General features: G+C 39.2%; 3 protein-coding genes across 5 annotated transcripts in view; 1 reads left to right on the plus strand and 2 right to left on the minus strand.

Moving 5' to 3' along the window:
• Window positions 1-11119: 11119 nt before the first annotated feature.
• si:dkey-202l22.3 lies at window positions 11120-17316 on the minus strand. 2 transcript variants are annotated; one of them, XM_005169700.6, is made up of 2 exons: window positions 17109-17316; window positions 11120-15828 (listed from the first exon to the last, which is right to left on the minus strand). In XM_005169700.6, exon 2 carries the CDS (start codon window positions 15820-15822, stop codon window positions 14689-14691), a length of 1134 nt encoding a protein of 377 aa, XP_005169757.1. In that variant the 5' UTR covers window positions 15823-15828; window positions 17109-17316; the 3' UTR covers window positions 11120-14688.
• Window positions 17317-36154: 18838 nt separating this feature from the next.
• On the minus strand, window positions 36155-42579 carry gvin1l2 (GTPase, very large interferon inducible 1-like 2). 2 transcript variants are annotated; one of them, XM_005169708.6, is made up of 5 exons: window positions 42513-42579; window positions 42081-42158; window positions 41519-41568; window positions 41211-41293; window positions 36155-41058 (listed from the first exon to the last, which is right to left on the minus strand). In XM_005169708.6, the coding sequence occupies exons 4-5, from the start codon at window positions 41263-41265 to the stop codon at window positions 36521-36523; spliced, it is 4593 nt and encodes a 1530-aa protein (XP_005169765.2). In that variant the 5' UTR covers window positions 41266-41293; window positions 41519-41568; window positions 42081-42158; window positions 42513-42579; the 3' UTR covers window positions 36155-36520. The 2 variants fall into 2 exon arrangements, with proteins under 2 accessions (XP_005169765.2, XP_001341795.6); XM_001341759.10 differs by lacking the exon at window positions 42081-42158.
• Window positions 42580-61784: 19205 nt separating this feature from the next.
• Window positions 61785-72089, plus strand: part of LOC110437892 (uncharacterized) — an 18282-nt gene continuing 7977 nt past the window's right edge. The window contains exons 1-2 of the mRNA XM_021466327.3: window positions 61785-62372; window positions 63747-63860. Coding sequence (XP_021322002.1) covers window positions 62319-62372; window positions 63747-63860 — 168 coding nt within the window. The 5' untranslated portion in view covers window positions 61785-62318. The remainder of the gene's footprint in view (window positions 62373-63746; window positions 63861-72089) is intronic.

The raw sequence follows: 72089 nt of genomic DNA on the forward strand, positions 1-72089 counted from the left end.
AGGTTCTACTTTTAAGGTACCAATGTCCACATTTAAGTCACCCCAGCGACAGATTTAAAAGCAACATTATTTTTTGGATTGAAAACCCCTGTTTCAAAAGTTGCTATGGGACCAAAAGTAGCCATGGGACCATAAAAAAGTCAAAAGTCAAGGTTTTAAAACCGTCAATTTTTTCTGCAATACTGTTCCTAAACTATGTGTACAATTTTAAATTTACGTTTAGTTTTTTTTTTTTTTTTTTTTTTTTGACAGCAGTATCTTCAGCAGAAAAGATATCTAAAGATGCCTCTCACAAAATAATTGAAATGTTTCTCAAAATAAAATATATTGTGTTCAAAAGTGAAAAAAGTTTAAGTTTTTTTTACCCAGACATTTAAAAAGAATATATTTCAAAGCAGTAATCATAATACCGTGATACCGTAAAACGGTAATATTTTTATCCAAGGTTATCTCTATAGGTCAAATCTATGTCATTTTACAAAACATTTGCAAATGCTTATTGAAAGTACAACATACAGAATTCAATTAGCTAATCATTCAACACAGGGGGCATCAAACTCGGTTTCAAATCCAACCCTGCTTCACCACATGTACCTGTAGCTTTCAAACAAGCCTGAAGGACTCAATTAGTTTGATCAGGTGTGTTTAATTAATGTTATTGCTAAACTGTGGCCTTCCAGAAAATGAGTTTGACACAAGTGATCTAATAGCATTAAATTTCAAGTGTTTTGTTTGTTCTATGGAGGGCTCAGCTAAACAGGCCCAAAATAACTTCTGTTTATTATTAATCCTTTTAACTACATCTCATTTATGTCTTATTATAGTATATATATATTTACTATATTTTACTTATTTACTATATTTACTATATATTTATTTATATATACTTTAACTGGTGTATACTCTTAAATAGTGCACTATTTAAGGGTATAGGGCAGGGGTGTCCAAAGTCAGTCCTGGAGGCCCAGTGTCCTGCAGATTTTAGCTCCAGCTTGCCTCAACACACCTATAAAGTCGTATAAAGCTTAGTAAGAGCTTGATTAGCTAGCTCAGGTGTGTTTGATTGGGGTTGGAACCAAACTTTTCTGGACACCGGCTCTCTAGGACTCTCTAGTTTGGACACCCCTGGTATAGGGTATTTAAGGGAGCAATTGTTTATAGTGCTGTCCGAAACCATAATGGATGTTATCAAAGTCCCTTTAAGGCAAGTCATTTCACTCGGTGGCCATCTTTAAAACTCCTTGGGTAGTATACTCGAGTATTCTGTCTAAATGAGAAAACATCAAATTCTCTAAAACTGTTAGCCAAGCTTACGATTACATATTTTCAATCAATAATAAAATTAAACAACAACTGTCTCATAAGTTTAGTTTCTAAACGTTCAAATCAAACAAAATCAGCATTTTTATAGGTTGCCAAGCTAGTGCGCATGTGCACTCGAAAGGAATGAGATCACAACACCAACGTCATTTATATATAAAAGCACATGTCTGGTCTACGCTTCACCCCCGGAGAATCGTCAGTCTATAGCAATCCATGATTTGCTCCTGTAGTAGGTGGGGCTTTTTTCGCCATATTGACCATTACACTTTCCCCTATTCAAAGCTAAATGAGTGACATGTCTTGTGTATTCTATAATCTTCGATGTTATAAAGTGTGCTTAATCAATCCCATAATGCACAGCAATAATGAGTGTACAACCAATGTACACTCTATAGCTGCGTCCAAATTGCATACTTCCATACTATATAGTATGTTAAAAACAGTATGCATTCCAAGCAGTATGTGCGAATTCATAGTACATGAGAGAATTCATAATCAGGAGTGAAGCCATGCAACTGACACGGGTAGGTCATATAATAATGACAAATAGTGGATGAATCCGAGTTACATTAATATTACTCACATTTATGCAATTTAGAACCTACTTTTCTAATGGTCGTCTGAAGTTGTGAAAAAAGTTTTTAGGTCTTCTTTTTAACAACAAAATAACTTTTATCCCTCATATGAAGTTGTTAAAAAACAAGTGCTTGAAAGCTATGAACATAATCAAAGTGTTGGTCAAAAACTAAATGGGGAGCTGATTTAACTGTACTTTTGCATCTTTATCGAGTTCTCATTCGATCCCGTTTGGATTATGGGAGTATAATTTATGACTCTGCAAGAAAATCATATAAATAGATCCTCACTACAGTACACCATCAAGGATTACGGCTTGCTTTAGAAGCATTCAGAACATCACCTGTACAGAGTTTACTGTATACACTGAAACCAATGAACCCTTTCTCGAAAACCGAAGGCTGAAACTCTCTTTACAGTATGCTGTTAAATTAAAAGCAAATAAGAACAACCCAGCTTATTCTGCAGTTTTTAACCAACAGTTTGTACAGTTATATGAAAGTAAGCCAAAAACCATCAGACCATTAGGTGTGCAAATTAATCCACATCTACAAAATCTAAACATAAACCTGGACATATTACGTCAAATACACTTCAGTGCCCTGCCTCATTGGACTCTAAAGAAGCCCATAATCAATATGGATTTAGGACATCAGATGAAAAGAGTAACTCATCCCAATGTTTACAGACAACAATATTTGGATATTAGAAGCCAATATTCTCAGCACTCACCTATTTTTACAGATGGTTCAAAGGTAGAAAATGATCTAGCAGCAGCAATGGTTACTGGACAACAACATTATGGAATTAGTCTGCCTAAAGAATGCTCTATATTCAGAGCTGAAGCCTGCACTTTACTTTTAGCATTGAAGTATATAGAAAATGCCAAACAAAAGAAATCTATCATTTTTACACTCTAAATCATGCCTCCGAGTTATGGAATCTTCGGTAACATTTTACAATAAGGTTTATTAGGTAATGCATTTACTAAAATGAACTAATCATGAACAACACTTCTATAGAATTTATTGATCATAATTGAACATTTACTAATGCATTACTAACATTTAAGTCCATGCTTGTTAACATTAGTTAATGCTTCACGAGTTAACGAACTAACAATGAACAACTGTATTTTCATTAACTAACGTTTATTAACATGAATAAATACTGTAGTAAATGTATTGTTCTTTGTTTGTTCATGTTAGTAAATGCATTACTTAACATTAACTAATGAACCTTAGTGTAAAGTGTGACCGAATCTTCAAAGAATGATTATCCTTTGATTGATAATATTTAGGGAAATGAGCGAGCTTATGCAGCTGCTAAAGACACTTTGAAGCAAGTAGTGAACAAATGCCAAGTTCCTCCATCAGAGATGAAACTTTTTATAAACGTTTACATTTTAAACAAGTGGCAAAAGGAATGGGATGCATTAGAAAATAATAAATTACATGAAATTCAACCTGAAATCTCACACAGAATTTTAAGACATTTTAAGAATAGATAATCAAATAGTTTTAAGCAGATGTCGTATTGGGCATACAAGAATAACACATGGTTTTTTGCTCCAAGGTGAAAACCCTACTCAGTGTTTGTGCTGCAAGACCCCTCTTAACTATAAAACACATTTTAATGGACTGTCCTGTTTTCAATGATTCCAGAAGACTTTTTTATGAAATGAACTCTTTTAAAGACATTTTAAACAAAGTGAAACCAGAAAAGATTTTAGAATTTTTATCATGCATCAGCACTGAAAACCTTAATTAATTTATGTATTCTTTTGTTTGTTGATTTTAAATTGTATATTTATTGTTAATAGGTTCCTGCCTTGAAAATAGCCTTGGTTGCTGACATGGCATTAAATAAAAAAATACATTACATTCTAATGGTTGTCTATTGAATTCAGATTCAAATATAGTACCTACCTGAGTAGTAGGTGTTTTTGGACGCAGCCAGTGTCTAGAGCAGAAATGACAAACTCAATTCCTGGAAAAGCCGCAGCCCTGCAGAGCTCCAGCCCTGCTTTAGCACACCTACATATAGGTATCAAACAAACCTAAAGCACTCAATAAGTTTGATCAGGTGTGTTTAATTAGGGATGGAACTGAACTGTGCAGAGCTATGGCTCGCAGGAACACCTGTAGTCTAGAGCAGGGGTGTCCAAACTTGGTCCTGTAGGGCAGGTGTCCTGCATGTTTTAGCTCCAACTTGCCTAAACACACCTGCAAGGATGTTTCTAGAAAGTCTCACTAGAATTTGTGCGTGCAAAATTCTGTTGTACGGCTCTGCGAAAAGGGACAGGATTAATCAAGATGATAAGACAATTTAAAAGTAAGTGATTGGTCCATATTTATTTATTTTTTTGTGCAGAGAGGTCATGTTTTGATCATCAGATGGTCTCACACAGTCAAATGATATAATATCATAGGTCAGAACTCCCTAACCTTGAACTTTGGAATGCGGCGAACTGCAAAACTTGTCGCACAAGCTTGCATTTCAGGTCTGATCCATTCATGTGCGTATGAATGGAAGTTTTGGGGAGAAAACTCCAGTGTGTGACCACAGCATCAAAGTTTGATTAGCTAGCCCAGGTGTGTCTGATTGGAGTTGGAATAAAACTTTGCTGGACATCGTCCCTCCAGGGCCAAGTTTAGATACCCCTTGTCTAGAGAGTTGAACCAAATGATTTTCTGCATCTGAACACAACTGACATCCACAACGGAATTCTATTGGTGTATAAATCTAAATAAATTATCATTTAATTGTGAATTCAATGTTTGGATTCATGCCAGGAAATGTCAAAATTTAATGTTTAATTGCTAATAGACAGCTTGCTAAGAATTAATATCACTGGGTCTGACTAAGAAATTGAAAATCTAATCCAACTGTGGGACCTGTCAACCAACCAAGCACAAAAAAATGGCATCCCTAAGATAATGAGGGTATAGGGGATCAATAGTTTGCCAGTGGGGAACACCTGCATGATTCATGGGTTCACAACGATCATTGCCTTTTGAAAGAGAATCACTGAAATCGGATCTTGGTCATCTATCTGTTTTCGAAACTGCTTGTCCAATAGACCTACACGGTAACAAATTCATTCTTAACTCATTATTAAATAGTCATCAATACCATTTACTTTAAGAGTAATATTTTAATTACTATTTTAGCTGCCAATTTATTATGCTTCAAATCATTAACCTGTTAAACAGAACACACAAACAATATAGAAGTGGCAGCTCTGCACACACTTGTTGTCTAAATGTGCTCATTTGTTTTCATTCACTCTTTCAAGTGGACTATATTAGTGGACCAATGTAGTGAATAATAAATGAGGATACAGGGGCAAATTTCAAGCTCAGCCAAGGTCTTTGGATTTAGAAACTTATTGGGTCATCAGGAGGATGCTGGTTGGAAATTACACTCTTTTATCTACCTAGAAAGAGTAGCCTTCCACTTCGCAATTCCTGGAAGCAAACCAGACACATTTTCCAACTCTTGTAATTAAACACACCTGGTGCAACTCATCAGCTTGTTTACAGAGATTGCAAGACCAGAAATTGATGTGCCAGATAAATGAGGCCAGAAGTCTTTCAAAGTTAATTAAAGATGTACCTTTGGTGTGGCTCCAACTTGAGACTTGACAACCACATATTTAGGTGTAAATTTTAAAACCCCTTCGCAAATAGTTTTTCAAAATCAATAATGTTGGTTACGATGTAAAAAGTGCATACTACATTTACCCTTCGGAATGACCAATTTGAGGCTGCTGTCCTGCAGGGTTTGGTTCCAACTTCGACACACCTTTTGGAAGCTTCTAGTATACCTATAAAGAGCCTGATTAGCTGGTTCAGGTGGGTCTAAGTAGGAGAAGAACTAAACTGCAGGACACTGGCCCTCCAGGATAGAGTTTGGGCACCCTTGTATTAGGGAATGGGAGATGTTTCTCAATTCCAAGAACACAGAGAATGGACTTGTGTTCTTGTGGAGAGTGGTTTTGCCAAGTAACTCAGGAGACTGCGAGAACATAAAATGCATCCTGAAATGAAATGGAAAGATTAATAACGGAAGATTATTTAAACATTACAGCAATCATACAGCGATCCTTTTTCAATATATATGCCACACACACACACATATATATACACACATATACAAATATATATATATATATATATATATATATATATATATATATATATATATATATATATATATATATATATATATATATATATATATATATAGGCGTTTATTCCTTTTGAAGATTTTCATGTTTACTTTCACCATCTCATTTAGGGAAGCTCCTGAGATAAGTGAGTTATATTAATGAACTTTAATAATAAACAGGTATAAAATGCTGCAATTCATACCTCCTTTATTCAGCCGCAACGACTTCTGGGACTTCTAAAGTGACCACTGGACTGAAATCTACATCAATGCTTTCTCTATATCAGAAACACATCTGGTATCTTTCACGATGTGACGACTTTCAAGTCTTCTGTTCTTGAGTATTTAAACTGAACTTTGACGGTTGATGATGACATTACACGAGAACACAAGATCACTTAAGAACACATATTGAGAAACAACCAGGGATGAGCTCTAGGGGTGCGACATCAATCAACTTCCCAGTCCAAATATCATAGATCACAAATATCGTGTCTATCAGTTGGACCCTTTGAAATCCCTCATTCAGAAGGGTCGTTTGAAGAGGCCAGTTTTGAGCACTTTTGTTTGGAACACAAAATGATGGCCATGATTGTTTTAGCTTTAAAGTGGCCTTTAGGGGATGATAAATCCCATTTGGGAAGCACCATATGTGTTCAGTCTAGGCTTGTGTGAGTACTTGATTGTCAAATCAACAGTGACATGCATAACACAACATTTTGGTTGTTTTGATGGATCTGCATGAATGGGGATTTTTTTGTCTTTGTGGTTGTCTGTAAGCTAAACTTTTTAACAAATCAAAATTAATTTCTTCATACATGCTAGATAAGCTACAGATTGTCTTTCACATCCTCCTCCGTAGAATTAATACATTTAATCGTCTCACTCTCTTTCATTTACACAAAAGGTGACCCTTGTGCCCTGAAATGATTTGCAATAATGAACCAGTTCATGAGTTAAATTTTCAAAAAAGACACAATTCATGACCTGCACACAAAGGCTGAGCTCTTTTGATCTCCAGGCTTCATTTTTCTTTGTTCTCCTTCACCTTCATGTCATGTTGAACAAAGCTTGTTTGTGTCTTGGAGAACCACTTTAAGCCCTTGTTAAGTCAAGAGGTTGCCAGAGAGTGGCACAAATCTAAATCCTGATACATTTTTTTTAAAAAATAAGGACAGGAAATTTTACTTCTAGAATCCTTTTATCACGCCCCAGTCTGATTTCTTTCCAATTGAATCTTAAACAGCCAGATGTGTTTGACATTGGAACCGATAACAACAGTTGCTCTTTATTCTGGTGCAGGCCTGCAAAATGTGTTTGTTTCCTTTACATCCTTATGTTGCTTCTTGCAGGATTCATCTTTTACCCATTCCTTCGCAGATCTTCTCCGAAGCTTAATGACATCATTAGACCCACACTTGCACTCTACTGATTTCCCTAATACATTCTGCAGGAAAGCGAAAGTCTTTTTAGCTGGATAAAAATGTTGGACAACACTGGTACTTGATGTACCTCATGCTATATTTAGCAGATATTAGTATGCTTTGTCTGAGACAATGGTAAGTTGCTTATCAAAAACAGAATAAATTGCAGTAAGTGTTGTCATGCGTCACGGTGGCACAGTGAGTTTCACGATCACCTCACAGCAAGAATGTTGCTGGCTTGAGCCTCGGCTGGATCAGTTGGCATTTCTATGTGTAGTTTGCATGTTCTCCTCGTGTTCACGTGGGTTTCCTCTGTGTGCTCTGGTTTCCCCCACAAGTCCAAAAACATGCAATAGGTGAATTGGGCAGGCTATATTGGCTGTAGTGTATGTGTGTGAATAGGAGTGTATGGGTGTTTCCCAGTGATGGGTTGCAGCTGGAAGGGCATCCGCTGCGTAAAGCTGTGTTCTCACCAGAAGCAGTATGCACGGATAAATTGTGCTATTCGCGTGTAAATAAACAACTGAAGATTTTGAGTTTACTCGCTTCATTTGTGTGACAAATTCACTTCAAAACAGATGCAGATTCATATCATGAGCAGGGTTTCTCTCTGCCCGGTAACTCTAGCTTCATTGCTAAATGGCTAACATGGAGTTGTTTTTTCTGCTTTAGGAAGACTGAAAAACAGCATTGATTTGTTTGGAGCAGTGTCTGAATCCACTAGATCCATTCTGAGGTGCGCCCTCATTAAGTCCTTCAGAAACTATAACTGAATGATGAAAGCTTTCAGCAGTGCCTCCGAGTGAGCCGAGCCCAGTTTGATGAACTGTTGTCCGGTGTGAGCAGGAGAATTTTCCCCAGATACACCAACAACTGGCGCTATGTCATAATCACTCCCCTACAGGGGAAAGCTCCTGATTGGTTAACAAGACGCGAATGTCCACTGAAGTTCAGATATTTAAACTCCAGCGATTCACATTAAAAGTGCAAAACTCTCAACTTGTACTTATTCATTCATGTAAATCATGTTACTCGCGCTGCCTCATTAGTGTTTATTGCGCCTCAGGATGTCTATTCGTGTCTTTGCATTAACTTAACGTGTAAATCACGTTAAAATCATCTTTTGTGTCTGGTGTGAACGCAGCATAAAACATATGCCGGATAAGTTGGCGGTTTAATCTGCTGTGGCGACCTCAGATTAATAAACAGACTAAGCCGAAAAGAAAATGAATGAATGAAAATGTTGTCAAGGACTATTGTCATCATTTAAAATGTAGAAAATGAATAAGCATTAACAAATGGCTATGTCATTCCTATATTTCAGCCAAATCTCAAAACTGTACTATGGTGTAACTGTATCAAGCATAGTTTCAGTAAATTGCAAGAACATAATAAAATCAATAATACATACCTCAGGCCTAATTTAAATATGCCTATTTTAGTAAATCACATTGTTATTTCATCAATATATTTCTAAAAACATAAGAAGTTGAACATTTTGTCACTGGAAACCAGCAATATTGCAATGTGCGTACCTGCAATAGTCACAGCTTATGATCTTTAATGTTAAACTGGTATAGCTCTGGCTAGCACTCTGCAGTGGTCGCCCACTGAAGCTAAGCAGGGCCACACCCGATCAGTACCTTGCTGGGAGAGTTGAGAAAGCTATGTTGCTGCCGAAAGTGGTGTTAGTGAGGCCAGCAGGGGGCAGTCAACCTGCAGTCTGTGTGGGCCCTAACGCCCCAGTAGATTTATGGGGACTTTGTATTGCTCAGAGAATGCCGTCTTCCGGATGAAATGTTAAACTGAAGTCCTGACTCTCTGTGGTCATAAAAAAATCCCAGGATGTCCTTCGAAAAGGAGTAGGGGACTATTTCTGACATCCTGGCCAAATTTACCCTCTGGCTTCTGTCCATCATGGCCTCCTAACTATCGCCATATCATAATTGGCTTTAACACTCTCCACCAATCAGCTGGTGTGTGATGTGCAGGCTGGCGCAATATGGCTGCCGTCATGTCATCCAGGTGGATACTGCACACTGATGGTGGATGAGAAGATTCTCCCAATGTGTAAAGTGCTTTGAGTGTCCAGAAAAGCGCTATATAAAAGTAAGGAATTATTTTTTTATTATTGTTATTGACCCGGAGCTATATTTGAAAACACTCATGATTTGTCATTGCAGTGAAAAACTTCAACCATAAAGTATAATTATTTATGTGTGTTTTTAGGGCCTGTGACTTTGTAAGCATTTTTAAAAGTCTGTTTAAACTATTCAGGCATAAGAAAGTACATTTCTAACTTATGATATATACGCAGTAAAATTATAGTGTGGTTTTACATTTGAATACTACATTTGTTGAGTTTTTCTAGACTTCCAGAAAACCATCAAGCACTGTGCATTTAATTTGTACAGTATCATTGCTTTACTGTATTAATAAGTGTTTGTTATCAGTTTTTTATATCTTATGCAGATGCTCTGTCTTATGAAATCATCCCAACCTATCTAAAATTATGTATCTCTATCCAAATAATCCTATTACTTTCATCATCGCAATATATGTCATAGAAAAATTATATCACAATGTCAGTTTTTTCCAATATCATGCAGCCCTACTAAAAACCATTTCCTGTGGTTTGACACTATAAGATATTCAAGATCATATGACTGAAGCCCCCTGTAAAACCTGTTAAGATTTTCTCTCATAATTGTTCCCATTCTAAACCATGGAGAAAAAGAAAAGCTTTTCATAATTTATTGTAATAAATAGCACTGTTTGAAGATATCCAATAATCATTTTCATTGAATTTGTATACTATTAAGGTTTTTGTTCATTTTTGCTGTCACATCATGGGACATATTTAAGGTGCAATTCTGTAAAATGAAAATAATTGTTCAAGTTATTCACTCCTTATATTATGTCAAACATTAATCTACATAAATATAACTATTTTATCATAAAAAAAATACAGTTTTAATTTTAGAAGAAGTCACAAATTGTTCACATTTTCCAAAGAGCCACACGTGTGAAATGTTAGCTGTGACTATATGCTTACTCATAATGCTCAGCATGGGGTGACAAACTGTTGGTGTCTCTCTCACTTTCCAGAAGGTCTTGGGGTCTATTTGTCATCTTTTATGACTCATGCCTGTTAGCATTGTTGCTATTACGCTCCATGTGCAAAGGGGTCTATTGTAGAAAATTAGATGGTCTGGACATTTTGACCACAGGAATACGCAAGCTCTTATTAGCAAACCCTTGGGGATCATTGGCTGGCGCTATATTTTCGTGTGTGCACAGGGCATCCTGCCCCTGGTGGCTTTGTGCTAGGCTAGCAATCAGCGTTGGTGGGTTAGATTTGACAATAAGCATGCAGATGCACACGCAGGCGTATCTAGCCTGACATAATTGTCCAAACTTCTACTTTATCCTCTACCTGCTGTGTTTGCGTATGTAATCACAAAATTCTATGTGCCTGCTTTCAAGTGTGAAACAGATTGTTTGTTGATTCATGTGACATTTATTACTTGCCCCACTGTGTGCAAACCTCTTTCAAGCAAATGCTGCCTCCGATGACGTCATGTACTTTAAGCTTTTTAATAAATGACAAGACTAGAAAAATGTTGGTGAAAGTGTTGCATTTTACTCACGTTTACAAGGTAACACAATTGCAAAATAAAACCACAGGGACAACAGATGCTATCTGTGTGACATGTCATAATCCACATTTTTGTACCATATAATAAGCAAGTCAACCAGAGCTACAAGACTGTACGCTTTTGTGTTTGTAATTGTGGCTGTTGTAATTGCTAAAAACACGCTCTGTGATTTTACCATGATTTCAGGGCTTCTAAAACATTTTTTAATAGCTGGTCAGGGGTGGAATAGTCACTTAGCATCCACTGAAGTTCTGACAGTGTTTATAATGTTGCATCCTACAATGTGAGAGTACTGCCATAATTGCAGTTTAATGAAGAATCAATTAGAGATCACCTATTGAGGACAGGTGGATGAGTCAGATAAAAATCTCTCAGAGCAAGTTCATGCCAAAAATACAGTATTATATAAGGTTGTGTTCGCGTATGATGATCTGAGCAAGGTGTTTCATATAAAAGTACCTCTATCTAGCTCTAAAGCAGTGGTTTCAAAACTCTGTCCTGCAGATAGCTCCAGCTTGCCTCAACACAGTGTGTATCTGAAATCGCCCCCTGTAACCTCATTCACTATTCCTTACATTAATCCACTAATATAGTCCAGTAAACGAGTGAATGAAAACAAGTGAATGAATTCAAGCACTAAGTGCACAAGATGAGTTGCCATTTTGTTTGGTTATGTTAGTATTTAGATTCCTGTTAAGTATACAAACGCTAATTTATTTATTTTCTTTTTCACTTAGTCCTTTTATTAATCAGGGGTTGCCACAGCGGAATAAACCGAAAACTTATCCAGCATATGTTTTACGCAGCGAATGCCCTTTCAGCTGCAACTCATCACTGGGAAACACCCATACACTCTTAATCACACATATACAATTTAGCTTATCCAATTCACCCATACTACATGTGTTGGGAATGGGAGTAAATTGAAGCACCTGGAGGAATCTATGCAAACACAGGGAGAACATGCAAACTCCATAGAAATGCCAACTAACCCAGCCGAGGCTCAAACCAGCGACCTTCTTGCGTTGGGGCAACAACGCTACCCGCTATTCCACCATGACACCACAAATGTCAATTTACAAAATAGATAATACATTATATAGAAACATACACTAATAGGATTCTGCTGTGGATGCCATCTTGTGGTCAGACACAGAAGCTGTTTCTAAGAGGGTGTTCCAAGAATGCAGAGAACGGACTTGCGTTCTTGTGAATTCTGGTCTTGCCAGGTGTCCTCACAACTTGGGAGACCACGAGAACAGAACGCGTCCTGTGAGAAATGAAATACTGCATTCTTCGGTCACATGACCTTCACACATTTTAAATGGAAAATTACTTAAACATTACAGCATTCATTCAACGATTTGTTTTTCCCTTTTTCAAAATATATACTATGCATAGAAACATTATAAATATGTGTTGCACAATATAAATAAAACTGATTTTAATACAAATTTCAGCAAAAAAAAAAACACCCTAATGTGTTTACTCCTTTATTAAGATGTCCATGGTAATGTTTATATTCAACGTTTCATTTAGGGAAACTGCTGAGGTAAATATATGATATCTCTGAACTCAAGTCCGCTTCGGTGTATCCGCAATATCAAGAACACATCCGGGAAGATTCATGCGTCCTCCGTTCTTGCGATCTTGAGTATTGGCAGATTATGATGACCTTACAGGAGAACACGAGGAGGCAAGGTAGCTGAAGAACGCATATTGAGAAATAGCCAGAAATTAATTAATTGTTGGAACTCTCACAGTGCATTATGGGTATATACTTTAGCCTTTGAGTGTACATTGGTTGTATATTCATTATTGGAGTGCATTGATTGATTGTATTTCAAAATGTACCACGGTTTCTGACACCACTACAAATGTCAGCTCCCTCAAATAGTGCACTTTTAAAGGGTATAGGGGGCAATTTCGGACACAGCCAATGTTTCTAGTATAATTCTAGTAGACCAGGGGTGACCAACCCTGTTCATGGAGATCTACCTTACTATAGTTTTCAGTTGCAACCCATACCAAACACACCTGCCTGTAATTATCAAGTGCTGTTCAGGTCCAAGTTAATTGATTCAGGTGTGTTTGTTCAAGGTTGGAGCTGAAATCTGCAGGAAAGTACTGTAGATCTCCAGGAACAAAGTTAAGCACCCCTGTAGTAGATCTTGATTAATAGGTTCAAGTGTGTTTAAGTAGGGTATAAGCTAACATTTGTGGGACATTGTTCCTCACAGAACAGATTGAATGAACTTTCTATCACTTCTGTCTCAACACTGATTTCAACATTAACATAAAGAGATCAATTTTTTTAATAATTTAATGAAGATGTAATTGATGAGGACTAAAGATATTTCATGTTGCATAGTCGACTGTGGATTTTACCCTAGATCTCACTGGGCTAACATCATACAATCTGACAAGTAATTATTGTGAATGACAAGAAGAACTAGCACAGCGGGCTTAAAAAAAAAAAAAAACATTAATTATATGGCTTCCTTTCTGTCAAACAAACATGCACACGGTGACTTTACACCATTAATTTTCATAAACCATGTGGGTCATATCCTCTTGTTTATTCATCTGAGAAATGGTTGACTTGATGATTAATGTAGTGTAGTGTGAATGCATTGTAGATCATCTAATTAAGTCTATCTCACACCTCCAGAGAACCGCCAAATCGAGACGTCAATTCTCAGAGCCCTCCAAGGGAAATGACAGAACCACATAATGGCAAAACAACTGGCACTTGCTCCTGTGAAATTATCATCACTTTAGCTCTCACCACTTACAAAAGGTCAGACTCCCTCTGTTGAACATTTTATGAAACTATGCCTATCTTCAGAAATGTAGAAGTGTTTTAGTGTGAGCTACCATGTTTTTGTGTTTTAAAGCAGAGTGTGCAGTCCATTACCAGAGGCGAAAGGCTGTCATTTGATTGCTTGAGTCCTCTTGAGAGTGTCTGGACATGAGAGTGAGAGGCTCTGAGGGCAAGTTTCTGAGCAGTGATCTATGTCAGACATGCAGTGATCCTTGGAGGCTTGCGAGACTAAAAGGGTGTACAAGGGATTCTGCATCACTTACTTTCTCGCATTGGTGAGGGCTGAAAAACAGCATTAAATGGTAATTGAATCAATGTAGTTACAACAAGGTCAAAGATGATGTCTAAACATCTAGTTGTAGTTTGCTGATATTCCCCTTTGGCTGTGGCGGGTATGAAGAGCAGGGTATTCCCAAACAGATTTACTCCTCCATTAAATGTGCACTGCATTTGTTTTCATTCAAGGTCAAAAAGATGTATAAGGGAATCTTAAGCCTGGATCACTAATGTCCGTAGCAACATCAAAACAAAGCTGAGAGCCTGGCTATTCTCTTTAGTCCTCGTAAAAGAAAATCCCACCACCAACAAAAGCCTTAGTTCTCAGACAAGAACATCGAATATTGGCTGGAATACCACTCCAGTGCTGCAAAAATCTCCTTAATGTCTGAGTGCTCCTTCTGAATAGTCTGTGCTGATGTGTCTTGCATCTTCAGAGACAGCTGTCAGGGACAGGGCTCTCCGGTGATTGGTTCTCCTTCACCACTACCTCAGAAATAAGTGTCAGGCAGGTGGCAGGATTGCGGGAGGCACAACGAGACAGTAGGTTCTGTCCACTATGCCTGCAGGGGCAAAAGTAACCTCGAAGGTGCATGCGGACCTTACTGTGCAACGAGGCATAAATGAAGGGGTTGTAGCAGGCTGAGCTCATGGCGATCAGATGGCAGCTAACCTGCAGTACATTTACATAGTGTTTGTCCACAATCTGGAAGTCTGAGTCTAGATCCAGTAGGAGATTGAGGACCTGCAATGGGAGCCAACAGAGGGCAAAGGCAAGAACTGAGGCCACCAGTAGGGAGAACGTCTTACGGCGCTGCTTGCTCCAGCGTTGCTGGCTCTGGGAAGGCTCTCCAGGTAATGTGTGTTTACGGAGATGCACACTGATGGCACAGTAGGAGATGCTCACAGATAACAGCGGTATCATGTAGGATGCCAGTAAGAAGAAGCATGAGTAGAGTAGGCGCTGCCGTTCGGCACCCAGCCAAAACTCCTCACACACTACCAGCTCCATCCCACTAGGTCGCAGGTCCACGTAGCGCGTGTGGAGGGAAGGGGGAGCCGCAAGGGCCAGCGAGACTGCCCAGACACCCAGTGCCACTGCGCCACATCCCCACACAGAGATACGTCTCCGCACTGGGTACGCTACCACCACATATCGGTCCATGGCAATGGCGGTGAGGGATAATACAGAGGCGAAGACTGTTGCACCTTGTACCAGAGGAATAAGGTGGCACATCGGACGTCCAAATGCCCAACCCTGTGCATCAAATGCATACGATGCAGTTAGCGGAACACAGCTCAGGCACATCAGCAAGTCCCCAGCGGCCAGGTTGCCAATGAAAAAATTGGTTGCATTATGAAGTTTCTTGTCTGCCAAAATGCAGGCAAGAAGGAAACTGTTCCCAACACCAGCCACAACAACAACTAAGGCGTAGAGTGGAATAAATAAAGGTTTGAAGCGTAGAAGCAGCTGGGTTCCTGAGAATTTATCAAGGGGGTCAGTCCGATTGGAAGTGCTGAGGGTTGTGTTGAAGCCCGCCAAAACTTGTTCCAGAAGAGGATCCATTTCTACCTGTGAGAGAAACATTGATGAACAACAAAGATATGCAGGTATACACTCAGCCTGCGGTTAGAGATATTCTCAGTGTGAGATTGGCACATGGAAACGCTGTTGCCATGCTCTTGATGGAACCCTTTTAAAGAGTCTTTCTCCTTCTGCCTTGATGAGACTTGAGCACCCTCTAAGTGCAAAGCTGAAAGGCTGCATTTTACAGATCCAATTAATTGTTGAAGCAAGTCCCCCCCCACCCCCAAGGTGAGTCACAAAGTTCAATTACAGAGTTGTTATTTAATATTTTCTTTAAGGCAATCCTTACTTTAATTTAAAGCCACTTTGTCTGGCAGAGTAATTCACAAGGATCAGCTAGTTATCAGGCCTTGTGAATGAAAAAAAAGACTATTATTACGTCCTGCGTATACAGTCTATTAAACTCCCCCACACAATGTGTGATTATACTGTATGATGGATTGCAATAGCATCATAATGCAAACATAGTAGTTACAAGAGGTAAAGTTTTTACACTTTAATACTTTATTAAAAATATAAAACAAACATCACATGTGCTGTACAAAGGCAAAATTATTAGCCCCCTGTGATATATGAATATGTATGTATATGTGTTCTTTGTGTGTAGAAAAAACTGCTTTATTTGCAGCCAAATAAATAAGACTTCTCCAGAAGGAAATATGTAGGAAAAATACCATCATTAAAAAAAAAAAAAAAAAAAAAAAAAAAATATATATATATATATATATATATATATATATATATATATATATATATATATATATATATATATATATATATATATATATATATATATATATCACAGGAGAGCTAATAATTTGCAATTGGTAACTAACTGGTGCATTGTATGTATGATTTGTGCAAAGATACAATCTGTTGTGTGTATGCCTTTTTTGAACAGATGAACAATTATGTTCAAATTTAAAAAACACTATTATTAGCATTTCATTTGAGAAATGGTATGTTGGCTGATGCTGGCATTTGCCACTAGTAAAGCTGTCAGAGAGTGTATGGTCAGAATGAGACAAAAAATGCAATAAATTATTGTAGACTGATACAATTGTAACCTTTTTTTCTTGACTAAACTAAAGCAACCGAATACAACTTAATGAACCAATCAAACATCATCAATATGCATTCTCTTTAAATGAGTGTAAAAAGTGTTATAAAAGAAATCACATTTAATACACAGTTTTTTAAATGTCATGTTTGATATGAATAACAAGCCAAAAATTAGCCAAAGCGAAGAAATAAAGAGAGAGTACCTGCTGCACAAAAGCTTGATGCAAAGGAAGGTGCGTATTTGGTGTCTCTCAATTTTGTTCCACAGTTGAGATTTTGTTCATCTCCACATTTCCACATCCATAAATGATCCTCGTGCCCAGTTTTCCATGCAGTAGTGTGTATCTGAAGTCATTTGCCACTGCCTCACAGAAGGAAAGTGGCTGGTGAGGTGCAGACCACCAACCCAATGGTCTGTGTTGAAGGGGTGCAGGGGGGCTGAGAGAGATTGTGAGTGTATGTGTGTGTGAGAGAGAGAGAAAGAGGGAGAGAGAGAGAGAGAGAGAGAGAGAGAGAGAGAGAGAGAGGTGGAGCGACTCTGTCTTCTGTCACAACCGCAGTATAGACGAAGACTGAAAAGAGACACAGTTCCTCCTTCTGAGACCAACCTCTATCTTTCATGCACATTCTTTTTTTAAACGTGAATGTACAGAGAGGTGCAGATTTCAGATATATATTTTCCAATCATAAACTCAGTCTTTAATCTCTGTTTGAGATCATTTTTTCTTTCCTCAGCTTGGTAGTGCATCTGTGAGAAACTGATAATTCTGAGAAAAAAAAAATACACATAAAAATTGGTGTGGGGATGCACGTGTCTGGAACACTAATGTGCACCACATGGAATCACACACAAATATGAATATAACCCTGAAGAAAACAGTTGGTGAATAAATGAGGTTACCATGAGGTACACAGTTTTAGGTACTGTTATTTACATTTAAGGGTACGAGTGCAGACCTGTTAAGTACCAACAATTATCCTTTGTAGCTTATTTCTGAGCGTGGGTATGATGGATTATTTTTTTATCTTTAGCATACTGTCATTAGTAGTCACAACTTCAAAAAAAACAGTGCCTGTTAGAATAATATAATCAATTAATAGTAGCTTGATTTTAGTAAATAAAAATTTATGTGAATTGTTAATGAAAATTATAGTTTGAGCTTGTAAAATGTTTAAAACATGGATTTTAGATATCATAGAAAATATCTATATACAGCTGCAAATCAGACGGGCGGCATGGAAAAAGCAAAAAAAAAAAACGTAGTGATTTCTAAATTTACTTTGACTTGTATGTTAATGCAGAGAATATGAACACAACATATTTCATGCTTTGTCTGGTCATTCGAGGGCTAGTAGTCAGGTAAATTGGTTAAGTAATGATGTGATTTGAAACATACAATGCCAACAGGTGATTGTAAGTATGATTTGGTACAAAAGCAACTTCCAGAAAAGGTCTAGATTGCCAAAAAATACGTGATGAAATTATTGAAATGTTTAAAAACAATGTTGGAATTTCAGTGCATAAAGGACAAGCGTGTAAGCCTAAGCTGAACATCCGTGATTTTCGATCCCTCAGGCATCACTGCATCAAGAATTGTCTTTCATCTATAAGCGATATCACCACATGGGCTCAGGAATACTTTGGCAAACCTTTGTAAACTACCAATACCTATCTACAAATGCCAGTTAAAACTGTACTGTGTCAAAGGGAAGCCCTATGTTAACAGTGTCCAAAAGCACTGTCAACTTCTCTGGGCTCGGTGGCATTTGGGATGGAGCATCACACAGTGGAAATGTGTACTGTGGTGAGATGAATCAGTATTTCAGGAATTTTCTTAAGAGAAATGGACGTTGTGTGCTCTGGACCAAAGAAGAAAAGGATCATCCACACTGTAACCAGCAACAAGTCCAAAAGCCAGGGTCTGTGGTGATATGTGGTTGTGTCATTGCCTTTGGCAAGGGTAACTAGCACTTCTGTGATGGCACCATTAATGCAGAAATGTACATTTTTTAGCACAATATGCTGCCTTCTTTTCCAAGGACACTCCATGTACATTTCCACAAGACAATGCAAAACCACATTCTGCAAACATTACAAAGTCCTGGTTGTGGAGGACGAGGATACTTTACTGGTCTGTGTGCAGTCCTGACCTGCCTCCAATAGAGAATGTGTTAAGACTTGTTTGCAGGAACAAAATCACAGCATTTAAAACATTTAAATTTTTTTTATTTTATAACATTATTTAAAATGGTATGTTTCATTAATTTTTTTGCCACTGTCATTATCTTGGGAAATATGATTTTATCAGTTTCTGTCCGATATATTTCCCAGACGACTACATTGATCAGCGTCCCATTAATGTTTAAAAATTCTGTTGTGATTCCCAATGATTGAAATCTGTACTCCTTCATTTTCCCAGCATGAGGGTTATTTTCCTTACTAAACCACCCGGAAAATGCTCTTGTGTGTCCAGAGGAAGGAGAAAAGATGAATGTCAGCCACATAATTCCTCCTGTAAGTATCACTCCAAACAGTTAATCATCATTAGCCTGGCTATTTGCACCACAATGAGCAGGCAATCATTTGCACTATTCAGAATGAGAGACGTTTAATTTTGAATAGTTTATACAGTGAGTGATTGAAACACAGGCAACTTTTTAGAAAGAGAAATATATTATGTTTTGGAATCATAAAAAAGTCATGATTTTATTAAACGTTTTGATCACTAACAGTGCGGCGGTACCTTTTGAAAAAGGAATACATTTGTACCTAGATTGTCTATATTGGTACTTTAAAGCACAAAGTAACAATTAAAAGGTGTACATTAGACCCTAAAACTTGGGTATATTGTCAGTGACTGCCCGTACCTTTATTTCTAAATGTGCATATACACATACGCAAGGGGCTTGGACCCCTTTTTGCCTTCACAACTGCCTTAACCCTTCATTGCATAGATTCAACAAGGTACTGGAAATATTCTTCGGAGATTTTGCTCCATATTGACATGATAGCATCATGCAGTTGCTGCAGATTTGTCGGCTGCACATCCATGATATGAATCTCCCATTCCCCCACGTCCCAAAGGTACTCTATTGGATTGAAATCTGGTGACTGTTGAGACCATTTAACTACAGTGAACTCATTTTCATGTTGAAGAAATGTTTATGACATGGTGCATTATTCTGCTTAGTCATCAGAAGTAGTCATCAGAAGGTGGCTACACTGTGGTCATAAAGAGATGTCAGCAACAATACTTGGGAAGTCTGTGGCATTAACACAATGCTCAATTGGTAAAAATGAGCCCAAAGTGTGCTAAGAAAATATCCCTCATACCATTACATCACTACCAGCCTGAACCGTTGATACAAGGCAGGATGAATCCATTCTTTCATGTTGTTGTTGCCAGATTCTGACCCTACCATCCAAATGTCACAGCTGAAATCAAGACTAATCAAAGCAAGCAACATTTTTCTAATCTTTTATTGTCCAATTTGTTGCTGTAGCCCATCCACCTCTTTGACATGTACACAGCTTTGACATGTTTTGCATTCAGAGATGCTCTTCTGCATATCTCAGTTGTAAAGAGTGGTTATTTGAATTACTGTTACTTTTCTATCAGCTCGAACCAGTCTGGCCATTCTTCTCTGAACTTTGGTATCAACAATGCATTTGAACACACAGAACTGCAGCTCACTGGATATATTCTCATCTGACCATTCTTTGTAAACCTTAGAGATGGTTGTGTGAAAATCCCAGTAGACCAGCCCATCTAGCATCAACAACCATGTCACCTTTAGTCACTTAAATCACTTTTCTTCCTCATTCTGATGATCAGTTTTAACTGCAGCAGATCGTCTTGACCATGTCTACTTGTGTGCAAATATATATACGTACATACATGTATACATATATGTGTGTGTGCGTGTGCGTGTGTGTGTGGATATATGGATGTGAACATTTTCACTGACAGTGGATTCAAAGTTCCCAGATGAGCCTGTGTTATTCAGCGGTTGTTATCTCAGAATTACATTCCTCGAAATGTCATGACTCACTAAGCAGAGTAACAAATAATTATAGAATCTTGTTTACATTTTATGCTATACAAAATGCTGTAAACAAGTTAGCAACCTGCTAAATCATTCTATGATAAAAATCACAAAAATATGAAGAAAAAAATCTGCCTTACCGAAGTTTGTCCTTTAGTTTTTGGTAAAGATCTCATTTTCTTAAAGGACAGCTGAATAATTTGGTGAGTTTTCAATTTGGACAGATAAACTAAAAGTAGTTTGAGGCTAAATACAATAAATTACAATCTTGTTGATGCCCTGAGAAGGGTGAACTAAAAATGGCCAAAAAAGAGGGCGACTAGAGTGAATTTAAAAGGTTAATTGCAGTTGTGCCTGTCTAAGTAAATGTCTTGGCATAGCTAGTGTTGTGAATTTAGCTGTGGGCAAAAGCCTTCAGTGTTAAGACAATCAACACTAATAATTTTACTCTTCGCGTTGTGAGGACTTTGACCCTTGCTTGACCCTAGCGACTGCTCTCACACTGAATGGTGCTTTTGGTCGATGAAGAGATGAATAAAGGGATGAAAGAGAAGTTATAGATTCACTGGACATAGTGTTGGCTCTGGTTGAAACTCACTTAATGGCAATGATTCAGAATCAAAATGCCAGACTCAAATGTTAACCTTTTTTTAAAGTGCAAAGCTCTTTCCTGCCCAGCCACAAAAGGCCTTTTGAATTACTTTTAATAGACATCAGATATTAATTCAACAAGTAAAAAATCTACTTTATCTATCGAAATTCAGCGTTCAATCAAGGCTAATGTTGTAATACTAATAATATAATAAGCAGTATTGGGTGTTTTTAATTACATCTAATGTAACCAGATTTCTTACTTTAAGTAGAAAGATGTAAGGGGTTAGTGTTAATGTAATTTCGAGTCTTAGTTACTGAATCATTAACCATTTTTTAAGTGCAAACAAAGCCTTGCTCAGTTCATTCATAAATATATCATCATGAGCTCTTTGTCATTATGTTCCTTTTTAGACAATAGAATTGGGATTGATGTTTAACCGTATTCCTATTGGATGCATGCCTCCATTTTTTCATAGCTGTCAATAAAAAAATAAAACAAATAAAAATCCACATTTTGTATGAAGTATCATACGTAGATAAAACCTGACCACTACTGTGTAGAATTGCATAGAATTGTTCACTCTTTCACTACTGTTGATCTTCTAAAATACTACTACTGTGATGTGCTAAGTATTACTGTTGACAAATCTTGGGTTTTAAGTTTGGGGTTGTCTACTCTGTGTGTCAATAATCCCATTAATCTCTATTCCCACCATTAGTCCACTAATATTTTCCAAATAAAGGAGTAAATGAAAAGTAATGACTTAATTCTGACACTAGTGCACCAGAGGTCAGATTTCTAAAAAAAAGAAAAAATACAAATAATGATGGGTCATATGATGAAGTGATTCAATTAAGTCAAAATTTAAGTTGAATAAACCGCCAACATATCTAGCATATGTTGTACACATCTTATGCCCTCCAGCTGCAACCCCATTACTGGGAAACACCCACACACACTCATTCACACAAGTACACTACGGTCAATTTAGTTTATTCAATTCACCTATAATGCATATCTTTGGGCTGTGAGGGAAACCCACATGAACATGGGGAGAACATGCAAACTCCAGACAGAAATGCCAACTGACCCAGCCGGGACTTGAATCAGTGACCTTTTTGCTGTGAGGTAACAGTGCTAACCACTGAGCCCCTTTGTCGCCTTCATAATTCAAATTTAATATCTTAAGATATATTTATTATTATTACTATTATTATTTTAGTGTAATTTATTTATTAATGATTATGGCTAATATGATAATTTAAAGTGGTTCAATTAAGTCAAAAGTTTAATATCTGATCTTGGAATTTACTTACAGCTGCTCACAGTCATCATCAGATTTTTTTTTTTTTTTAATAGATCACAACTATCCTAGATGTATCCCAACATACCCCACAATTTTACATCATCCCAGAAGGCATGTTGCTTTTACAATGTTTGTGCTTGCATTTAATAATCAATCATCTAGATGTACAATAAAGCAGGTTTAGTTGTAACATAAAAAATTATATATTGAATGGCAACTAGTACACATCTATTATAAATGTAATAAATGTATTATAAAATATTCATTATTCAGTAATCAAGTAAGAATGAACAAGGATCGATTATTCAGCTGCGGGTGCAATCCCCTGGTGAAATCCATGAATTGATCCAGCATGACCCCCAGAGAGCGTTATGGGCATTCTATTGCCATTATGTGTGCCTTATGGCAGGGGTTCCCAAACTTTTCAGCCCGCGACCCCTAAAATGAAAATGTCAGTAAATCGCGACCCCCAATATCCCCTGAGGTGGTTATAAATATAAAAACCTTGCATGCAATGGCGCGCACACACCAACAGACCGAAGTCTATTCTTTGCTTAATTTTCAGTCAGTGCTGTAAATGTGCTAGAAAGTTTAATCTGGTATTATAAAATCAATCTGCTGCATCTGACGCTACTGCTGTGTCTTTAATGTAATGTATTTACCCCAGGGGTTGCAGTCCAATATAACTAGTAACTATAAGGTACTATAGTAACTATACAGTATAACTATAATCAACTTGGGTTTAATAAAAATATATAGATTTTTGCATATCACCAGGAGACCCCCCATTCATTGTCCCGCGACCCCTTGGGGGGGCCTGACCCCCACTTTGAGAACCTCTGCCTTATGGGACACTCCACAATATGTACTACGGATTCGTATGCTACTACAAAAGACTATCCTATATAAGTGTACAGTATTAGATGGTGATATTTGACATATACATGTAGAGTCTGAGGCTACATTAACAATAATCCAGATCATTGTTATGCATGCATCCACGTTATCATTTTCAAATGTTTCCCAAAAGCTCTTACTGCGTTTGTGTTTAGACATAAGAAACTTTGAACATTATTTCTGCCTGCTGTTTATTTACTTTCTGGCTCTTTCAAACGTCATGGCAATATGTCAAGAAAAAAACACCCTTTTTTTTGACGTGCTAAAACAACAGTTCCGAGTAAACATTCTGTGTGCTTTAAAGAAAAACAATCTGGAGGCTCTACAAACTGACATTAATCTATAACAAGACAGTCCAAACAGTGCACTTACAAAACAACTGCTGTACAATGTCCTTTGCTATTTTAGCTGAAGTGTGCAGATAACTAAAAATGCATCATCACTTCTCAAAGCCTCTGTTTTTTAAAAATATTTGGACAGCATTTTGAAAACGCCAGCTAAGTAAGGACAGAAGGCCAAAACAGACAAAAAAATATGCAGCATTTAAATGAGAACGTATTAATGTGGACATGGCTGACTTACAGATAGTTCCAATATACAATTCATGTTATTAATAAACCATTAAATGATTAACTATTAGCATACTATTAACATATGATCCAAGATGGCGGCGCGTGCACAACGCGAGGCTCAGGGTCTCTCCAGTTCCTGCATTTTTGCAGTATTATTCCTGCTCATTTCGGGTCTGTTCGTGCAGAACAGTGGTGCCTTTACATTGTACACCCGACAGGAGCTTTTGGATATTGGTTTGTGCATTCCGGACAGTTTTATTAGCAATCTTCAACTCATCCATGAGATCGCCAGAACACCCGGGGCTTCAACTCATCCATGAGATCGCCAGAACACCCGGGGCTGGGCGCCCTGCCCGGCCGGGCGGAAGTGCTCGCAGACCGCGCAGAGAACATAAACAAAGACGGGGAAGCGCGGCGGGCTAAGAGCTAAGCTAAAGGTAACACCACACCGGCTCTCTTTACCCAGCATTTTTCTCGCCAATGTACGGTCACTGGTGAAAAAAATTGATGAGATTCGACTGCGCATCAACCACAGCAAAAGATTATGGAACTGTAACGTCATGATTTTCACAGAAACATGGCTAAACAGCGGGATACCAGACAACGCTGTATCGCTAACGGAGCACCACACATTCCGAGCGGACAGAACGGCGGATGACTCCGGTAAGACCAGAGGCAGAGGATTATGCATTTATTTTAACAAAGCTTGGTGCACAAACTCTGTCGTCGTTGGGAGACATTGCTCTGCTAACTTGGAATTCCTAATGGTTAAATGTAGACCTTTTTATCTGCCACGGGAGTTCACATCCACCATAATATCTGCTGCTTATATTTCTCTCGACGCTGATGCAAAGCTGGCTATGAACGAACTTCATGCAGCCATCAGCAAACAACAGACTGGACCATGTTTACACAAACATAGCTGAAGCATACGCTGTGACCCCCCTCCCCCACCTGGGTCAGTCAGATCACCTTTCTTTGTTCCTTACCCCCAAATACTCACCCCTCATCGACCGTGTGAAGCCATCAGTGAGGACCATCAAAGTGTGGCCAGCGGGGGTAGACTCCACACTCCAGGAAAGGTTTCAACACACAGACTGGGATATGTTTGCTTCCCAGGCCACACATGGCTCTCACACAGACATTGACAGTTACACTTCCTCTGTTCTGGAATATATCAACACCACCATAGACAGTGTTACAACCCAGAAACAAATCACCACATACCCGAATCAGAAGCCATGGATGAACAAGGAGGTGCGCCTCCTGCTGAAGGAGCTAAATGACTTTTATGCCCGCTTTAATAGAGACAATAAAGAACCCTACACCAGGATCACTTCCTCCACCGACCACTCACCTATCACACTCACCTCCTCAGAAGTACACACGGCACTGAGTCGTATCAATGGGCGTAAGGCTGCTGGACCAGACGGTATTCCTGGGCGTGTCCTCAAAGTATGTGCAGAACAGCTCGCTGGGGTATTCACAGACATTTTCAACCTGTCGCTCAACCTAGCAGCTGTGCCAACATGCTTTAAAACCACCTCTATTGTGCCAGTGCCCAAACACTCCAGCCCAACATGCCTGAATGACTACCGGCCTGTAGCACTCACACCCATCATCATGAAGTGCTTCGAGCGGTTGGTCCTGGCACATCTAAAAGACTCTCTGCCATCCAGACTGGACCCACATCAGTTTGCCTACCGTAGCAACAGGAGCACAGATGATGCAGTCTCTATAGCACTGCACTCTGTACTCACACACCTGGACAATAAAAACACTTATGCACGAATGCTGTTTGTGATCTTCAGCTCAGCATTCAACACTGTCATACCCTCATACCCTCGTTACTGATCAAACTAAGGAACCTGGATATCGACACATCACTCTGCAATTGGATTATGGACTTTCTGACTAACAGACCTCAGAATGTTAGATCAGGTCACATCTGCTCCACCACCGTCACACTCAACACTGGTGTACCACAGGGCTGTGTGCTGAGCCCCTTCCTATACTCACTTTTTACCGTTGATTGTAGGCCTATTAATAGATCCAACACCATCATCAAATTTGCAGATGACACCACAGTGATTGGTCTAATCAGCAACAATGATGAGACGGCCTACAGGGAGGGGATACAGCATCTGGCCATTTGGTGCAACGACAATAATCTGCTCCTTAACACCAAAAAGACCAAGGAGCTTATTGTGGACTTCAGAAAGGGACGAACAGGCTCACATGATCCCATCCACATCAATGGGATGGCCGTTGAGCCTGTCTCATCCTTTAAGTTCCTGGGGACCCACATCTCAAAGGACCTTTCCTGGACCACCAACACCTCCAGCCTGATCAAGAAGGCTCACCAGCGTCTATTCTTCTTAAGGCAACTGAAGAAGAACCAGCTTTCATCAGCCATCTTGGTGAACTTCTACCGCTGCACAATAGAGAGCATCCTGACAAACTGTGTCACAGTCTGGTATGGAAGCTGCTCTGTTGCTGAGCGTAAGGCACTGCAGCGGGTGGTAAAAACTGCCCAACACATCACAGGGACCACACTGCCAGGCATAGAGGACATCCAGAAGAAACACTGTTTGTGCTGAGCACGCAGTATTCTGAAGGACACCTTTCACCCCGCTCACAGACAGTTTTCTCTCCTGCCCTCCGGCAGGCGCTTCAGGCTCCCCCGGACAAAAACCAGCAGACTGAGGAAAAGCTTTTTCCCCAGAGCTGTCTCCCTCCTGAACTCTGACCCCCCCCCCCCCCCCAATACACCCCCCACTCTCCTCTAAGTTAAACTCCTCGCAATAAATTTAAAATTTTAAAATCGTTTAAAATTTGCACACTGACTGCACCACATTGAACTGTTTACTTATTGAACTGTACATACCCACTGCATATGGGCATTTGTAATTATGTACACACCCACTATACATATACACTTGTAATCATGCTTATTTATCTGCATACTACTGATTATTAATAGCAACCTGTACATATATTCATATATTGTAACATATACACTTGTAATCATGTTTATCTATCACTGTACATATATTCATATATTGTAACATATACATTTGTAATCATGTTTATCTATCTGCACACTACAGATTATTAATAGCAACCTGCACATATATTCATATATTGTAAATCTGTTCATAGCTTATCCAACCTGTATATAATGTTCATAGTACATCCATCTGTAAATATCACCATAGTTTTCTATAACTGCACTTTATAACTTATTCCTGTATCCTGCACTCGCTGCTATTGCACTGCTGGTTAGACCTAAACTGCATTTTGTTGCATTGTACTTGTACATGTGTAATGACAATAAAGTTGAATGTAATCTAATCTAATCTAATAAACGACTAATTAGTGGCTTATTACTAGTTTGTAAGTTAGTAGTTGGGTTTACATATTCGGTATGATTAGGGATGTTATGAGTGTTAGGTTTTACTAGAGGTGAAGTTCAAGATGGAGCTATATTTAGGCAAAGAGTAGTCAGACATGGAGGGTCAACATGAGCAAACGGTACAGCATGGGTAATCCAAGTTACCAAAATGGTCAGCACCGATGGCAAAACAACCGAACAGTAAAACAAGCCAGGCACAGAGAAAATGTTAGAAAATACCCACTTACGGTAACCAAGACACAAGACAACAATGTGTGTACTGTATGTGCTGTGTTTATAATCTGTTTAATTAGTTCTGAACATCTTTAGCTCTATATGTTTGCAATCGGGGAATCTGGGCCAGGTGTTTGAGTGAAGTGAATGATGGGATCTGTAGTTCATTAAAGGGTAACACTTTATTTTGATAGTCCATTTGAGTGTATTAGTAGACTGTCTGCTTAATATATGTTGATACTAAAAAATAACCATTTAACTGACTATAAGAAAGTTTAGAAATACACGTCATCTTACATTAACTCCAACCTAACAGTCTACTTATAATCTAATGAGAATTAGTTGGCATGTAGATGCAATTTAACTTAAATTCAACAAACGTACCAACAAAATAAAGTGTCACCTATTAAAGTGGCAGATTTGTAGTTCTTCAGCGATCTACACAACCTAGATCACTGGTAATTGTGACAGAGGTTGACTAAAATCATACTTTGTAAGCACTAGAACATCGTTAAGATATTAAAGATGAATGGGTAAGCCAGTAGGTAATAGTGTGAATTGAGACTTAAACCAAAGTGTTACCAAAATAAATAATAAAAAAATAACTAAGTAAAAAATTTAAATAGAGTATAAAATAGAAATATGCACTAAAAGTCAACCCAGCATGACTCAAAAAGAACATGACCTATTCTAAATATTTAGATCCAATGTTAAAATCAGTATTTTCCTTTGTTATTGAAAGTTTTAAAGAACCTAAATTCAAACAAATGACACAGTAGCACTAGAAAGCTGTGTGATAGTTATTGAACAAACACACAAAATAATGCACAACCATTAGTATGACTGTAAATTGAAGTCTAGAATGAAGAGCAAAATCAAACAAAGGGAAATAACAGTATTAGACACACACTACTGTTTGTACAGTACAGTATACCTGGTTAAAAATATTGCAGAAGTAGCTGCTTTATATAAGAACTAAGACATTTTATGAGTCATTTGTTTAAAAAAGAAATAGTGCAGACACTGGACAAGGATTGAACTTTATATTATGCATGTGCTGAGTGCCAGATGTAGTCATGCACTAAATATAACTTTAAAAGGTTGAGCTTTCGACTGCATACAATGTGTTCACATCGAAACTAGGGTAGGCTGTGGTTCTCAAGGTCCCAAGTTGACAAAAAAAAGACAAAAAGATTCAGAGATGCACAAACAGTACATCTTACAGAATTTTCCTGTTTATGTGTGCATATTTGAAGGCAGGCATTTAATTAATACACAAGTAAAAACAAACAGAAAGCTTTTTAAGAAGACAGAAAAAAGTGCACACGTTTTATAAATCCCCTAAGCAAAGACAGAGCTACGGGACTAAGTATAAACTCATTTCAATATGAAACAAACAATGAAACGTGGAGCTAAGCAAAAAAATGTCACCTTCAGACAAACACTAAACCAAATTGTTTGGTTTATTCTAAAGCATTTCAAATAGCTTTTTTCCTTTTCGGGTTTTATCATGCAGTCCAGTGTCAGCAGCATAAAATCTAGATGTTTCTGTGTTCGACCATCTCATCAGTGCTAGAAAAGAGAACATGCTTCTTTTCCACTCTCACCTGAAGCATCCTGTGACCCCTCATGCTTTTAGCGTTCACGATGTCTCGGTTTATTTATTTCCACTCACCCAGGAGATAAATAACATGGCAAGAACTTTGAAGGCGCTGCTCAGCTAGAAGCTTCACTTCCAGCTGAAAAAACACAGAACTCAGGCATACAGCAATTTTATTTATCATAACATTAACTGAGAATAGACTTTTCTTGTTTCCCCATTCTGTGCAGCTGTTTTGAGATATTTTCTGGTCTTTTCGGAGCATATGGTTTAGACCAGGAATGTCAAACTCAGTTCTTGGAGGGCCATGGCAATACATATATATATATATATATATATATATATATATATATATATATATATATATATATATATATATATATATATATATATATATATATAATGCCATGATTGTAAGAGCCGATTACACCCCTACTCTTTATGAGAAGTGTCATGGGATTTTTAATGACCACAGAGAGTCAGAACCTCAGTTTAGGTACTGCTGGCAGTATAGTGCCCTTTCACTTTTACTTGGGCATTAGGACTCACACTGACCACAGGTTGAGCGCCCCCTGCTGGCCTCTCTAACACCACTTCCAACAGCAACCTAGTTTTTCCCATGTGGTCTCCCATACAGGTACTGACTAGGCTCAGCCCCGTTTAGCTTTAGTCAGTAACCGGTCTTGCGCTGCAGGGTGATTTTGCTGTGCCAATTCATAACCATTGTGCTGTTCCTAATTTTTTTTATGCAGATCTTTAAATGATTCAGTGATTTTTTTTCCCCACTAAACCCCACAGATTTACTCTGCTTAGATTGGTTAGGTCTGGCCTAATCTGTCATAAACGAAACACCCATTATCATATCTTAGTTTCATTTCCGGAGGCTTCCTCAATCCTCAATGATTACACATAATGTTGGACAGTAATGATGGAGTTGGTTTAACATATCAGTTCAAGCCTGAATCTGATGATGAAGCATTTGCAGAACTAAATCGATTTAAATTTTCATCAAGCATGACTTGAGCAGAGTTTGCAGTGATCAGAAAAGACCACACTAGCTAAAGGTTTTTCCATTGTAGCTGCACCTATCTTTTTAATGGATAACAATGTTTCCAATAAAACTTTTGTTGTTGTTTTTTTTAGAATTTTTTTTTTAATTATGCACATCTTGCTGTTTGCATTTGCATTTATGAATTTAATAAGCTTATAAAATAAATAGTTCAAATTGTCAGAGCAGCAGCATACGAAGATTATGACAAGTTGAAGTAAAGTTTTTTTTTTTCTTTCTGAGCATACAATAAACAAAAAGTGTGTCATAGATGGTAGAAGTTTTCCAGAAACGTGGAGTGTTGATAAGAAAGTGTCTGGTGCATATGGAGAAGGAAAGAGTATGTCTCTTACAAGTAGTTTATCGAGCCCACTCACCGGTGTGGTGCACACTCAGAATTGCACAATGTTTTCAAATAAGCATTGGATGCTTATAAGAAAGTGTCTGGTGCATATGGAGAGGGAGAGGGTATATCTCTTACAGGAGATTTGTTGAGCCCACTCATCTGTGTGGAGCACACTCAGAAATGCACAATGTTTTCCAAGAAACATTGGGTGCTTTTAAGAAGGTGTCTAGTGCATATGGAGAGGTGGGTTTCAAGCTCAATCCATTTTTTTAATCATATTTCTTAAAATATACCTTAAATAGTTGATTGAAAACAGTTGTTAAGCGATTCATTTCAGTAATAAGAACCAATTTGAACAATTTCAGTAATTGCTTCACGACACAATGTTGAGAACACAAACCAACTAAATAATTAGAGTGAAAGTAATGTTGCTGTTAATGTGAATCAAGTAATTTCCAGTGGCGTAGCGCAAAATGCGGAGGCCCCCCTGCAGGGATCACCGACGGGGCCCCCAGTTGAAGGGGGGGGGGGGGAGGAATATACACATAGATATACACAAATACACATATGTCTATGATCGGGAGTTTTCCTGGATGTTAGTATGCATTTTTTTTAATGATGAAAATTTTTATTTGACATCACTTTTCTACATTGATGGATCACTTATCGCACGGGCATTCCTGACAAAAAGCTTGTGTTTGTGTGTACAGAAATGTACTATTCACCCTCCCTGTTAAATTTGATCTAATCGTGTGCTGAAATACACCTCCTCTCCTGCTTTCACTTCTCATACTGACGGAGGGAGCGATTTGTTTGTGAATCTCCGTTATGAACGACTCGTTCGCTAGCCGACAATAATACAAGTTTCTGGCACCACAGCATCTCTTTGTCATATTTCTTTTGCATTGTTTGCTGATTTATTCAACAAACCTAGCATAAACCGAGTGTTTAGTGCGAGTTAGTGCTACTTTGCCTTATGGTGAATGCAGTAAGTGACTATAGATATATTATCAATAACGTTACCTGTTAAGCACAAATTTCAAAACATACAAAAACGTAAAAAACTTAATCCTATGAAATGTTCTGCCTTTGTGCTTTGTTTTCTTTGTTTGCTCGTTACTACACTCGTAGACAGCGCTTAAGTCCAGCATCTTCACGTAATAACACTGTGTTGACTAGTGCGGTTGAATGACATTTGTCCTGGGTGCACTGTACCAATGTGGCGGCGCTATAGACGCATGCTCAGGGTCCCTATGCGATATCTAGTGTATATATCTATGTCACAAATTGAGGAGCGGGGAAAGGAGGCGGAGTGGCGTGACAACGCGGGGAATCCTTCACAAACTGAGGAGCGATCACAAACCGAAAGCGGCGAGAGCGTCAAAGTAGCCAGAAGTCATTCATTTTTTAACGAGAACCGGCGGCGAGAAACAGCGGCGCGTCTTCATTGGCTATGACGCGGTTCGGCGGCAAGCAATCAGAATGAAGTAGTCCACCGCCTGAGCGGAGTTCAGAGAACACAGACCTGTAAACTTTGGTTCCGACCACAGTTGTTCCCAAGAGTTTGATTATTGCGGTTCCTGGATTTTCAATTATTAAAAATCGCGACGACGTGGGGCCCCCTAATCACGCGGGGCCCCCCCGCGGTGCGTGCCCTGCGGGCCCGTCCGCTACGCCACTGGTAATTTCTTTAGGAAACTAATGCTTAGGAGACTTTAATCTACAAGACTATTTGTTGTGTAGTTTGATACTTATAAACTGCAGAATATTTAAAGTCACAAACAGCTTCATGCAAACTCTTTACAGAAGGTAATATTCCAAACAGCAGTGTCACTTTAATTTTTTTCCTTTGAGATTGGATTGAAAACCTCATCCAAGACACTCAATGGTTCCTCTTGCTTGTTCTCCAGATGGAGATCCATGTGTGGTCGTCAAGTGTCTCAGTTTTATCCGATAATATGCAATTGATGGCATTTTTAATTGCATGAACTGATCCTGATACACATATTATATACGGTCAAGTCATCTACAATGTACACTTTTCCAAGAATCTTAGCATAAACAAGGAATTAATTAGTATGCAAAGAAGGCCCAAGGTAATTTAGGAACCCTGCAGAATTTTATTGGCCACCTGGCAACATTCAGTCACCTGCTTTGAATCCATACCCATGTTGGCTGATTTCAACCAAGGACTAGATAGATAGACACACATACGCGTTATGTAATACTTAACAGATAATTACCCATAAAGTTTGAAATTAGCTGATAATATAACATTTTATGACAAAAATTACATTTATTATTTTATAAATGATACCCCCAACCCCCTTGCTTAAAAACCCTGAAGCAATTCAAATTATTATAAAATAATACAGTTGTGATGAATGGTACTTGAAGAGATTAAACCACTAGGCTTTAACGCAGTTTCAGAAATGGTATCTTTTTATATTTTTATTGAGAATTTGATTTGCTCTTTCATACTTTGAACATTGTATTATAGAAACAGGGCTCAGTGTTGCACAACCTTTGATGTCTGAAATTCTATTACCAGGAGCTGCGCATTCAAAACAGAGCTGAGGGAGAGGCAGAGAGGTGTATGAAGTGTGGTTCAAAAGAAGCTGGACATGCTGTGAACAAGGATAACGTGGATTTTAAAGGTTGTACTTTTTGTTGTACTTTTATTTCATACACAGAATGCTACAATGTTTTAAAGGCATTTCCTAGTGCTTTTCTAACAATCAAGCATATTGCACACACATTTCAGCAAAGAGAGTAGAACCAAATATGAGATAATACAAAGTTAATGCATAATCTATTATTTAATGCATTGACTTATGAAGTTTTGTCTCATCTCTTGTTCATAATATTGTACAAACAATATATAGAAGAAGTGATTATTTGAGAGGGAGAGAGAGAGAGATTTTAATAAAAAAATGTTTTATTGATTTAAACAAAAGCATATTTCCAAATCACACGTTTTCATAAAAAATAATACATGTTCATGTTCGTGTTAAATGTTGTCAATTATTTGAATTAAACCTCATCAGTGGTTTTAACTTTCTTTTTTATGCATCCATTTGTTTGTTTCAGTGCGTAATGTAAAAATAACGTAGCTCTGTTTGTTCAGAAAAAGCTTCAATGTGTCCAAATTAGAGTATGAATAACAAATAAAAACTAGATCTTATATATAAAAAGTCATATAAATAATCTGAGTAAAATGTCCTAAACGTGATCTTGTACAAACAAATTTTTTCCCCCGAAATTTACAGTTTATTGCAGGGGTTCTCAAACTTGGTCCTGGAGGTCTGTGTCCTGCAAATTTTAGCTGCAACTTGCCTCAACACACCAGCCAGAATGTTTCTAGAAAGCCAAGTAAGAGCTTTAGTTGCTAGCCTATGTGTATCTGATTGGGGTTGGAGCTAAAATCTGCAGGACATTGGACCTCTAGAAATGAGATTGAGAACCCCTTGTGAGAACCCCAGCTTATAATGATGTGCCAAAGTACAAACTCTAATAAATAGTTGTGCTAGCCTTCTTTGTCTGTTATTATCACAGATAGCCGAACTGATCATAAAGCACTAAAGTTGCCTTCTAAGTGTCATAATGCCTTCTAATGTCCCAATTTCTATAAATGATGTTTTTTTTTTTAATGCATATTTAGTTTTAAGAAATAACACTGTAAGACTTTAAAGCTTTGTGGTTTGTTGAAAAACTTTCATTTATGAATGCGCATACAGTTTAATGGCCTGTATGTGGAACGCAGATCCTTTGTGGGTGAACGCGCTATGAATAATACATGATTATTCTGACCTCTTGTGGTGGAATGACTCAACTGCTGGTAATGTTTTAATCGTCTAGAGATGTAGGATGTAATCATTTTGATCAATGTGTGGATATTCGATTGGTGTGGATGCATTTTCATTTACTTTAGACGTTTTTAACGTTTATTTGAACGTTTATTTCAGATTAGGGGGAGAAGGACTATGGTAAATAGACACAAATATAAGAAACAGGCATATTAATGGTATGTGTAGGCTAATATATGTATTATTGTACACAATAAATTATTGCAATATAAACAACTTTTTGCATAAACAATACATTAAAAATACCATTGTGTTCAGCTAGTGGTTTAGCATCATAGGACATTATTTATTTTTTTTTAAACAGATGACTTGTGAAGAGTGTATAATTTGTAAAAGAGTAAAAACAGCAGTAGGAATTCCTATTAATAACATTTATAGTTATTAATGCTTGGTATGGTTTGGTCATGTCACTCCAAATCAAGATGGCTCTCATTTTCAAAAGTTTTAGCGTTTCATCATAGCATTGTCCATGGTCATTGCCTAGCTATAATATTTTCCATGTTTTATTTATTTATTTATTTTTTTTTTAAGCATACACCTTTTTGTCTCTAGTTACTTCATTGTTTGTCATTTTTTGATCTACACATAGAATTGATTGTTTGACAGGTGCAGTAAGTCCTTAATTGCTTTTCTATATTCACAAATATAAATAACATATATGTAAGTTTAATGAAATTTGAACTCCTATACTTTAAAAAGACAAAAGGGACCAGTTGAAGAAGGAACTTCTTTGCCCAAGAAATTGTTTGATCAATAATCAGTGAATGTTTTAGATTAAAATGACCTAAAAAATTTGCATTGTTAAAAAAGTTATAGGAGTCTTAAATATTAAGCATGCTTGCTTTTACCCTTTTAGAAATTATGTTTAGAATATTCTTAATTTTTCATTTTATTTTATTTTATTTTTTTACTTTGAAAAATATGTTGTGGAAATCTACAATTTAAAGCTTGCCTCACAGCAAAACAGTCGCTGGTTCGAGCCTTGGCTGGGTCAGTTGGTGTTTGTTTTTGTGTGGAGTTTGCATGTTCTCCCGTGTTCGTATTTCCTCCGGGTGCTCTGGTTTCCCCCACAATCCAAAGACATGCAGTACAAGTGAATTGGGTAGGCTACATTTTCCGCAATGTATGTGTGTGAATGAGTGTGTATGGGTGTTTCCCAGTGATTGGTTGTGGTTGGAAGGGCATCCGCTGTGTAAAACATATGCTGGATAAGTGGGTGGTTCATTTCACTGTGGCGACCCCAGAATAAATAAAGGGACTAAGCCCAAAAAAATAATAAAAAATTAATGAATGAACATAATGTTAATATGAATTTGAAAGAGAAAGAAGTAAGAGCAAACAAAACAGATTTTAAAATCATTTAATTGGTAAAATACTTTATATATAAGAGCAAAATTTGTATTGGGGGAGTACCATACTGTCATACATCTAGGCAGAGATTGTCGAAATATAATGAGAATTATATTTAACTTGTTTTTTTACAATAAACATTTAAAAAATACAAATAAGTAAACCTACTAGAAGATGCAACATGACCAGAAAGAGTTCATTAATCCTTATCTCAACTTTGAAGTGATGAATCAGAATTTTACCTTTCTGTTTTATTCAATGAAAAGTTATATAGTAGTATAAGCAGCCTTTTTTGCTTCAGTATAAAAATAATAATAAAAAATCTGGTCACAGATATAATAATGCTGGTAAAGGACATAATCAGTCTATAATCTGAAAGGCCTCTCTCAGGCTCTCTAGTGCCTCATTCTGAGTAATTTTCCCCCATGCTTCAGGCAATTTTGCAGGTGCACAAAGATATTCCTGAGCAAACCTATCATTGTACCTCATGAACACGTATCTCCAGTAGGCGGCAGCCCCATTATTACTAGGGTCTTCTGGGTAAATGCTCCAATCTGGATAGATGGACTGGTACTCCTTAAAGGGCAGAGACTTGCCCCCTGTGTCTTTGTTTTGAAACTGGTTTGGCCCTGTAATATCTGCTGAGCAGGTGTTGTGGGACAGTGTTGTGGAGTTGGCATCAGTATAACAGACCAGACCTTTAGGGCGATGCACAGCAGCTTTGTGCACTTGATGATCTTTTTCATCTAGGTCACATGGAGCTTTGCAGAAAGGACAGAACTTATTACAACCCTTCACACTTTCATACACCATGTCCTGGAGTTTACTGGGGAGGTTATCAGGGACTTCAATGACATCCTCATTCTCCAAAAATTCCTTAGCTATTGACGAGGTCAACTCAGAGACTGAATCCTGAAGGCTTCCAAGGAAGTGCTCAGGGTGTGTATTTATGTCAAACAAAGGTTGCTGCAAGATTTGAGTTGGCATAGTTATTTTTCCCAGACTCTCGAGGTTGATGCAAACTTTTTCCAGTAGTGTTCTAACATTGATTTGTGCCCCACTATTAAATTCAGACAACTGAGTAATGCACCTCTTCACCCAGTCAAAGATCTGGTGCATTCGCTGTTCCCTTTGGTCTTCTATCATAACAGAACCTGACAAATGAGCTTTGATAAAATTATCAATACTCTTCTGGCTGTAGGTCTCATGGGACTTAAGGTACTCATGGAAATTCTCAAAGCTGTCCTTTACCAGCATTTCTTTAAGAAGACTGTAGTGGAACTTCTTTGGTGAGCTAAAATGATGTGCATTTTTCTTACTAAGCATATCATAAAATATCTGTCTCTCCAAGCTGCTGTAAATGAAATCTTCGGCAGTTGGCTTGAGGCACAGATTGGTGAAAGATCGAGCAGCTTTTTGACACTGGTACCTCTTTCGGAACTGATGTATAAAATTCTGCATGTGTCTGTCCTTGGTCTCAGTAAGGAAAGTCTCTTTAATTTGTCTTTCCCCGAGCAGCACATCCTGCACCTCTTGAAAAGACCGTGCTGCTTTACTACAGATGTATCCTTTGATATCCACTTCAAATTTGGGACTCATTGCAAATTTCTCACTTTTTAAAACCTCCAGACCCTTGTCGACAATTGCAAGCAACTCACTCATATAGCTATCAGAGTAGCTCTCTTTGTGCTTCAGTTTATCTGAGATTCTCACATCACAGTCTTCAATCAAATTATTGGCAAATCTTTGTGCCACATTTCTATTGTACTTCAGTGAATTCTTCATTCTACTACTCAGAGCAAAATGTGCAGTCCTCACCTCAAACCCATTGAGCTGGTTTGCATTGTGGAGTGTGATGTTTTGATTTCTCAGACCACGTCCACTTAAATTTTCCTTTAATTGACCCACCATCCTTGTAAGGACTTCTTGTGTTTCAAGAAGGGGTTCCCTCAAGTTGGATGGAATATCTTCCCAAACACTAGCAAATTCACGTTCAAGCTCCTTGTCTTCAATTAAGCAGTTGTTGTTCTTGCAGGTCTGCAAGAGTGAACGTAACTTTACCTCCAAGGCTGCCTCAAGGGATGTCAACAAAGCTTGCATCTTAATCGACATATCATGGCGAAGGGTTGCAGACTCAAGTTTCTGGCCAACATCAGATGCTAATTGCTCTTGAATGACATCTACTGTTTTTAGAAGGTTTACTTTGTAATTTTCCACTAGGGAAATATCAATATCCTCCTGCCTAAGGTAGTCCCACAGGCTTGCCTTAATGTGGTCTCTTTCTACGCTGATTTGGCTAGCTGCTTCATTTTTCAAGATTCCAATAATTGCATCTGAATCCAAATTCTGTTCATTTTCTTTTAACTCTGTTATGTGATTTTCCAATCCTTCGACCCAATGGTCCAGTTGATCACTGAGGTGCTTTTCTCCCTGTACAAGTTTTGTGCAGAGGCCAATGATGGGATCTGCTTCTCCTGTGTCACCAAACTTCATAGCAAAATTTCCACTTTTCACTAACTCCCACAAATTGCACATAAGCTCCATAAATGCACCCAGACAGGTAGGCAGACCATTTGTTGCCTTTTCATGGAAAATAGTCAAAAGGTTTTTCTTTAGCTTGAGAACTGCATCACTGTATACTTGATCATTTTGGGAAGTCCCAGGTGACAATTTATGGCATAGGTCTCCTGTTTCACTTGTGAGAACTCTTTCTCTTTGAGACATATTTAGAAGTCGTCCTTTAGTCAGTACATCAATTGCATATCTCATGATTTGTCCATCCTTTCCAGCTCCTTCAGACATAACATGAAAGGTAGCCTTCTTCTCCAATGTTTGTGTGAAAATAAGAGCATTGACTGCAATCTGAAGGTTGCGTCTTGTTTCATCCTGACCCGCATCTGGTAAATTTACTAGTGTGATGTCACTCAGTCCACTGACAAAGGCAGCCATTTCACTGTCATGCAAAAAATTTCGCTCTGTTGGATGGTTCAAACCTTCGGTGCAAATCACCATCAGAAATTCACAGTCCATTTTTATTCTGAAGTGGTCTGGCAGGCTGAGGAGAAGCATGTATGCTCCTTTGATTTGCCTTCTACCCCACTTTGGGAAGTTGACACCAAACAGTGAAGATACAATCTCTGCATTCTTGGAGTTGTGAAAACCTAAGACTGTCAAGACTCTCATCCGACTGAAGTTTGGCAGTTGCCTGTATAATTCGTAAAGAACACTGTACACCCAGTTCAGGGGAAATACTGAGGCATTTCCATCATAGAGCTCAAGGGGAACTCCATACAGGAGTAATTCAGCACCTACATATGGTAAGCGGAACATGTCATACAAGTCACTGTTCGGACTACGGAAGTATCGTTCGTAGACCAGTCCCATCTCTCTAAGAAAATGCTCAAGTCCAATGCAGGGTTCTTGAATTTGTTCCTGATTTGTTTCCCTAAGAAGGGACAGCTTTTCCAACTGCATAACTTCAAGTTTCACCCTCATCCAAGAGAGGAAATATGCCCTCTTATTTGTTTCAGGTGAACAGACTGCTTCAATAAAAGCTTTCATGGCTGTTGTTAATTTATATTCAAGAATTTGTTTTATGAGATTTTCCTTTTCCTCAATTAAGTTCTGATTTGCATGTTGCTGTTGACGTGCTTCCACTTTCTCCACATGACACAATTGTTTCCATACATCACCCTGTAGGGGCAGTTGGTTTTCCAAATAGGTAGACACTCCATCTTCGATTCCACTGAGGACTTCTTCAACTTCACCGAATGCCGTTCGACAGATCTCATCTTCATCAACATTAATGTCGAGGTCATCGGCCATGCCAGCAGTACCTACAAGGCTTGAGGTGTGCAGGTATGGAATAAAACGATTCAGAACATCTCTTAAACTTTTAGCAATTTCATCCTCATTACCTTCCCATCCATAAAGCACTGTCCCTTCAGGCAGTTCTAAATCCCTCACCAATCTGTGTTTCATTTTCTCATTATCATTCTGCTGTCCATCATTTACTGATGTTGAGCTGTCAATTATAATCATGTGGCTAGTAATATTTCTCCATGAGACAAGCAATTCTCTTTCCTCGGCACCAAAACTTTCACAAAAAACAATAAGGACTGCAGATGTGTAACACAGAAGACTCATCTGTTTTTCATAGTTAGCTGCATCACCACGCAGATTAGCTACAAGCACAGGGCGAGAAAAGGCGCTTTCATGATGGTCTCCTGATGGCAAGTTCCAACATACCTCCACCAGACCATCTGAGAGAACTCGAGGCAGCTCCCCTCCTTTCATACCACAGTTTATGAAGGACTCGTTTAGTTTGTGTGGTCCACCAAGAACATGGTTGAGTACTCGAGATTTTGAGACACTGCAGCTGCCTAGCCTTACTGCAGAGAGAAATGGCATCCTGGAATTTGCCATGTTTTTCATTGTAGGTCCCTCAGAAGGGGACTTCCACTCTCCGAGAACACCTCTAAATGGACTCAAGAGGATGGTTCCCTTCTTTTCTGGGTGAATAGGTGGAAGATACAGAGGTACTGCAAAGTTGGACTGCAACATTCGTTGGGCTATTTCTTGCTGTAGGAAACTATTTGTGGTCATGTAGATGACGGTAACAAGATCTAAAGGATTGATAGCACATTGTGAATTTTCATCCATGTCCAAACCGTACTCTCCTACTACAACCTTGCAGCAAGTGCTACGGGCTTGGGGATTAGAAAGCCACAGTCGACGGAGGAATGACTTTGAGAGCTCTGTTGGGTCCTGTGGAATGTTGTCTTCAGTGCTTGGAGTGATTTCATAAAGCATTGTTGTCAGATCCAGAGGTGCCACCTTTTCCCTGTGCAGGTCCAGCATATACAGTAAAATATGCTTGTCCCTGTCAATTTCAGACACTAGGGGAGAGATGTGGGAGGAATGAATCCAGTGTGTTAGTGTTTTAGTAATATCACTATATTTTTTTTAAATAAGCAATAGAAGTTATTTTATTAACAATTTCTGAGAAGGTTTAACAATGGGATGTTGGTTGCTGAAATATGATTCTCACCTATTTTAGTAGTAAGGGGCCCTGGGTCTGGAACATTTTTCCGATGTAAAGACATTTTGTTCGGATGTTTGTTCGTTTATTAGCTATAATGTCAAAGATGACATTGATCAGCAAATACAAATTATATCTCTCTTTTTGCTTCAGACACTAAAAACAACCAAATAACAACAATAATAATAATAATAATAAAACATTGTTATGCTATATACTACACATACAAAATGCATGGACTACCTTACATTTTGTCAAGTAATTAATTATAGACTTTATGTAATTCATTTTGATGCACAAATGCATTTTATACATACCTGTCTTTTGGTCAAATTAGATATTCATAGCCTGATTGAGGGTATGGCATCTGAGAAACACATTGCAAAAAAGCTGTTTATACATGCACGTTGCATTGGGGGAACAAAATTAAGCTAATACTTTTTTATACTGTTGAAAATCTAACTGTACGTTTATCAGGATGTATATCAAAATCACACAGCTGATATTTTCTTTTATTTGATGACTGAACTGTCAATGTGACAAATACATTTTGTTGGTAGCAAAGTCATTCATTCAACTACTTAACATGCATCTTTCTTCTTCCCGGCATTCCATAGAGTCATAAGTATGCACATGACAAGCTATGCAGATGGAAAGCTAATTTTCCAAAATCAATGCATTTGCATTACTCTGCAAGGATTATGCAGTCACTAGAGAGTAATTCAATAACCATAAATGTAAAACCACAAATACCAGCATCATTCTTTACCTATGTAGTTAAAAAAATAATAGCAAATAAATAACTAATGCAAAGTATGCATTTATGATAAGACACTAATACAATTTCCAGTTTATTAAATTTTTAAAATGGTAATAAACCTTATTTTTTTCAGTGGTCCTCCTTGTTATCGATGCACTCCATACCTTATGATGATGCATTACTGTATCATCTTTGTTCTTGTGTAATAAAAGAAAAAAAAGGTAACACTTTACAATAGGGTTCATTAAGGCATTTAATAACATGAACAAATCATGAAAAACACATGTAAAGCATTTATTAATCATAATTGAACATTTACTAATGCAATATTAACATCCAAGTACATGCTTGTTAATATTAGTTAATGCACCATGAGGTAACATGAACTTACAATGAACTACTGTATTTTCATTAACTAACGTTAACTAACATGAACAAAAACAGTAGTAAATGTATTGTTTAATGTTTGTTCATGTGAGTAAATGCATTAATTAACATTAATAATGAACCTTATTGTAAAGTGTGACCAGAAAAAAAAAAAATCATCTTACCTTAAACTTGACTAAACTTATTTGTCCTTCAGCTGTGTGTTGTGCTGTTATTATGTAGAACTGACATGGACATGATTATAACAATTGGCTTTTATATGGGCCCGGAGACTGATAAGGTCAGCTTTTGTGGAATTTGCTCCACCCTGTTCATTATGTATGTACGCACAAGCAGTACTTGATCACGTACACACTCACACAAAGCAACAACCCCTATAGCAGAAAAAGTACCAAATAACTCAGCCCACACAATGCAACGTGACTCTGTGATCATTGACATTAATTATATAAGAGAATTATACTTAAATTAACAAATCAAGTGTCATTTAACATTGTTTTTACCAATTTACCAAATAAAACCAATTATTAAGTTTATTATTTATTTATTATTAATTATTATTATAAGTTTATTAAGTTAATTATTATTAAGTTTATAATTTCACAGAAATATTTAATTTTAATAACAAAAAAATACATAAATAAAGAAAGAAAGCAAAAAGAAAGAAAAAAAAAAAAGAAAAGCTAAATACATTTTTGCTAATTCTGATTGAACACCTGTGTGACAAAAATAATAACTTTTTGTGCACCTGTGTGCACTAAATAATCACCTTGGGACAAGTAGGTTAAAAGAATTTTCACACATGCCTCAGGGTAGGCTTAAACGTGACTTTTTGCAGATGTTGCTGGCTTTGGTATTTTAAACAATAAAACAGCAGAAATAGACTTGCATTATATCAATTATTATTATTTAAATCAAATAATTGAAATAAGATCTCTTGCTCAAATAGTAATGCGTAGCACAAGCAACAGCGAAATGATGGGTTTGATTCCCACAGAAAACAAGAATTTTTGACACAAATTTGAACCTTCAATGCAGTGTAATGTACTTTGGATAAAATTGACAGATGCATAAATATAATTTTAATAGTTTAAAAGGTGCCATAGAGTGCATTGATTTAATATGTTAGTATGTGGCTGTAAGTTTATTTATTTTTCAGATAAGGTTTTATATGCTCATTTTTAAACCGGCAAATTACCCCTAGAATGAAAATAATGGTTCCAATACTTGGAAAGGTCACGACTATAAATGGACTTTCTCTCTAATTCTAAAGGCTGATTTATAAATTTGCGTCAAACACATGCATATGGTCTGGCGCCAATGTTGATGCGCACCTCTCAAAAAATGGAACTACACATCGCAACGATGCATAGCACAAGTTCTATGATTGACCGAGAGTCATGTGAACCAATTGGAGTGAGTGTTTACAAGTGTCAAGTCCCGTGAAGTAACTCTATATAGAAACTTTTGTTTTGCGTTTACCTTATGACTAAAGTTGTTGCACGAATGAACGGTGGTGGAAGGAGTACTGAAAAAGCATACTTAAGTAAAAGTACCATTACTTGCCTAAAAATGTAGTGTGTGTAGAATAAAAGTACCTATTGTAAATATTACTTAAAGTATGAGTAAAAAGTAGTCCTTTTAAAAGTACTCATGAGTAGTGAGTAGTGAGTATTATGCTGTTATAAGGTTATGCATTGACATGTAATTTGTCGATGTGTGTAAACATAACATTCTGTAGTGCATTTAGTTATTGCCCAGAAGGCACACAATGTCATAAGATGTTAATATTAGGTTAGATTTAGGTTGTGATGTCAGTTGACCAAAATTCAATGTCTAGCCAGCGTCTAAGGACAACGTTATTTTGATGTTCAATAATGACATTTAATGACTTTGATGTTTGGTTGATTTTAGGTTGTTAGAAAGTGACCAAAATCCAATGTCGAGCCAACATCTTAAACCAACATCCTATTGATATCAAATACTGACATTTATTCATCAGTTATGGCAACCAAAATTCAACATCTGATAGATGTCATGGTGGTAACGTCGACACAACAACTAGCTGTAACATCATTAGACGTTGATATTTGGTTAGTTTTAGGTTGGACGTTGGACAGTGACATTGGGCTGACGTTGAGTTCTGATGTAAACACATTTTCATTTTCAAACAAAATGTAGCGTCTCCATGACATTAGGGTACAATTTCAATCTGACAGCATGTTGACGTCTTGTGCCTGCTGGGTGTTTAAGGCCATTTCGGTCATCATACAGTAATTATCCATCATCTTCTTATCAGTGACATGCATCTAAACCAGGGGTGCCCATACTCGGTCCTGGAGGGCCGGTGTCCTGCAAAGTTTAGTTCCAATCCCAATTGGACGCACCTGGGCTAGCTAATCAATCTCATACTAGGCTTTCTAGAATCATCCGTGCAGGTGTGTTGAGGCAAGTTGGAGCTAAAATCTGCAGGACGTCAGCTCTCCAGGACTGTGGCTGTTTCTAAATATGTGTTCTTCAGCGGTCTTGCTTCCTCTTGTTCTCGTGTAACGTCATCATCAGCTGCCAAAGTTCAGTTCCAATACTCAACAGAGGGTGCTTGAAACTTACCGGATGCTGACTTGAGCACTGATCTCGCTCTGGAATTCCCAGAACTCATTGCAACTGGAGGTGGGAAGCACAGCATTTTATCTCGATTTATTATTAAAGTTCAGAGATTTAACTTATTTACCTCAGGAGTTTCCCTGAATGAAACACTGAAAGTAAACTTTACCATGGGCATCTTAATAAAGGAATAAACACATTAAGGGTGTTTGTTTGCTGAAATTCGTATAAAAATCTGTTTTATTTATATTGTGCAGAGTATATTGATAATGTTTTTATGCAAAGTATATATTTTAAAAAGGTGGGAAAACAATAAACCATTGTATGAATGCTGTAATGTTTAAATAATTTACCATTTAAAACGTGTGAAGGTCATGTGACCATCAGGAAGAACGCAGCATGTCATTTCTCAAAGGACCCGTTCTCTGTTCTCGTGGTCTCCTGAGTTCTTTCTTCAAAAAAAGTCAGATGATTTTTCCCTCTCAACAGATGCTGTGGTTTGATAATTAGATTAACAAACTAACTGGTCCCATCTAAAATGCCAACACCTGTTCTGCAAACACCAGAGCAAAGGGCCTTCTTCAAAAGGATTTTAAATAGTTACCTCCTCGAGGCACATGTTTTTTTTCCACTAACTTCTGTCACTGCTTTCAAATGCAAGATAACCCAGCAGTGATTTTTAGTGTCGTCTTCCACTTTGAGGCACAATTTATTTACTCTGAAGATAAAAAAAAAGCTAAAGTGATTGCTCAGCTTGCAGAAACCTTTACGAAAAAAAGTAACATACTTCAAGTTAATTTTACAAAGTATACCTAAGTAATGTTGAAGTATATTAGTAGTAGTAATCATTGCACATTTAAAGAAACGTACATTCAAATTGTACATTCAAAGAAATGAAGTTGAAAAATGAGCTGAAACACAATTCACAACACAAACATGAGTTGAAAGTAATTGTTTATGTTCAATTTTAATTACATTTGTAAAAACAAAAAAGTGGTGAGGTAGTGGCGCAGTAGGTAGTGCTGTCGCCTCACAGCAAGAAGGTTGCTGGTTCGAACCTCGGCTGAGTTGGTGTTTCTGTGTGGAGTTTGCATGTTCTCCCTGCCTTTGCGTGGATTTCCTCCGGGTGCTCTGGTTTCCCCCACAGTCCAAAGACATGCGGTACAGGTGAATTGGGTAGGCTAAATTGTTAATAGTGTATGAGTGTGTGTGGATGTTTCCCAGAGATGGGTTGCAGCTGGAAGGGCATTCGCTGTGTAAAAACTTGCTTTATAAGTTGGCGGTTCATTCCGCTGTAGAGACCCCGGATTAATAAAGGGACTAAGCCGACAAGAAAATGAATGAAAACTAATAAGTTAACTTTATTCCTGCATTTTATCCCAACACAACTCGATTGTGTGGAACCCAGCATTTTTTAAAGTGTAAGATTAAAATGCAAGGTTCTACACAATTTCTTAATTTTGTCCTTTATGCAAATGTAAGTGGATTTAACATAAAACAATTAAGTTAACACCACCCACATCCAAAACTTAAGAATTATGTTTATTTAGCTCATTTTAAACAAGTAATTTGAGTAAGCAGTAAAAATATAACATCTACAGTATGTACTTATAGTAAACTTGTAAATGTACTGCTTGACCACCAATTCCAACTATATAAAGTGCATCCAGAAAGTATTCATAGCGCTTCACATTTTCCACGTTTTTATTTTTTTTTTATGTTACAGCCTTTTTCCAAAATGGATAAAATGCATTTATTTCCTCAAAATACTACACATAATGACAATGTGAAAACAATTTTTGAAAAATTTTGCAAATTTATCAAAAATAGAAAACCTAAGAAATCACATTTACATAAGTATTCACAGCCTTTGCTCAATACTTTGTTGATTCACATTTGACAGCAATTACAGCCTTTAACATGTATCAAATCATTTTTAATATGCAACCTTGGCACACCTGTCTTTGGAAATTTTTGCCCATTCCTATTTGCAGTACCTCTTAAGCTCTATCAGGTCAGAAGGGAAGAGGCGCTGTACTGTACATCCATTTTCAGATCTCTCCAGAGATGTTCAGTAGGATTTAGGTCTAGGCTCTGGCTGGGACTGTCAAGGATATTCACAGAGCTGTTGTGAAGCCACTCCATTGATATTTTGGCAGCGTGCTTTGGGTCATATTAGATCTCTGAACTTTAATAATAAATCGAGATAAAATGCTGTGCTTCCCACCTCCAGTTGCAATGAGTTCTGGGAATTCCAGAGCGAGATCAGTGCTCAAGTCAGCATCCGGTGATGAGCGGTGCTTGGTATTCTCCAAACATAATGCCTGACATTCACGCCAAAGAGTTCAATTTAGTTTCATCAGACCAGAGAATTTTGTTTCTTATGGTCTGAGAGTCCTTCAGATGCCTTTTGGCTAATTCCAAGCAGGGAATGGCATCCGTCTGGCCAAACTACCATACAGGCCTGATTGGTGGATTGCTGCACAGATGGTTGTCCTTCTTTAAAGTTCACCTGTCTCTACAGAAGAACGCTGGAGTTCAGACAGAGTGACCATAGGGTTATTGATGCACCTCCCTGATTAAGGCCCTTCTCCCTTGATCACTCAGCATAGATGGCCGGCCAGCTCTAGAAAGAGTCCTGGTGGTTCCAAACATCTTCCACCTACGAATGATGGAGGCCACTGTGCTCATTGTAACTTTCAGAGCAGCAGAATTTTTTCTGTAACCTTCCCCAGCCTTGTGCCTCGAGACAGATCTATCTCGGAGGTTTACAGACAACTCCTTTGTCTTCATATATATATATATATATTTTCTGGGGTAGCCACAGCAGAATGTGGAATATTTTTCTGGGGTCGCCACAGCAGAATGAACCACCAATTTATCCAGCACGTTTTTTATGCAGCGGATACCCTTCCAGCCGCAACTCCACTATGTTCCATTCACCTGTACCGCATGTCATTGGACTGTGAGGGGAAACCGGAGCACCCGGAGGAAACGCACGCGAACGCAGGGAGAACATAAAAACTCCATATTAAAACATCAACTGAGCCGAGGCTCAAACCAGCGATCCAGCGACCTTCTTGCTGTGAGTAGACAGCTCTACCTATTGCGCCACTGCTTCGCCTATATATATATATATGTATGTATATATATTAGGGTTTGCACGACTACTGGTTTCTGCTAATGGATTTCTATTCGAAACAATACTCTAGTTACTCAACTACTCGTGGTTCGAGCTACTAGTTAAAAAGACACAAGGAAATCCTTTTCAATACGTTTTATTAATTCATAGCCGAATGCATTGATTTCATAGAGCTAACATACATTGTCAAAACATTATATTACTTTTTTTGTGTTACAGATTAATATAAAAAAAAGCTGCACGCAACATCTGCATCAAGCTTGCTGTATATGCAATGCAAACTCATGTTCAACCTGTAACACTTTAAGTTATTAAAGTAACTTTATTACTTTTCTGCCGTAATAAGAACCTAGTGAAACATAATTGGGGAACGGATGGGGAACTTCAATGCTATCAGTGGATTTATTTTATTAATCCACGAATGGGCATTTCGTTTCAGAAAGCCAATTGTCTGAAAGAGTATATAACAGGTCAATGAAATGCCAAATGAGTTGGCAGCGTAAGATTGCACACCTGGAACTTTTTGCCAATGAGCTCCGCATATAAGGACAGGGAAAGCAAGGCAACACCATACTTTTTGCTTCAGAGACTATTACAGCCTTCTGAGAGAGTTGATGAGGTGTTCCTCTTGCTGTGATCCAGCGATTTCGAGCGAAAGAGAGCATTCTCTCGGTCCAGAGTGTGTACACGCATCGGCAGACGGTCGAGCTGGGTTTCTCCCACGCCTGGCGTTCTTTAGGTCCGGTGCTACATACATGACCAGAGGGTGAAGCCTTCGAAGCTTCTCGTCCCCTTCTTCCTGTAGGTGCACAGTAGGCTCACGTGGTCTTGGAGGGCACTTTTTTCTGCCTGTGCTGCATGTCCCTCCGCCCTCACCACTCTTAACGTTGGATCGGCCAGGGGGTATGTGGTGATTCCTCAGGTTGAGCGCGCAATTGCGGTCAATCTTTGTCTGCGTAGTGCCTCTTTTTAGCGGGGTCCCCCTCGTCTCCCCTCCAAAGCCTGTAAGTTATCTGCCTCCCTCGGAGCTATAGAGCTTACATGGCTGCAGGCCAGGCTGCTTCCGCCTTGCACGCGATGGCCACCTACCAGCGCTACCAAGCGCAGGTGCGCAGGCGCGCAGGCGCTGGCCGAGCTGCATGAGGGTTGGTCCAACTCAGGCTTGTGAGCTACGCACCACATCCGACTATGCTCTTTGGACCACTAAGTCCGCTGCATGTGCGTTGGGGAGGACGATGTCCACATTAGTGGTCCAGGAGCACCACCTCTGGCTAAACTTGGCTGATATGCGCAAAGTCAACAAAGTCCGCTTTCTTTCAACAAAGGCGCCCGCCTATGAGAGCTGCACTGCCCCCGCACATGCCTCTGGCAAAGCGAGCGCATCGAGCACCTCAGAAGCAGGCAGCCCCCCCTGCCCAGAGCGCCGCTAAGTCTGGTAACTGACCGCGAAGCGTCCCTAGAACAGGTCATCTGGAGAAAAGGAAACTTGCTCTTTCCCCGCTGGAGGGCGGGCCCCCATTTCCAATGGCACTTTTTACTGCCATGAAAACATCAATGAAAGAGGACTTTTCCACTTCCCTGGATGTGACAGCCCGAAATCTGCCAGTCTGGGACGCTATGCTTTCTAGTTCGCAGGTTCGGTGCGTTTCGCCAGTGGCTCACGAGTGCTGGGAGGACGGTCTCCTTTCTCCCACCCCTCGAGGCTCCCCTCCAGAGTTTGGGTGCGGAGTGAGAGCAAATCTCTCGCCCCCACCTCTTCAGAGGGACCCTCGCGCTTTCCGGATCAGCACACCCACTCCGCGCTGCCCCACTGCTGGTACGTCAGCGATTGAAGCGATGAGTCCATTAGCGAGAGCTCTGCCTGCCTGGTTAGCGCGGCCAGCCCTTCGCGGTGGCTCATACGCACAATCAGACTCGGCTATGCGATTCATTTCACGAAGTGGCCCCCCAAGTTCACTGGTGTGTATTCACCAGGGTCAGCCCCCTGTCCGCCCCTGTCTTGCGAGAGGAGATTGCTGTCCTCCAGGCGAAGGAAGCAATCGAGCCGGTCCCTCCAGCTGAGATGGAGAGCGGTTTTTACTGCCCGCACTTCATCGTGCCCAAAAAGAGTGGTGGGTCACGGCCAATCCTAGATCTGCAAGTTTTGAACCGCTGTCTGCACAAGCTGCTGTTTAGAATGTTCACGCAGAAGCGCATACTGCAGTGCGTTCATCCTCTGGATTGATTTGCATCAATAGACCTAATGGACCCGTATTTCCATGTCTCCATTCTTCCTCACCAACGTCAGTTTCTGCTGTTTGCGCTTGAAGGTGGAGCTTGGCAATACAAAGTCCTCCCCTTTGGGCTCTCTCTGTCTCCGCGGGCCCTCACCAAGCTCGCGGAGGGTGCCCCTTCGGCTTGCGGGCATCCGCATACTCATTTATCTCGATTACTGGCTGATTTTAGCCCACTCTCTGAGAAATTGATTATCCACAGAGACAATGTGCTCTGGCACCTCCACCTGTTGGGGTTTCAAGTCAACCGAGAAAAGAGCAAACTCACCCCCGTGCAGAGGATCTCTTTTCTTGGGCTGGAGCTGAACTCGGTTACCATGGCAGAGAGCTCGACAGCAAAATAGTGGTCCCACTGAAATTATTTCAGAGGCTCCTGGGGCATATGCCATCCACAGCCACTTCATGCCACTCGGATTACTCCATATGAGACCACTCCAGCACTGGCTTTATGATCGAGTCCCCAGACGCGCATGGCACGCGCGTGACTCACTGCTACTACGCTGTGTCGCTGTGCCCTCAGCCCTTGGAACGACCCCTTATTCCTACAGGCCGGGGTGCCTCTAGGAAAGGCGTCCAGTCATGTTGTTGTTTCAACAGATGCTTCCAGCACGGGCTTGGGGGGCTGTGTCTTGCGGGCATGCAGCTGCGGGCCTGTGGAAAGGAACCCAGTTGTATTGACATATCGCCTGGAGCTGTTGGCAGTGTTCCTCGCTCTCCACCATTTTTTTCTGGTGCTGGAGCAGCAACACATGCTGGTCATGATGGACAGCCCGGCGGCGGTGGCATATATCAATCGCAATTGGGGGTATTCGCTCTCTGGAGTCATCCGCGGCTGAAATCAAAGCACCATTCACATTTCAGGCAAGCTCAACCATGCAGCCCATGCACTCTCAAGGCAGCCTTTACGTCCTGGAGAATGGAGACTCTACCCCGAGTCTGTTCAGCTGATATGGGCGCGATTCGGGGAAGCCCAGATTGTTCTGTTTGCTTCCCCCGAGTTCGCTCATTGCCAGTTGTTCTTTTTCCTGACCGAGGGCTCTCTCGGCACGGATGCACTGGCTCACAGCTGGCCTCGGGGCATGCGCAAATATGCGTTTCCCCCAGTGAGCCTGCTCGCGCAGTTACTGTGAAAGGTCAGGGAGGATGAGGAACAGGTTGCTGGGAACGCATATGAGGGAACGCGTAACCTCATCATCTGGTTCTTCAGAGGCGCTAGGCGAATGAATCCACCCCACCCCCCTCTCGTGCCATCTTGGGATCTCACCCTCGTTCTCACGAGCCTGCGTCAGATGCCTTCGATCCTCGACTCAGTATCTTAAAGATTTCTGTCCCTGAAGACAGCTCTGCTGGTCGTGTTGATATCGATTAGAGGGTCGGGGACCTGGAGGCATTTTTCGGTCAGTGACTCGTGCCTGGAATTCGGGCTGGCTTACTCTCACGTTCCTGAGACCCCTCACGGGATATGTGCCCAAGGTTCCAACCACTCTGTTTTAATACCAGGTAGTGAGCCTGCAAGCGCTGCCCCCGGAGGAGGCAGACCCAGCCCTTTCCTTACTTTGTCCAGTTTGCGCCTTGCGTATTTATCTGGACCACACTCAGAGCTTTAGATCATCTGAGCAGCTCTTCGTTTGTTATGACGGTCGGCAGCTAGGAAGTGCTGTATCCAAACTAAAGTTGGCCCACTGGATAGTAGATGCCATCTCTCTCGCTTATCAAAGCCAAGGCGAGCCGTGTCCCCCGAGAGTGCGTGCACACTCCACTCGGAGCATCGCATCCTCTTGGGCGCGTGCACGCGGCGCCTCTCTAACAGACATCTGTAGAGCTGCGGGCTGGGCGACACCTAATACATTTGCAAGGTTTTACAATCTGCGAGTGGAGCTGGTTTCCTCAAAGGTATTAGGTAACCCTTGGTGATTGAGGAAACTATTCGGTTAAGGAGTTGAAACACGCTTGCTGCGCCATTCTCCCTGACATGGAGATACGTCCGCCTTTTTATCTGTCAGTAAAGTTCCCTGTCAGGTGAGCCCTGCAGATTTCTTCGAGGCCCCCAGCACTGACTCAGCGGAGGAGTCACTTGCTGGCCCACTACGTTGAAGGTTTCCCCTCTGGTCAGCCCGCGTTTTGGGTATAGGTGCCCGCTATGCGTGATCCCCACTAGGTGATCCCAAATGCTTATTCAGTCACGGTGCAGTCCCCCCTCACGGGCGGACCCCTGTCTTTCCTCTCAGCTAACCATCTTATTATATGCATACTCCCCCTTTTCAGGGCTAGTCCATATGTATTTTTTGCCATCATATCTGCTACCTATTGGGTTGGCCTCCGCAGATGGCCTCCGCAGCGTCCTCCCTATCGGGACTGCACGCTTCCCAATGTACTGTCGTATTTTCCTAGAATTATCTGGTCGCTTGCGACTTCCTAAAAAACATATCTAAATCCGTAAAACTTCTTTTGAAGTGGGATAGGTAAGGGCCAGGGATCACGTTGGAAGACAACGCCTCTTTTTGATGCAGGAGCGCTCACGCTATGCCTGGCTATCCTCTCATCGGATGCAAAGGTAAGGTGCAGTCATTATGGCGTTTTCCAGACATTTCCCCATTCATGGATTAATAAAATAAATCCACTGATAGCATTGAAGTTCCCCATCCGAAGGGGAACGCTCTGGTTACTAAAGTAACCCTCATTCCTCAAGGAGGGGAACGGAAATGCTATATAGCATCGCCATAATGATTGTTCCTTAGCTGTAAGTGTAAAGCTGCGTCCCAAATGGCACACTATGCACTCATGCACTATGTACTTATGCACTTACACACTCAACAGGATAGTATATGTATGTAGTGGCGTCCCAAATGGCACACTAATGTTTTTTTACTAAGCGGAAATTCAAACCGTTTCTCTGATGACATTTGACGGTTGCCAAATCAGTTAAATAAACGACCGAATTATCAAATAATACCTGCCGTGAGTATTGCCGCATTCACCATCAGGAGGCACTATAATCACTCTCGTAGAAGAATTTTGCTTTCACCATCCAAAATAAATAAAGTAATCCAACATGTGCGTCCGATAGCTCCGCCCCTTCTGCTACGTAGGCAAACCTGCGGTCATTGAGTGCGTCAAGTGTCCATCATTCCACACTTCTTTTTAGCGACTGAATGAGTGCATCATCCGGGTAATTAAAGTGCACTTATTATTTTTAAAGTTTTCAGTGTGAACACACTACTTACACTATTTATACTACAAAATGGCGTAGAATAGTGCATAAGTATGTGATTTGGGACGCAGCTTTAGTCTCTTCAGCTTAAAAGGATAGCATTTCCTTGCTTTCCCTGTCCTTATATGCGGTGCTAATTGGCAATGAGTTCCAGGTGCGCAAGCTTGCGCTCTCAACTCATTTGGCATTTCATTGGCCCGTTATATATTCTTTCAGACAATTGGCTTTCTGAAATTAAATCCCCAGTCGTGGATTAATAAAATAAATTCACAGATAGCATTTCCGTTCCCCTCCTCGGGCAACAAGGGTTACTTTAGTAACCAGAGCGTTCTCGTGAACAATACAGCTGACCCACAAAATGTTTTTTTAAATAAATAAAAAGCCTAAATTAATAAATAATGCATATATAAAAAGTTGAAATTGGAAATACCTAAATGAAATATTTATATTACTAACGGGGGAAAAAAAAAAGCTTGGCTAATTATTGCATTTTAATTATACATTTAATGCAGGCTATAGAAAGTAAAAGTAGCCACACCCGAAACCTAAAAAGCGTCCTGAAAACTCATATCCATAACACAGTATTCATAAAAGTAATTAAAAGATAAATAAAATTATTCTGAGCTAGGCTAAATCTCATTCAATCATTTAATTTCTGCTACGTTTCAACAGTTATTAAAATAACAAAATGAACAAATATATATATATATATATATATATATATATATATATATACTTCAACCGGCCTGAAGATTATGCTAAAGGTAGAATCTTACTTCATTTAACTTTATACAGAACACATGTCATCCCCGCTCTCACCCTCTTGTCAGGGTTTTTGGTTAATTTTTCATGTAATGTTTTTTATTCGCCACTAGATGTCGCCATTTCAACTTTTCTTTTTTTTTTTTTTTTTTTGGTTACCTGTAATCACCGAGATCAGTTTCACATGTTCCTTGTTTAGTTGTTTGTATAAAAGTAACCCTTTTTTCCTCTGTTCTTTGCTCGGTTATTGTTGACCCATGCCTGTCACCTACAGTGAGTCTTTCTTTCTCGTTATTTGAGCTTGTTCTCTTGTATCTAATAGTCCTTGGAGTTTTTTGGATTTTTTCTGTTTAGACGTTTTTGCCTGTCTAAGTTGATGTCCTTTTTGAAACCTGAAGCTTCCTGGTCTTGTTATCTTGTATTTTTTGAAACCTGAAGTTTCCTGTTTTTGTTAACAGTTTTTTTCATCTTCCATTGAAGATTGTTTTTTGTTGTTAATAAAACTTCTCAAGGAATCTGATAGAGTCTCATTGCTGGGTTCTTCAACTACCAGTGGCTCAGTGGTAAGGAGTCCACACTCACACGCCAGGGACCCGGGTTCGATCCCTGAGCCTGACAGAATAACTGAGCCAAACATGAACCCAGAGACTCTAGGTTCCCAGGAGCTTCTAGCCACTGTGGCTCAGCATGAGTCCACAATTCAAAGCCATGAGAATGCCTTTGCCCAACAAGACACTTTAATGGTTCAACACTCTCAGTTACTTGCAGATCTTATGGCTTCTGTTTCTTCAACTCTTTGACAAGGTCTATGTTGATTCAACCCCAGCTCCTGCTGCTGCTTCGATACCTCTGCCAGAGTCCCGAGTAATCTCCCCTATGATGGAACCTCGCCTACCACCACCACAACGCTTCTCAGGTGACCCCAGTGCTTGTGATGGCTTTCTAACACAGTGTTCTCTAACTTTGAACTGCAGCCTTCATCTTTCCCCTCAGACCGTGCCTGTATTGCATATGTCATCAACCTGTTATCTGGTAAGGCCCTCTCCTGGGCCACTGCGGTCTGGAAGGCGAAGGCACCCTACTGTTTAAGTTACAAGGCGTTTGAACAAGAATTCAAATGGGTGTTCGATCACCCCATCAGTGGTCGGCAAGCCTCAAAAAGACTCCTAACGCTACGACAAGATACAGGCAGTGTGGCAGAATATGCCATAAAATTTAGAACAATGGCAGCTGGAAGTGGTTGGAACAATGAAGCCCTCATGGTCTGTTTTCAAAATGGGTTATCTGAGACAATCCAGGATGAACTGGCTACCCGGGAACCATCTCTGGATCTCGAGAACCTCATGGAGCAAGCCATCCGTTTGGACAATCGACTGAGGGAGAGATATTTTAACCACCCCAAGCCCTCCTTCGGGGTGCCCACTCCAGCACCAACCCCCACATCACAGGTATCTCAATTCAGTGCAGAACCTATGCAATTAGGCAGAACTCGGCTTTCCCCCACGGAGAGAGACCGCCGCATGAGGGAGCAGCTTTGTCTATACTGCGGTTTATCTGGCCATTTTCGTTCCACCTGCCCTCAGCTTTCGGGAAACGCCCAGTCCCGTACAGGCCAGGAAGGACTGTAACGAGAGTTACATGCAACAACTCTCCTTCCTCAAGTGGTCTTTTTCTCCCCATCACACTCTCTTGGGCAGACCAACAGTCCCAATTTCAAGCCTTTGTAGACTCTGGTGCTGCTGGAAACTTTTTAGATCTCACCTTAGCAAAGACCCTCAATATCCCCAGTGAACCTCTTCCTGACCCACTAACAGTTACTGCACTAGATGGTCGACCACTTGCTCCGGGAGAGATGACACACCTTACGTCTCAACTCTGTCTCTCCATCTATCAACATCAAGAGAGGATCTGTTTTCACCTCATCCATTCACCAGATCTTCCAGTTATCCTTGGTCACCCCTGGCTCCTTCAGCATAACCCACATATTGATTGGCCCACTAGCACAATTTTGGGTTGGAGTCCCACATGCCAAACCACCTGTCTGAGTCAGAAATCCCTTAAACCTTCTTTCGAGTCTCAAGAACCCCTAGATCTGTCCCGAGTCCCAGCCCAGTACCACCATCTTAAAGCAGTTTTCAGTAAGAAGAGAGCTACTGTCCTACCCCCGCACCGTCCTTACGACTGTGCCATTGAGCTTCTGCCAGGTTCCTGTCCCCCTAGAGGTGGAATCTTTTCCTTGTCCCTTCCTGAGCGGACTGCCATGGATCTCTACATTGAGGAATCCCTCGCAGCTGGAATCATTCGACCATCCACCTCCCCTACGGGTGCTGGGTTTTTCTTTGTGGGGAAGAAGGATGGTGGGTTACGCCCCTGCATAGATTACAGAGGTCTCAATAAGATCACGATCCGCAATCGTTACCCTTTACCACTTATGTCTACAGCTTTTGAAATGCTGCAAGGGGCTTCCATCTTCACCAAACTTGATTTACGTAATGCCTACCACCTAGTGCGTATCAAACAAGGTGATGAGTGGAAGACCGCCTTTAACACGCCCACAGGGCACTATGAATACCTGGTTATGTCCTTTGGACTGACCAACGCTCCTGCAGTTTTTCAAGCCTGATTAATGATGTGCTCCGTGACATGCTAAATAAGTTTGTGTTTGTCTACTTGGATGACATTCTTATTTTCTCAAACTCCTTCCAAGAGCATGTGCAGCATGTACACAAGGTCCTACGTCATCTGCTAGATAACCATCTATACATCAAACCAGAGAAGTGTCAGTTTCATGTCTCCCAGGTGAAATTCCTGGGTTTTGTTATTGAACCAGGACAAATCCAAATGGACCCTCAAAAGATCCAGGCAGTGGTGGATTGGCCCTCGCCTTCCTCGGTCAAGGAGGTACAGAGGTTTTTGGGGTTCGCAAACTTTTATCGAAAATTCATTTTGAACTTCAGCACTGTGGCAGCCCCTTTATTTGCCCTCACCAAGGGGAACATGATCGGGTTTCGGTGGGGACCTGAAGCTGAAGAGGCATTCAAGATTCTTAAGAAGCGGTTCACTTCAGCACCTATCCTTCTTATCCCCAATGCGGATGAACCCTTCACTGTGGAGGTTGATGCCTCTGAGGTGGGCGTTGGAGCAGTGCTATCGCAAAGGGGTGAAGATAAGAGGCTTCATCCATGTGTTTTTCTTTCTCACCGTCTCACCCCTACTAAGAGAAATTACCATGTGGGAGATAGGGAGCTGTTAGCTGTGAAACTGGCTCTCGAGGAATGGAGACATTGGCTAGAGGGGGCGAAACACCCATTCCAAGTTCTTACTGACCACAAGAATTTAGAATATATCCAACAGGCCAAACGACTTAATCCCCGCCAAGCACGTTGGTCTCTATTCTTTAACCGATTCCACTTCACACTCACCTATCGTCCAGGATCTAAGAATCTGAAACCTGATGCACTGTCCCGAGTTTATGTGAAGTCCCCGCAAGAGGACTGTATCAGACCGATTGTCCCCAGCTCTAAGATAGTAGCCCCCACCAGGTGGGAGCTGGAGGGTTTGATAAGGAAGGCCCAAACTAAGGACCCAGAGCCAGGCGGTTGTCCTCCCAACTGTTTGTATGTCCCTAGAGTTGTTCGATCGAAAGTCCTCATGTGGGGACACTCGTCACAGCTTACTTGCCATCCGGGCTCTGCCCGTACCCTTGAATTCTTGCAAAGACGATTTTGGTGGCCAACCATCAAGGAAGATGTGATGGCATTTGTTAAGGCCTGCCCCACTTGCAACCAAAACAAAAGTTCCCATCAGCCACCTCAGGGATTTCTCCACCCACTCTCCATACCTCACAGACCATGGTCTCATATATCTATAGATTTTATCACTGGACTTCCCCCATCCCAAGGAAACACCACTATTTTAGTCATAGTGGACCGATTCTCAAAGGCCGCCCGCTTCATTCACATGTCTAAACTTCCCAAGGCCAAAGAGACGGCCGAACTAGTCATGAACCATGTGTTCAGAGTCTTTGGCATTCCCCAGGACATCGTCTCAGATCGGGGACCTCAGTTTTCCTCCCGATTCTGGCAAGCGTTCTGTCAATCCCTAGGGACCACTACAAGCTTATCCAAGCCAAAATCTTTAAAGATAAACCCTACCTTCCATGTGTCTTTACTAAAACCAGTTTTGTCTTCTCCTTTCTTTGTGACAGGTAAACCTCCCCCTCCTCGTTTTGTTGGAGGCCAAGCAGTCTTTACAGTCCGCCGGATACTGGACACCCGTAAAGTACGCAAAACTCGACAGTATCTCATGGACTGAGAATGCTATGGCTCTGAGGAGCGTTCCTGGGTCCTTGCCAAGGACATTTTAGATCCAAAACTCATTCAAGACTTTCACGCTCTTAAGATGAAATCACTCGGCAAGAACGCCAGGAGCCGTTCCTAGAGGGGGGGGGGGGGTCCTGTCAGGGTTTTTGGTTAATTTTTCATGTTTTTTATTCACCACTAGATGTCGCCATTTCAACTTTTCTTTTTTTTTTTTTTTTGGTTACCTGTAATCACCGAGATCAGTTTCACATGTTCCTTGTTTAGTTGTTTGTATAAAAGTAAGCCTTTTTTCCTCTGTTCTTTGCTCGGTTATTGTTGACCCATGCCTGTCACCTACAGTGAGTCTTTCTTTCTCGTTATTTGAGCTTGTTCTCTTGTATCTAATAGTCCTTGGAGTTTTTTGGATTTTTTCTGTTTAGACGTTTTTGCCTGTCTAAGTTGATGTCCTTTTTGAAACCTGAAGTTTCCTGGTCTTGTTATCTTGTATTTTTTGAAACCTGAAGTTTCCTGTTTTTGTTAACAGTTTTTTCATCTTCCATCTTCCAGTTTTTTTCAACTACCACTGGCTCAGTGGTAAGGAGTCCAAACTCACACGCCAGGGACCTGGGTTCGATCCCTGAGCCTGACACCTCTAGTCAGATTTTGGTCAAGTTCATGGATCGCTGGTTTACATTTAGAAATACAAGCGCATCAACGTGAGAGGAATACAGGTTGCTTTTTGTCTTGTTACAGTGTTGCTGGCCAAAGAAAATTTCTTTCACTTCATGCTGGTGGCAGGGATAGCAAGAAATTATTTCGCTAGCTTGGATAGTAGAGGAAACTAATGTTCATTACATAACTTAGTGTTTCCAGTAGGACTTTTTCCAGCTTTGGCGACAGGCCATTTTTATACAGATCTACCAAACACATATGGCGTTATTTCAATCGCTTTGCTTGCGCACAAAATTATTAAGATAAAGTCATAAAATGCAGAGCAATAGACCTTTACTGTATCTATAAAGTATACTTAGGAAACGTTTATTCTAACTGAAAGCTATACATTGTGTTTGCTGGCCTCATGCATCACGCACCTGTCAGTCAGTGAGCACGTAACTTTTAAGGGTTTAACAAATGACGCACACAGTAAAGTTTGCGCTGTTATAATTCATATACCTTTTAATACGTTTTGGTGCGATTATAACATGCTATTAAAAAACACTACTGAATGTTTTGAATGGGAAGCTGTAATGTTTTTTGGTGTGGCGCCCCGCCACAGAAGAATTAATGTAGCAGAAACCATGTGACTACTATTCGAGAGGATTCCCTGTGGTGTTAATGTTGATAATGTAAATAATCTTGAATTTAATCCTCAGTTGTAGTTGGAAGTTTTAACCTTGGATAGTGATGTTTGTTGGATGCGTATGTCTTTTTGATGTTATTTATGGTAAATGCACGCTCGAGTAGTTTATTGCTCAACTAGTCGACTAGTCTATGCAAGCCCTAATATATATATATATATATATATATATATATATATATATATATATATATATATATATATATATATATATATATATATATATATATATTAACATTTAAAGGCTTAACTAGGTTAATAGGTTAACTAGACATGGTAAGGCAAGTCATTGTATAATGGTTTGTTCTGTAAAATTGGAAAAACATATTGTTTATTGTCTTTTTTTTGAGAATAAAAGTTCTCAAATCTCCTTTTTTATCAATGTATAATTAAAGTATACATAATACATTCTGAGAAAGTAACTAGATTAGCAGAACATTGAATGAATCTCGCACGTCAAGATAAAATAATCATTTTAATAAAATAAAATTATTTTACACACAAGTAAACTCTTTAAACTGAAGAAAAAAATAATAATTTAGGCTAAATAATGTTGAATGAAAACATATTCAGACTGCAAGCTATTGATAAATGTTTAATTAAACATCTAACTTTCTTGCTATGCTGAACCAGCTAGCCAACATTAGCTTGCAATAGCCTATTTTTTTTTCTTTATTTACCTTCATCTTGCTATTTTATTCTCTTTCTTGGTTTTCTTGATTTTTTGTTTCATCTCCATCCTTTTCCTGAAGGAAATGTCCTTTTTGTGATTATGGAGTGTTTTGCAGCAGTGACGCTGCTGCTTCAGTTAACTTCAGTAACATCATTAGTCATAGTTGTGCATGCATCCTGTTGCAGCCTTGCATTTCTTTGCATTTATTTGCATCGAATAATGCATGTAGTATGCATTATAATTACTGCACACTATGAATATTTTATTAAGCATTAGAAAATAGTTAATCCCGTTAAGCATTCATTTTATAGATGTTAGTAAGCAGTTTATAAATATGTCTACACATGCTGTATTCTTGACATGCCCATGCATATTGTGCTTAATGTTTTTTTTTTTTTACTTTGTTAATGATTCATTTTTCATTACTAAATTAAGTTTTGCATTATTTACAAACCAGAGCGCTATGGTGGCTCAGTCCTTAGCATTGTTGCCTTACAGCAAGAAGTGTCGCTGGTTCGAGTCCCAGCTGGGTCAGTTGCCATTTCTATGTTGAGTTTGCATGTTTTTCCTGTGTTTGGGTGGGTTTCCTCAAGGTGCTCTGCTCCGATTTCCCCCTCAGTCCAAAGACATGCATTATAGGTGAATTGAATTGGCCGTAGTGTATGTATGTGAATGAGCGTGTACAGATGTTTCCCATTACTGGGTTGCAGCTGGAAGGGCATCCGCTATGAAAAACATATGCTGGATAAGTTGGTGGTTCATTCCGCTGTGGTGACCCCTGATGAATAAAGGGACTAAACCAAAGGAAAATGTATGAATTATTTACAAATCAGTTTAATAGGAATAGTGGGTGTTTTTTTTATCATTTAGAATGTATGAATGATTAATAAACTATTCAAATTAACATTTATGTGTTATATATATATATATATATATATATATATATATATATATATATATATATATATATATATATATATATATATATATATTACTTAGCATATAGGCCAAAATAATCCTTTTCTGACTGTGTAGGTCAAGTACTTAAATCAATTTTCTACTTAAATTGCATTTCAGAGATGTACTTAAAAGTAGACTAAACTTTTACTTTCCTGTTGTACGTTAAGCTATTTTAATCATTTAAAAAAAATACACAATAAATTATGTACATATTAAACAGTGCATGAAGAAAAACTGAACAGTATGGTGTAAAATAGTATAGAAATGAAGACATTAGAAATTATTTAACAATTACTGCAATGAGAAAAAAAGAAAAGGCACAGGTGGAACACACATATATATGTGTTATATATGACCGGGCAGCATTTTTTTTAGCACTATACAGGTTTCTACTATGTCCTGCGTCACACTGAACCATTCCTCCGAGTCAAGTTCAAGTAATTCAAGTTAAAGTGTAATGCCTGAGGTGAAAGCTCTACCCAGAGGGATAAACACTCGTGTGCGCATAGGAAAAGATTACATGCCTCCTATTTCTGTAACGCAAAGCTCTTTAAAAGAATTAGCCATGTGAGTGTGTCTGGCTGAACACAAAGATATACCTCTAGATGCTTGACTTCAGCACGGTGGACAGACTACCTGAGGAAAAAAAACACACACACACACAAAAACACTGAACAGGCTTTCAAAATGCTGGTGTCAATGCTGACGGCAATGTACATGTTGGTGAGAGTTGCTGAACAGGTAAGGCAGCTCTTTAGATTATATCTTTGTGCATGTCACCTATCGAGAACATATCAATTGTCTGAGATTCTTGTCTTGTTTTATATGCCAGGCATGCTATGAAAAAAATGTGATGGACATATAAGATAAATTGGCTCACAGAGGCTACTATTGCAATCGCTATTAGTGTAAATTGCACAGTATTTTTTAATCTGGCTTAACAGCATAGGAGAATTAAGGAATTTGCATTACACAAATGGAGGCAAAATGAGGAACAGTGTTTTAATGTTCAAAACAAGGTGCTAAAATGGTTTATAAACACTTATTATTGTATTATTTTGGATATGAGTGATTATAGGGGCATTTTGAGTCACTTAGACACTTAAAATCAATCTCACTTGTTTAATTTGTAAACATACTCTATTTTGAAAATTGTGGCAAAAGGCTATTAAATAATGCTCATGTGTCAAATACAAACCTTTAAACCTTTAAATTGATTTTGACTATAGCTATCATTAGATTATGAGTAGACTGTCTTTATAATAACTGCTTATTATTTATTATGGTAGCCTATAAGAATCCTTCCAAGTAGGTCTGCTTATTATATTAACCCTAGCCTGGCAGTTAGGTTAATTAGTGGCAAAGTCACTTATGTAATCAACCGAGTTTCTAAATGGCATAATTAAAAAGCCAGTTAGAACTGAACAGAAACCATTTAAAACTGTAACTTCAAATTCAGTGTTGTTGAAACACTTAAAACCATGGTATATTATGCTAAATATTTAATACCGTGGTATTCACAATAACATGGTAGCATTGCATTGCCACAGTATACAATTTATATGTAGTTCTATAAAAGGAAGTTGTGAAGCCCAATTGACTGTACTAGCAAACCTCAACAGACTTTTAGGATTTGTTGGATCAACGCGATACCATTCTCCGTGTTTATTGGCATCTTTTGGAGCTTGTTGTTTGTGTTCATCTGCTTTTCTCAGTATGCTGAGAATTGGCCTTAATTTGAGAATTGATCAATTTTGGCTGCATCATCTTCAGGTCTCTTTAATAAAGACATCAGCATGCATGACATTAATGCACTTGATAAACAATGCAAATGAGAATGCAGATAGCATGTTGCTTAGGTTTTAGCACGACTGCTCTGTTTAGACCACAAGAGTTGATTTAATTTACAGCAGACAAGATGGAAGCTTTCTAATGACAGCTTAGCATGCAAGATCATGACACATCATGAGTCAAACCGAAAGACTTGACGCCACTTTAATGAGGCGAAATGTGGTGTCTAATGGAAAAGCGTACAAATTGTACTTTGTTTCACACGCATACTGGAACATACATATGGATCCATATGTATATACTAAAATTGTACATTTCTTTCAGCTGGGTGTTCGATGGGTACGGCAACAGGAACCTCTTCCATATATGGTGTCTCAGCCGCTGCCATGGCAGGTTCACTCAGTCTCATATAGTCGAAAAGGAAGTCGATCAGAGGAGGTGAAATTCTTAGTTATTGCCATCATTAGATTACTGCCCAAAGCCCAAAACTAAAGATTTATTCAAAGATGAATACTCAGAAGATGCTGGAAACACTCCCCTTTTAAATTTGTTACATTTCTCTTCGTCACTTTAAAGGGCACGTTTTTTTTTATGATTATGACATATGTGTTGTATTAGTTTTTATTGTGAAACTTTTTGTGCTGCCATTTTGGGATTCCCTGCAAGAAGAGATCTTGTAATCTCAATGGGATTATCTTGGTAAAATAAAGGATAAATAATAAACAAACAAGCAAACAATCAAATAAATAAAACCAGAAAGGCCCATTTACATTACACCAAGGACTTGGTGTCTAAAAATCTTAATTTGAAAAAAATTGGAATACCTCACCAACTGTCACATTAACAGCACAAAGAAAAAATATCGTTGGATCACTTTCAGATCTTGTTTCCACATTATGGCCAATAAAAACAATCAGAATCATCTTCCTTTAACTCCTTATGCTGCAGGCACACTAGAGTTTAAGCTTGAAAAATTCTGTCTTATGTTGCTGCAAAAAGTGTCGGGAATAAACAAGATGATTACATAAAGAAAGTGAGCGATTAATTCATATTTGAAATTTCTGTACAGAGAAGATATGTTTTGATCTTCGATTGGTCCCACGCCACCTCATTCGAATGTTATCAATCAATTGAATTGGTGTTATCAGTGGATATCAGCTGATAGATATGTGCCTGTACGGGGCTTATGCGCCTAGGAAGGCTGTAATCATCCAGAAGGCTGTAATCATCCATTCACATTTGGATCTATTTTTAATAAATAAAATAAATAATTCTCGTTAACTTTTGGCCAAAGCTGTATGTGATCTATAGCTAATCTATAGATGAACCATGTGAATGGATGATTATAGCCTTCTGAGCCTACTAGTAGGCGCAGAAGGCCCCTACTGACCCATATCTATCAGCTAATAATCACAGATTACGTCTATTTAATCGAGTGATAAAATTCGAACTGGCTGCTCACATAGTCACACGATGCGATTTCGCAGGTCAGAGTTCACCAAGCAACTCTTTTGTTGCACAAGGCTGTGTTTCTGGTCTGCCACATTCGCATGAGTATAAATGGAAGTCTATGGGGTGAAAAGTGCAGTGTGACCATCCAGCTTAAAGCAACAAATTTCGCAGTTCGCTGCTTTGCAAAGTTCAAGCATGGTGAACTCTGACCTGCAAAATATCATCACATGATTGTGTGAGAACAATAAAATATCAAAACATGATCTCTCGGTACAGAAATTTTAAATATGGACCAATTGCTTCCTTTTTTTATTGTCCTTATTCCCCCTTTTTGCAGGCCCATATGACAGAGTTTTGCATGCTCAAACTGACCGCGACTTAAGTGGTAACCCCACTTTATATTTGAAAATTATAGGTGATATATGCGTATTGTAAATAGTCTGTTAAGATTAGTTCAGGTTTAGACAATTTATATATGAAAAGTTCAGATGCAAAACCCTTTAAATCCATTTGACCTCTTTTTTTTTTTTTTGTAAATGAGCATTTTCTATCAGGCTCAGATAATTAGGTAAGAAATGTCATTGTATATGTAATGAAAAAGGTTATTAGCTAGTAAATAAAATACTTTTTTTCCCCAAAAATTTCACTTTAGACAATTATTTGGCTTTTAACAAGGTAGATTTTCTTTTGCGTCAAAACCAGCTAAATCCACTTGTGATTTTTTTTTGCAAAAACCTCTAAATCCACCTTATGGAACAAGACAGTGTAATTAGCTAAAAATCACTAAACATGCAATTCTAAATTATTTTTAACAAACATAAAACACTCTACACAAACCACCTAAAATAAAAAATAAAAAATGTAAAAAAGCATAAATCTGTCAAGTAAGTGACGGTTCATTCCACTGTGATAAACCAGGGCAAAAAAAAAAAAAAAAAAAAACGTTATGAATGCATGCTTCTGACTGCACATTGTGTTAACTTTTTTATATAATGCAGAGTTTTGCGGTAAGAGGCGTTTTTATTTACCATTCAGTGTCAGTCGGACAGGCTCATCTACTTCATCAAACTCAATTTTTTTTAAACAAAATCAGAATCGGAATAAAACAGTCTCCTCATAAAAGCCGACATATCAGTGCGCTGCTACATTGAAAACATATGATTCGATTTGCCCCTTCGGATTGGTTCTCGGGATATAGCGGCTTTTGCTGTCAAAGGCAAGTGGCGTTCAGCAGCTTTTGCATACGAACTGTTATTTCTGAATAGTCTGAGGCTGTAATTTAGATGATTTGAAGCAAAATTATTTGTTAAATATGTACTATGTGTCTAAAACATTTGCTCAATGTCATTAGCTCATTTTTGGCAAAAGTGGCGTTTAGCAGCTTTTGCATCTGAACTCTTCCTATTTAATGTATATATCTCTGTGTGTGTGTGTGTGTGTGTGTGTGTGTGTGTGTGTGTGTGTGTGTGTGTGTGTGAGTGTAATATTTCGCAAAGTCCGTCAATAGAGGACAGTTAAGGGTTTAAAGAGATGAGATCAATCCAAACAGCAGCTAATGCTTTAAATCAATAGAATGTACAAGTGTGCAACATTTACAGTTTTATTTATATACTTTAATAGGTATTGTCAAAAGAAGTTTTGGTAACAAAAATGGAACCTTTATAATTGCTTTGCATTGTGATATTATTGTCATGATTATTAAGCCCCTACAGGATGTCCCAAATTCAGACTGCAATGTGACTACAGCAATCCACTAATTAAATTCACTTTGAAAGGACTTTGCTCAGGGAACAAATAAACAGAGAGAGTGAAGGTGAAGGTGAAAGAGGGCAACTCTGGTGGGTAGACAGTTTTAATGCAGCCCTCACATATGTGTGTGACCCTTCTGCAATCCTTTGGTCTCAATTTAAGGTTCTTTCTTATGCTGTTGGTTTCCATGTAAACTACATTTTCTAGGCATTGCATCCTCTTTTATCTTTCCTCTGCAGTTGCGCAATATGATTAAGTCTTAATTCCAGTGGCTGCCAGACTATAGTAAAGTAGGTACCGTTCAAGGCCAACACACAATTTAAACATTCCCTCACTTTTAACCTCAGAAAATCTAGGCTTGGACAGCACTCAGGTGCCTGTAATCCAATAGAGAGGGATTTGTGTCTTAATGCATTTCAGTCTCTAGAAGAGAAGTCTGTGTGGACATCCCGAGCTTAAACAACATGTTTCATACAGCTACCATTAGATATCAATGATTAATTGATCCCTAGATATAAGTTTATTTCCATTTGGATCCTTAGTTTTAACAAGTGGTTTATAGAGCTGAAAGGTTGTTGACAAATTTATGCAGAGTTTATCACAGGGCACTAATTATAGAGACAATCCCCCGCAAGACTCCTTACTAAAGAAAGTAAAGTCACTTTACTTTTGGCATGTGGTAGTTTGTCAGAATAGTCGATCATGCTTATAGTTATTTATATTTGATGTCGTTTTAGCTCTTTTGTTTGCCAACTGTAATGTTTGTCTGGGATTTGAGCTGTAGCATGATATATGCACTTACCTGATACTTTATTTACAACTTTTCAGTAACCCAAAATTCTAATCAGCCAATCGCATGGCAGCAACTGAATGCATTTAGTCATGTAAACATGGTCAATGCATACAAGTTGAAACTGAGCAATAGAATTGAGAAAACAAAAAGACTATAGAATACATAAGACAAATCACTCGTATCGTTTTGAATGGAGAAAAGTGTAATGGTCAATATGGCAAATGAAGCCCACCTTCTGGTACAGGAGCCAAACATCAGTCGCTAGACTGACCATACTCCAGGGAAAGGGCTCAGACTAGATGTGAATTAATGCATATTTTGTTTGAATTAGACATTTAAAAATGAAACTCAAGAGACAGTTATTGTTTGATTTTATAGGTAATTCCTAATATGAAATGCAATCAAAGGCTTGGCAAGCAATTTTGTAGAATTTGATATTTCTCCATTTAAACAGAATGCCCAAGCATATTGCCTGAGAGGCATTGAAAAAATGGCCGCCCAGTGAAATGACTTGTCTTAAAAGAACTTTGACTCAATTAAAATGCCTACACAGTCTGTAAAAAGAGTTTTCAGTAAAAGAAAATCCAACCCGGTACTGAAAAGTGGAACCTAAAAGTGTCTAGTGCGTAATCGTGTTACCATTATCAATCAAGAACACTATTTTGTCTCCAACCAAAGATTCTCCTCTCAGAAATAAAATTACAACAGGTGACTTTTTTTTCCAAAAGGTGCATATATGTGCCTAAAGGGATACAAACAATATCTAAAAAAACATCTTGAGATTTTAGAGCATTACCATCTACCCTTGAGGTGCCAATATGGACTCTTTAGGCACAAGTGTGTACCTTTTGAAAAAAGATACATTTGTTTCTGACAGTGTGCCAAAGATTTAGGGCAAGCCATGTTGAGTTGAATAGTCTTGTAAGACCTTAACTGGCTCCAAACTGAATCCAAAGGTTGCGGATTTGCAATCAAAACCCGCAACCTTTGGATTCAGTTTGGAGCCAGCTAAGGTCTTACTAGAAGCTCTTTCACTGTCTATACCAGGGGTGCTCAATGTTGTGTAAGTTGAATATTAGACCACTTACAGGCTGGCTTTTAACAATGTATGTTTTTTTTAATATCAACTTAACTCAGAACATAGCGCTCTCTTACAGCATCACATGCGCTCCCGTGTTTTTCTATTTCTCTCTATCATTTCCTTGATGAACTTAACTGACTCTCATTCTAGCCAATAGGAACATGGAATGTCCTGCTTGTATAACATCATTGGCTTAGAGTTAAACACAAACATTACATCCACGTTCTTTTAAAGTGAGACAACATATAATGTATGACAGATAATGAAAAATTAAGTTTCCCAAAAGGCATGAACACCCGCATGTTACTGAACTAATACCATAAAACAACACTTGCATCACAAGTTTGAATAAACTAAAACTGTTACACATGTAAATAAAATTTGCATTACCTTTTAAATGCACTGAAAATTTCACTGAGTTTCTCAATGATTCACCTACATACTTGTACAATTAAAGATCCAGGATAACTCTAGGCTTAATTTGTCTTCCAGATCTGGTTCTATAAAAGGTAGCTTCGGGAAGTTCATCAGTGTGTTTAGGTGTATGTGTAGAGTCACTGTGTAGGAAACACATGGTTCAGCACCATCATGCCATTCAGATTCTTCCAGGCTGTTGTTTTGTGACTCTTTTGTGTCCAGGAGATGCCGTCTGTTCCGTCGGTATTCGTGTCCATCAACTGTACGCACATGATATGATCTTTCAGTGTTTGCTGTTTTGATTACCACAGCTGGCTTCCAGTATCCTTGCTCCTCTACTCTAACGGTCTGTCCCTCCTTGAGCTGGGACAGGGGTCTAGATGACCTGTCATAATAGTTTTTCTGATGCTGCTGTTTTTGCACTCTCTTTGTTTTGACGTCTTTACTGGTTACGAACTTTGGCACGAGCTGCTGGTTGGTAGTGGGCAAGGTTGACCGCAAGCGGCGACTCATCAACAGTTGAGCAGGAGACTTCAAACCATCAACAGGGCTGTTGCGATACTCCAGCATGCTGAGGAAAGGATCGCCTTTGCCAGCCTTTGCCTTTTCCAATAGCATCTTAGCAGTATGCATGGACTTCTCTGCTAGCCCATTACTTTGTGGGTAATATGGGCTTGTGGTAGTATGTTTGAATTGCCATGTTCTTGCAAATGTTTCAAATTCACTTGAGCTGTACTGGGGGCCATTATCTGATATTACTGCCTCTGGGATGCCATGTCGTGCAAAAGCAGCCTTGAGTTTGCTTATCACAGAAGCTGCAGTTGTGGTCTGGAGCTTGTCTAACTCAAAAAAATGTTGTAATAGTCAACTGTCACAAGATGGTCTTCATTGTTCCAGGTGAACAAATCTGTGGCTACTATTTGCCATGGCCTATCTGGAATTCTGTGACTAACCATGGGTTCTTTGGTGTTGGAAGGCCGTAACGTGAGGCAGATTGTGCATATGCTGATCATATTTTCTATTTCTTTTCCCATTCCAGGCCAGAACATAAGGTCTCGAGCCCTTTCCCTACTTTTTTCAATTCCAAGGTGACTGGCATGTATACGTGACAGCATGTCAGAGCGAAGGCGTATGGGAACGACAATTTTCTCTCCTTTGAAGATTTTACCATTCATGTACGAAAGCTCGTCACAATGATTCCACAACTCTGAAATGCTCTGAGGACACTTTCTTTTCTCCTCAGGCCAGCCTCTTTGAATCACCTGCTTTAGTGTCTGGAACTGCAGGTCTTTTCCAGTGTGGTCCTTTATTTCCTTAAGCCTTGAATCGCTGACAGGAAGACTGCTGTATACAGTGTGTACCTGAATGTCCATACCTTTACTGAGGCCCGTATCATGGTCATCCAGTGACTTTCGTGACAATGTGTCTGCAACAGGGATGCTCTTGCCTGGTTTATGTTCGATTGTGAAATTGTACTTCTGAAGCTAAAGTATCATCCTCTGTAGCCTTGGGGGTACAGATGCCATGGGCTTTCGCATTATTGACTCAAGGGGTTTGTGGTCAATCTCAACAATGACTTGTCGGCCATAGACATACTGGTGAAAGAGCTTGCATCCAAACCGTATCACAAAAACCTCTTTTTCTATTTGAGCATAATTGATTTCGCTTTCAGATTGGGACTTTGATGCGTATGCAATTGGTCATCCATCCTGCAACATCACAGCTCCAAGCCCATATTTTGAGGCATCAACCTGCAGACTGAGCTCTTTGAGAGGATCAAAATATGCTAAGACTGGACCTGGTTCACATGTGAGTAGCTCTTTTATTTTCTTAAAAGCATTGTCTTGTTGGGTGTCCCAAACAAACTCACTTGACTCCTTAAGGAGCTGACGCAGTGGTGCATTGACATCAGAAAGACCAGGGGCAAACTTGGAGAGGTAGTTAATCATACCTAATACTGTTTCAAGTTCTGCTTTGTCTTTGGGTGGTTCCATGTCTCCTACAGCAGCCACGTTTGCTGGGTCTGGTTTTACACCTTCTGCAGTTAGGAGATGTCTAAAGTAGCTTACCTCTGTTGCACAAATGATGCATTTTCCTGGATTGAGCTTGACCTCTTTCTCTATGGAATGAAGCAGCATCGCACGGAGGTTTCTGTCATGCTCAGTTTTGTTTTTTCTGTGAATGAGAATGTCATCGACAATGGCCATAATTCCATGCAAACCTTCGTAGGTTTCGTAATTTTTTTGCTGGAACTCATCCTGGGCTGAGACCAGTCCAAATGGAAGACGCAAAAAGCGATAACGACCAAAGACGGTGTTGAAAGTGGTTAGTCTTGACGACTCATCAGTGAGTTTTATGGCCCAATAGCCAGATTTGGCATCCAGGACGCTAAAATACTGGGCACCGGCTAACCTGGATGTTATATCCTCGAGAGTAAGTAAGGGGTAGTCAGGTCGTTTAATGGCCTTATTAGCCGCATTTCCACTATCGGGCCAGTGCGAGCCAGGGCTTTAATCGGGCCGGGCCAATAGCTCGAGAGTTTGAGAAATGAGGCCGAAATCATGTCGCGTTTCCACTGTCGGGCTAGCAGCTCACAGCGTGTCACACAAACACCGCCCACAGAACGTCCCAGAATCAAACGTCACACAACCCGCCCAATTCAGCGGGAGTGAGGACAGGCAGATAAAGCACACCATATAATCATCACGAAACGAAACCATTAAAATGAAGACAACCGAAACAAACAAAGGACACGTTACTGTACAGCAGTACATGAAATGTCTATACGCACAGATCTGTGTATTACCATTCATTACATTTGTTTACTTGCCGACCGACTGTTGGCATTGTGCATCGAGTGCTCTCGCCACTAACGGACCCATCACAGTGAGCGCACACATCCATAATATAAAGCCACAGAAATTCTCCTTCATAACTTGTTATGGCATGTATTTTATAACATCCTCGTTTTGATAGACGTCGTGTTAAGTGTTTCAGCACAAGAGCGAATAGCCTAATAAAATACAGCCATATTTGTTGCGCTCAGCAGCTATTTACTAAAGCTCTTCATTTAAAGTTTCATTTATAAATTTAACCACGTCAAATAAAAGCATAAACAGTTGTTTGAGTATATAGAACACATTTTGTGTTTGGGCTTTCCCCCATATGCGTTTAA

The sequence above is a fragment of the Danio rerio genome, chromosome 15 (genome assembly GCF_049306965.1).
Source record: "Danio rerio strain Tuebingen ecotype United States chromosome 15, GRCz12tu, whole genome shotgun sequence".
NCBI lineage: Eukaryota > Metazoa > Chordata > Actinopteri > Cypriniformes > Danionidae > Danio > Danio rerio.

Bases quoted from the DNA above. Each gene is read 5' to 3' on its own strand.
- si:dkey-202l22.3 (XM_005169700.6), bottom strand. From the start codon at position 15,822: ATGGATCCTCTTCTGGAACAAGTTTTGGCGGGCTTCAACACAACCCTC.
- gvin1l2 (XM_001341759.10), bottom strand. From the start codon at position 41,265: ATGTCTTTACATCGGAAAAATGTTCCAGACCCAGGGCCCCTTACTACT. The intron at 41,059-41,210 runs GTGAGAATCATA...TCTCTCCCCTAG, and splicing joins GCCCCTTACTACTAAAATAG to TGTCTGAAATTGACAGGGAC.